This window comes from Silene latifolia, chromosome 2 (assembly GCF_048544455.1).
Source record: "Silene latifolia isolate original U9 population chromosome 2, ASM4854445v1, whole genome shotgun sequence".
Lineage (NCBI taxonomy): Eukaryota > Viridiplantae > Streptophyta > Magnoliopsida > Caryophyllales > Caryophyllaceae > Silene > Silene latifolia.
Window position 1 is genome coordinate 50,269,385 of NC_133527.1, and position 72,089 is coordinate 50,341,473.

Genomic DNA, 72,089 nt, shown 5'->3' on the forward strand with positions numbered 1-72,089 from the left:
TGCCTCACCTTGGGGTGCTCCCGTTCTCTTTGTGAAGAAGAAAGATGGATCCATGAGACTTTGCATTGATTACCGTGAGCTTAACCGTGTTACCATCAAGAACAAGTATCCTCTACCGAGAATTGAAGATTTGTTTGATCAACTCAAAGGTGCTTCGACTTTTTCCAAGATTGATTTGAGATCCGGTTATCATCAAATTCCCGTTCGTGAGTCCGATATCCCTAAGACCGCCTTTAGCACAAGGTATGGACACTTTGAGTTTAAGGTGATGCCCTTTGGTTTAACCAATGCCCCTTCTATCTTCATGGACCAAATGAACCGGACCTTTAGTGAGTTCTTAGACAAGTGTGTTGTGGTCTTCATTGACGATATCCTCATCTACTCCAAGTCCGAAGAAGAGCATGCCGATCACCTTCGTATCATTTTGGAAATCCTCCGTCGACAAAAGTGGTTTGATAAATTCTCCAAGTGTGAATTTTGGTTGTCTAAGGTATCTTTTCTAGGCCATGTTATATCTAAGGATGGTGTCATGGTAGACCCTTCGAAGATTGAAGCCGTGATTGAGTGGAAGAGTCCAACCGATGTTGGTGAGATCCGTAGTTTCTTGGGTTTGGCGGGTTATTACCGTCGCTTTGTGAAGGATTTTTCCAAGCTTGCTAGACCGATGACTCAACTGTTAAAGAAAGAGACCAAGTTTGCGTGGACCAAAGCTTGTGAAGGTGCATTCCAAGAGTTGAAGAAGAGGTTGACTACCGCTCCCGTGTTGACCTTGCCCGAGGATGGAATTGATTTTGATGTGTTTTGTGACACCTCTAAGATGGGTTTGGGTTGTGTTCTTATGCAAAATAGGAAGGTTGTTGCCTATGCTTCGCGACAATTGAGAGTTCATGAGGTGAACTATCCCACTCATGATTTGGAATTAGCCGCCATTGTTCATGCCTTGAAGATGTGGAGACACTATCTCATCGGAGTTCATTGCCGTATCTACACCGATCATAAGAGTTTGAGGTATATCTTCACCCAAAAAGATTTAAATATGAGACAACGACGATGGTTGGAGTTGGTGAATGATTATGACGTAGAGTTGTTGTATCACGAAGGAAAGGCAAATGTGTTTGCCGATGCCCTTAGTAGGAAGTCCACTCATTCCTTGAGTGCCATTCGTGTACTCCCCGATGACCTTTGTGCCGAGTTTCGTAAGTTAAGTTTGCAACTTGTGGAGAGTGGTTTTGATTATCTTGGTACTATGATTGCCGAGCCCGTTCTTCACCGTGAGATCCTTGATAGCCTTGTGGACGATGCTACCTTTAAAAGTTTTCAAGCCAAGCTTCTTGAAGGGAAAGCAAAGGATTGTGAGATTGATGCTAGAGGTTACCTTCGTTACCGAGGACGCATGTACGTGCCCAATGCCGTTGATTTGAGAAGGAGAGTCTTAGATGAAGCTCATCTATCGCCTTATTCGATTCACCCCGGAGGAGACAAGATGTATAAAGATTTGAAACTTCAGTTTTGGTGGCCTAACATGAAGAATGACATTGTGTCATATGTTGGAAGGTGTCTTACTTGTCAACAAGTGAAGATTGAGCATAAGAGACCCGGTGGTTTGCTACAACCATTGGATGTTCCTTTATGGAAGTGGGAGTCCATTTCCATGGATTTTGTGATGGCCTTGCCTAAGACCATCGGTGGAAAGGATGCCGTATGGGTTGTTGTGGATAGGTTGACCAAGTGTGCTAGGTTCATTCCTATCAAAGAGACTTGGAGTTTAGACCGTCTTGCTAGTGCTTATGTTGAAGAGATCGTTCGTTACCATGGTGTTCCTAAGGAGATCGTGTCGGATCGTGACCCGCGTTTTTGTTCGAGATTTTGGAAAGCTTTGCAAGACGCTATGGGTAGCAAGTTGTTGATGAGTACCGCTTTTCATGCCGCTACCGATGGACAATCCGAGAGGACGATTCAAACTCTAGAAGACTTGTTGCGTGCTTGTGCCCTTGACTTCCATTCTAGTTGGGAGAAGAGCTTACCTTTGGTGGAATTTTCTTACAACAATAGTTATCATGCTTCTATCAAGATGGCCCCTTATGAAGCCCTTTATGGAAGGAAATGCCGTAGTCCGATTTGTTGGGACCAAGAAAGTGATGTTCGTGATCTAGGACCCGACAAGTTAGCCGAGACGATTGATCAAGTGAAGCTCATCCGTGAGAGAATGAAAGCCGCCCAAGATCGACAGAAATCTTATGCCGATGTTCCCCGTCGACCCTTGGAGTTTGAAGTTGGAGATAAGGTGTTCTTGAAAGTGTCCCCGATGAAAGGAGTAAAGAGGTTCGGAGTTAAAGGTAAGTTGAGTCCGAAGTACATTGGACCTTATGAAGTGATAAAAAGGATTGGTGCCGTGGCTTATAGATTGGATTTGCCCCCGAGTTTGGGTAAAGTTCATAATGTTTTCCACGTGTCTCAACTTAGGAAATACATTAGCGACCCTAGTCATGTGTTGCAAAATGAAATTCCCGAGCTTGAGCCTAGTCTTTCTTTCGAGGAGAGACCGATTCGTATCTTGGATAAGAAGGAGAAGAAGCTAAGGAGCAAAGTGGTGCCCTTGGTGAAAGTGTTGTGGAAGTGTGGTGATGTAGAAGAAGAGACTTGGGAGCCGGAGGCTTCCATGCGTGTCAAGTACCCTAATTTGTTTTCTTAAGGTAATACCTTTTCGTTTCAAGTTTCGAGGGCGAAACTTTTTAAAAGGAGGGATGATTGTAACACCCCGCGCCTTTCTTATATTTTAAATGAACTTTTAAGTAATTTTTATTAAATAATTATTATTTAAAGCTTATTTTCATAAAATATCGTCGTAGCCGTGTAACGGTAATAATAGTGTAGATTTTAATAATATTATTCTCCGACTCGAGTTATAGTAGACTTGGGACGAAAATTCTAGTAGATACCGACTCATTTTGAGTTATTGGGCTTAACTTGACTCATGGGCCTTTTTCCCCCTCTTTTCTCTACACAAAACCTCAACTAAACCCTCACAACTTCATCTCCCACACTTCTAATTTCTGAAATTTCCCAACAACCACATCACCATTGTTGAACCTTTCCTTACTAACCCTAAAATCACCATATCTCACTCAATTCTTCACCAATCTCGTTCCTTTTCGCGCCATTCTCTTCCTTTTCTCATTTCCCTTCTTTCTGAGTAAGAAAGTTGCCATCTTTTCCTCTATTTCGAAATTCTCATCTTACAAGGATGTGGATTCTTGACTTAATACCTTTGTTTTTGTGTTTAGGGGAGAACTTGGACAACCCGGAGGAGGATAGCTACATCATTGACGAGTCTTTAGAAGATTGAAGTGCAAAAAGGTAACGGTGATGGGTTACTCGACTTTTATGTTAAAATTGTGTGAATTATGTAGTATTAGACTCATATGAATGTTAAATTTGGCGTCTTTCATGCTTTGTGGTGATTTGGTGTTGAGTAGATTACTTGTATGATGATTCTCATATGTTTAAGGAGTAAATTCATGTCTTGTTGTAACATGGTAAAACATGAGATTGTCTTAAAGGAATTCTCTCATAATTACATGATTAAACCTCATTTTTAATGATTATTAAACAACCTCATATGTTAATTACATCTTGAAAGTGGTAATTTTCTGAGTATTCATCATGTTAAAGAAGTATGAAATGATTAAATGAAAGATAGTTGAAATTGGAAGACTTTAGATGGATGTTTGATGAGTTTTCGTGTACAGTGATCCTCTGCCGGTGGGCCGGCAGCCGGCCTACCCAACCGGCAGCGCGTCATTGCATTTCTGAGTTATAAAAATGAGGAATTAAGCCTTTGTAATCCCCTGCCGGTGGGCCGGCAGCCGGCCTACCCAACCGGCAGCGCGTACATGAAATTTTGGTGTCTTTTATAATAGGGTGTATCCCCTGGGTGGGCGTTGCAAGCAAGTCAACAACAGAGAATACACAATGTGAAATGTTGAAGTTAATTGACTATAGTAGGTATTCCCTGCCGGTGGGCCGGCAGCCGGTCACCCGGCAGAGGATACACATTGAATGTTTTTGACCTTGTTTCCTTTAGCTTGTATCCCCTGCCGGTGGGCCGGCAGCCGGCCACCCGGCATAGAATACACCTTCACCTAATTTGACATTGTTCACCATAGCATGAATCCTCTGCCGGTGGGCCGGCAACCGGTGCCCACACCGGCAGAGAGTACCTGATGTATCTCATGCCTTTATACTTATGCATGCTTCACATGAATTGTTTACGTTATGTTTGTGCAATCTTTTCCACTCGTATTTGTGACCCGAGTGTGACGTTTTACATTGTGAGACTACTCGACATTCCTTATTTATTTGCCCTCGGACATTGGGTCACGGTTAGGTGCCATTGTTTCCGAGTTGGGCTATTTTTCCTTCCGCCTCTTCGGACCGGGGGTCACGGTTAGGTGACAAGGTTCCGCTTGAGGTTACTCGACTTTCGGGCACGGTTAGGTGTACCATATTTCGAGTCTTGGATACGATTTGGTATCGTTTGTCGAATCGGGTGTCGTCCATCCCGAGAGTCTGGCCAGGTTTAGACTAGGACCGTATTATGATCGTCGTCCTACCAAGAGGTTGGAGTCTAGAGGGTTGTCTTGAATTTGTCTTACATTTGAGTCGAGTCAATTGGTGACCGTTTGACCTAATTATTCTTCTCTCATTTATGCATAACTACTCTTATTGCATTTTGTATATTAATCATGATTCTCTTGTTACCGTAAGTATTTATTCTTATGCTTGTTTGTTTAATTACATTCCTAATTACTTGTATTTTGACATATTGTGGCTGGGAGAACCCTGAGTTACTCCCCACTGACTGTGGCTTTCATATTTATTATGAATGACAGGTTGGTGATGAAGCTTAAGTGGGGAAGACCGTGTGAGCTAGCGAGTTCTTACCTTGGACCTTATTTAACTATTACTTTAATAGACTCACCTACTTTTAGATTCATGTTCATTCGTGGGATATCTTTTCCCCAATAAATAGACTTGTATTGTAAACTTAAACTTAACTATCTAAACTTATCTATCGTGTTGGTGATACCTCGCGTTGGACTTCACTAGAAGCCTTAAAAGTTTTAAAATCTCGTGTCTCCGCCACGATTTACTAGTTACATTTAGTTGCCTCAACGAGGGGTGTCACATGTGAGAATTCACGGGACTATTTATGGTTTTCCGCTTATATTTACTGTTTGATGTCATGTGTACAATGTAGTCGATCTTGACATCTTGTGAAGAATTAAGATTTAGATGATAGCCTATAACCTTGTTTTAGTTTTCGTTATATTTTTGTATGTGTTAATCATACTACTTTATCCTTTTAACCAAAGAGAGTTGAGACAATGCTCTTATGATAGAGATCGGGAAGTTAATATATAGGCAATATTTGGATATTCAAAAATTAAAAAGAGGGCATTAATTTTTAGGATAAATTAGGATAAATTTTTGGAGGAAATGAACAGTAAAATTGAGATACAGCCATATAAGGAGTAACTAGTTTTGGAGCCCGTGAAAATCACGGGATCGTGAATAATTTATTATTTTAACCATCTTAAAGATTATGGACTATGAATGTTTATCTTCCAACAAATATTTAGGCGTTATTTTAAGTTCTCTTTATTGATTGAATGAATTAGAATGTTTAGACCGACAAAATAAAATCTCAAAGATGTTTAAGGTAGACAAGTAGAGATATTGTGATAACACAAGAGATGATAATCGTAGACAAAAATATGACAATGTGGATAGGTAGTATAAATGAGGAGGGAAGCCAAAAATTCATCATTTAAGAAAAAAGTGATATGCTAAATTAGTAGAATGTATTAATTATTAATAGGCATAAAGATGAGAGGAAACTAAAAAGTTTATTACATTTACATTCTTTTGCATTGTCACATTAAAATTTGTCATTTTAGGTACCATTTAATTAAATTGTATAGATTTATTTATAGATGAGTGAATGAAATCAATGTCATGTAACTATAAATTGGTAATCCACGTCACATTAAAATTTCCATGTTACATTTAATTAAATTTGTCATTTTAAGTACCCCTTTAATTAGATTGTATAGATTATAGATGAGGTTTTAGGGCCGCCGCATGAAATTTCATAGTGAAAAGAGTTGCATATTCAACTAATAAAAAGTTTTTTAAGGTAATATTTTTAAATTATGTGAGTATATATCATCCTCTTGCAATTTGAAAACACAAAAATAATAAAAAATAAGATTCTAATTAAATCAATTACAATAAAGAAAAAAAAAAGTAAAAAAAATATTCTAGTTATCTATGTAAACTTTACATACCAATTTTTGGAATAAAATGAAAATTTTGATTGTTATATAATGGCCAGGGGAAAGCAAAAAGATCATCATTAAATAAAAGTAATAAATTTAAATAAATAGGGTAAATTTATGACTAAAGTTATGAGAGGGAGATAAAAAGTTTGAAGCAATTTTTTTTAATTTATTTTATATGTTTGAGACTTTATATTTTTTTACTAATAAACATGTGACACATGATAATAAAAAATAATTTTTTTTATGACACATGGCTTAGTGACATGACTTAGTGAAATATTTAGTCTTACCTTTTTTATAATATTGTACTTTATATACCAATTTTTTGAATAACATGGAAATTATGATTATTGCTATATAATGGTGAGGGGAAAGCAAAAAGATCATCATTAAGAAGATAATAAAGTTAAATAAATAGGGTAAATTGATAACCAAAATTATGGGAGGGAGATAAAAGGTTTGCATCAAATTTTTTTTTTTTTTTTTTTTTTTGTGTTTGCAACTTATATTTTTTTTATTTTTTTAAAAATTTATGAATGAGGTGAAATATAAGGTTTTGTTTGTCATGTTGAACTCAAAGCTGGTAAAAATAGAAACTATACATATATGAAAATTAAAGGGTTAAACAAATAAAAAATGGAAAAATAAAACAATAGGTGAAAGTTTTAACTTACAACATAACAATAAAGCGTTCACATCAAAGACGATCATGACATTGAATCCTATAAAATACAATAAAATAAAGAGGTTAGACTTAATTTACGAATAGAAATGCTAAAAAACCCATAAAAAAATCAATACCAAGATATACACAAAAGATATGTAATTTCACTTAAAGAGATGAAGTATATGTATATAAAAAAATGCTATAACATTCATTAAGATTAAGAATTCAAGAGTAAGATAAAAGGTTGAAATTAGGTTACGAACTTATAATGAATAGGAGAAGAGGAAAAATAAAAGTGGAGTAAATGCATAATAAAACATCTTGAATGTGTTATTATTATTATTTATTATTATTATTATTATTATTATTATTATTATTATTATTATTATTATTTTTATTTTTATTGTTATTATTATTATTATTATTATTATTATTATTATTATTATTATTATTATTATTATTATTATTATTATTATTATTATTATTATTATTATTATTATTATTATTATTATTATAGCATATTAGGAGGTGTTTCAAGTAGCCTTTTAATAAAATTTTATAGATTAGAGTGACAAGCGGATTAAGATGTGGCATTAGAAATGCATACGTGATTTTTCCTTATCCTACGTGGCATTGTCTGCGTGGCCTTTTGAGACTAGCCTTTTAATAAGATTTTATAGATACTTTGGAAAATTGAGTTTTAAATCATTTACATGTATTGTGATATTATTTACTTCAATGATAAATAATCATCATTAAGGCCCTTATTAAACTACCCTATTTAACATTTATTTCTTTTATTTAATAAGATGACTTATTGTTTCCCTTTAATATTATTATACTTTATATTTATGTTACCATAATTTATTTTTTATCTTCACCTTCATTAACAAATTTTTTTTTCTTCTCTGTAATAAATTGTTGAAATTAATGTGAATATTAATTACAAAAAATTTCTTATATAAATATTATATAATCCTAATTTAAAATTCCTTACCAAAATATCATTATATCTATATTAAATTAATTATGTACATTAAAAATTTCACGAGTTAAAAAATTTCAAGACTCTACAGATCACATCTAAATTTTATATTTTATAATTAAAATTGACATTTTAATTAAAGTTTTCATAATTGAACGTGCTAGTGAATCGTTTAAGATCATTCATACTAATTTTTTTAACTGCTTTATTATGATAAAATATTGATTGAAAATTATATATATTTTTTCTTTGATAATTGTTAAACTTAATTATTCAAAAATCGTACTACTTAAAAATTACATATTTATTTATTTATTTAAAACTTTAACAAATATAAGTTGCTAACACACAAAAAAAAAAAAAATTCCTCTCCTTTGTTATTAAACTACCCTATTTATTTAACCTTTATTTCTTTTATTTAATGGGATGACCTTTTTGTTTTCCTTCAACATTATTATACTTTGTATTTATGTTACCATAATTTTTTTTTCTACCCCTTCATTCCCAAAATCTTTTTTCTTCCCTATACTAAATTGTTGAAATTAATGCTAAAATTTATTACAAAAATTTTCTTATATTAATATTATAATAATTGAGACAGTCCTATTGTGAAAACAAAAACATCTTATTTATCACCAACAAATGATTTTTGTTAACGCAAATGAAAAGTCTCATATCTATAATTTGTGTTACGGAGTAAATAGTCTTTGAGCTAGTAGTTTGTTTATATAGCAATGATTCCTCTTTAATTTGTTGGATCTCACATTATTAACATCACTGGAAAAATTTATCACTAAATTAAAGTCACAATTTTAACAACGTACCTAAATAAAAGGATCTTATAGCATTTAAACATACCAAAAAAGCTATTGAGAGTAAATACGAAGAACGACGGAATTCCAATAAGACAAATTATTATTAAAAAATAAGGATACAATTTTGTCATTCATTCTAGAACTCAATTTAGTAGCTAGTAGTCTAAAATTTTTCGTCTATCAATTTTGTATTCAACCAAAAGGATTAGTCGCTAAAAAATCACACAAATTACGTAGTCGAGGGTTTGGGGATTTAGGAAGTGACCATTTTCATCCGAACATCTCAAAATATATACACCTGAAAAAATAAGAAAACCATATAAGGACATGGCATGAAATAACTAAAGGCACAATAATCTAGAGTACTATATCAAATCTTACTTGTTAAAAAACGCAAACAAAAATCATGGCAAGATAAAACATGCATACTACTTACATCTCAAATCTCTACCATTAGAAGATAATATATCAGTGTATTTGAATTTCGAATAAAAAAATCCTACAAAATAAATAATAAAGTAAAAGTTAAGATAATTTTACGATTGTGGTAAGCAAATTTCGCTAAACACTTGCTAACAAATTACTTAAAGAGTCGAGGTTTTGGTGATTTAGGAAGCGACCATTGAACACCTCAAAACATATAAACCTGGCAAAATAAGAAACCATATAATGACATGGAATGACATAAAAATCCTACAAAATAAATATGATTTAAAACAATTGAATAAACATCAATTTGCTGATATAGAGAACCTGACTCATATTGCAGAGATCTCTTTAAAGCAGTTCCAAGAATGGTTAATTCAGGATCCTATGAATACTGATCTTTGTGCCTCTGAAAGAGAATGTGCTAAGGAGCTGGAGGATTTGATCAAAGCTTGGAATATTTACCTGAATCAGAAAGCTAAATGTGGGTGGATGAAGCTTGGGGATGATAATACTGCTTTCTTCCATGCTAGTATCAAAAGGAGAAGAGCAAAGAATAGGGTTTTCCAGATTAGGGACTCTAATAATAAGTTGTGTACTAAACCTGATGAGATCCAGCAGGCTTTTGAATCCTATTACATTTCCTTACTTGGCACATCTACTGGAGTAAGCAAGCTCAATACTAGGGTTGTCAAGACTGGTAAATGTTTGACCAAGGAGCAGTGTGATAGTTTGAATGCTCCTGTCACTGCTGAGGAAATCTGTGACACTCCCATACTCCAAGTGCCTTACCAGGACCACTCAGGTATAAAGATGTCACCATCTCAGTTTCCCGAGGCAATGATAATCAAAAGACAATAAAGAAACAACATTTAAATAGTATAAAGTTTAGTGAATACATTCCAAAACCAACTGATAAAAATACGGTTACATGTTCTTAAACCAACTGTCTAACCAACTAAATAAAATGTCTGACAAACTACTCAAGCTACAGCGGAAGACTCTATCATCTCGTGGTGACACATCCCAGCTAGCCCATATGTCTCGACTCATACCTGCTCAACAACTGCTCACCATCCCCGAATGGATCACCACAGTTTTTCAAAACAAAGACGGGGTCAGTACTAATCACACAATCATAAATATAATTACTACAAGACAGAAACCAACACATCTCAACCATCACATAACCCAAACTCCATAACCACTCCTCATCAATGACTACACATTAAAGTGTGTAGTCCTGCCAGAGTACCCGTCGCAACAGGTAACTCCACTCCGCCAGTGGGGGACCGCAGCCGTTCCCACCTAAGCCCCGCTCATACCATAGAGCGAATTACCCAAATCCAATAATGTGCACATCCCTTCTGTGGCGGGTTCCACAGAAGGCGAATAATGGGCGTGAAGCCACTCCCGCAAGTGACCCCACTCAGCCAGGGACGCACCCCGAATACCACGACAAATACAATCAATTACCAACTATCAACAGTAACCAATTCCAACAACCGTCACAATACGAATACGATATTATACAACAATCACAACCAACAACCAACACATTATGTGACTAATACTGAGTAGGGAAACCCTACCTGGAATGCAACACACGCAGACGATCTCAATAGCTGTATAAAAAAGCCTCCTCTACGAATCCTTCTCCTAACACATCATCACATAATCACTAACCATACAAAAACTAACTCAAATCCCCAACCCCCAAATTAGGGTTTAAACAAACTTGATTAAATACTATAAAATCGGTACGTAGATCTTACCCTCGACGCAAGGATCACAAGAATGTAAAGAATGATGAAATCCGACCTCTCAAGCTCCGGGATTTGTCAATAACACGGATGAATGCGAAGAACGTAACTTAAATCTCTTTTCAATGTAATTAGGTTTGTAAAAGTGTATTATGAAGATGACGGAACGAATTAAATACTAATCCGTGTTATTAACAAAACCCGACAAAACATCACCCGTAAACCGAGCTACTCGATCGAGTAGCTGACGTACTCGATCGAGTGCCACTTACTCGATCGAGTACCCAGGATGCTCGATCGAGTATCCTACAGGCATAATACTTTTCTAAAAACCAAAACACCCTTACTCGACAGAGTAAGGCCCACTCGATAGAGTACCCAGAGACTCATAAAACCATAGTATTACAAAATCAGAGCTGCCATGTTTGCTATACCACGTACCAAAGCCCCAGGACCTGATGGCTATAGCAGTCAATTTTTCAAAGATAATTGGAGTATTGTAGGCCCTGACATCATTGTAGCAATCAAGGATGTGTTTCAGTCTGGACAACTTTTGAAGCAATGCAATGCTACTACTATTACTTTAATTCCTAAGGTTGAGTTGCGAAATCGTACGTGATTCGGCCTATAGCCTTTCTTTGTAACACCATTTATAAATGTATTTCCAAGGTCATCTGTGCTAGACTTGGGAGTATTTTACCTGAGATTGTTAGCCCTTCACAAAGTACTTTTATAAAAGGGAGAGACATAGTTGGCAACATTCTGATATGCCAGGATCTGATCAAGTTGTATAAGAGGAAAGCCTGCTCCCCCAGAATCCTTATGAAGCTTGACTTGCAAAAAGCTTATGATTTTGTTGAGTGGAGTTTTTTGGAAGAGATGCTACATGCTCTGGGTTTCCCTCCTCATTTCACAATGCTGCTGATTCAATGTGTGACTACCCCCACTTACACAATATCTCTGAATGGAGATAATTTTGGTTTCTTTAAGGGAAAGAGGGGCCTCAGACAAGGAGACCCACTCTCCCCTCTGCTGTTTACTCTCTGCTTGGAGTATCTCATCAGGGTTATTATGGTAGTCCAAAAACATGAGAAGTTCCATTATCATCCTCTATGCAATAGGATTAAGCTATCACATTTATGTTTCGCTGATGATTTAATTCTCTTTTGCAAAGGGGACAGGATGTCTATTAAATTGATGCTGCAAGCCTTTGATTCTTTCTCTAAAACAACTGGGTTGGTGATGAATAGGAGTAAGTCCAACTTTTACTGTAATAGGATGGAAGAGCATCTTATTCAGGAGGTTGAATGTGCTTCTGGTATGAAGAAGGGGACAGTACCTTTCAAGTACCTGGGGGTATGTGTATCCCCTAAAAGATTGTTTGTACTTGACTGTCACTGTTTGGTGGACAGGGTAGTGGAGAGACTAAGAGGATTGGGTGCTAGAAAATTGTCATATGCAGGCAGGACAATTCTAATCAAAGCAGTACTCTCTACTCTTCATTGTTATTGGGCTCGAATTTTCATCTTTCCAAAGACTGTTATCAGACAAATTGAAGCCATCTGCAGGGCTTACTTATGGCATGGTAATGATCAGAAGGAAAGTCCTTCTCTGGCTTCATAGGATCACATTTGCAAACCAGTGAAATAGGGAGGACTGGGGTTTAAGGATTTACACTAGTGGAATGTTGCTATCATTGATAAGTATGCTTGGTGGGTGGCTACTAAGGAGGACCATCTATGGGTTAGATGGGTTCATGCAGTCTATATCAAACAGTCTCAGTGGAAGGACTATCAACCTGGGATGGGAAGTAGTTAGGCTTGGAGGAAGGTATGTCAAGTAAAAGAGATGCTTAAGCACCTGATCTTCTCCCAGGCTCTGAGTACAGTATTCAACGTGGTTATTTATGGCTTAAACCAGATAGTGACAATGTCCCTTGGTACCTGGATGCTTAATAAGTGGATTGTCCCTAAGCATAGCTTCCTGTGTTGGTTAGTGGCCCGTGAGAGACTACTTACACAGGATAGGCTTGTTAAAATGACTGTGATACAAGAGAATGTCTGCTATCTGTGTGGATTACAGGAGGTGAACCACCAGCATCTGTTCTTTGAATGTATTTATAGCAAGAAATGCATTCAGCTGGTTGCTGAGTGGTGTAAGGTTGACTTGCCTCGTACTGGATGCATTCACTGGTGGGTAGATTGGAGACATTCATCTGCCTGCAGGAAGAAGATTATTGCCCTGATTTTAGCTTGTAGTATGTACCAGATTTGGCATGCTCGAAATATGTGCAGGATTGAGGGCTATGTTCTAAGACTAGAGAGAATGGGGATGAGTATTAAGCAGGAAAGCATTCGCAGATTGAAACAACTAGAGATCAAGTGCAAGAAGAGTAGAGTTTTACAGTGGATTGATTGCATTATGAATTGTTGAGTCAGATACATTTTGTGTATGTGTCTGCTAAAAATGTGATGTAATATGGGACTTTTTATATGGTTATCAATGAAATGCTTACATTTTCCCAAAAAAAAAATATATCAATAAGTTAATCTTACTTGCTAAAAAAACTAAACAATAATCATATCAAAATAGAACATACTACTTACCTCTTAAATCTCCTCAGTTAGAAGATAATATATTGGTGTATTTGAATTCTCATCAAAGAAATCCTACAAAGTAAATAATGAAGTAAAAATAAAGATAATTTTACGATTGGAGTAACAAATTCCAATAAACACTTAACTCGATAACAATTTGCGCCACATAATGCATTTGGCGTGTAATGTGGAAGATATCATTTAAAATCTACAAAACTTCCACATGCAAAATAAATTGTTTGATTTGAATAAAACCAAGAAGCAACTACTATGTAATTGGTAGAGCAAAGGGTGGATATCGACATGTAATGGTGTTCATCTATTGATGTCAATAATTTAAATGATAAAATGAATAAGACTTATAGTTAAATGGAATAAACGGGTAATTTCAAATGGTATAATTAATTTCCTAAAAAAAAGACGTAGAATTAACAAACTCACAGATGAGCGGAGTAAATGGTAGATTGTTGATAGTTTTTTTTAATTAAATTGCTCAATTATTTGTTTTGACATTTAAGAAGCAACTATAGATATGAAAATCTCTAATTAAATTTGGTAAGGTATTATAAGTGGAATTTACTTAAGAGATGTCACATATGTTTTAGATGGCTTAAGAAGATGTCATGTCACATTGTTCAAGCTAGCCTTATTATATTGTTTATAGATTATAGATAGATATAACATGTCACCACATATCAGAGATTCATATTTTTATTTTATATTACACACCATAATAGAAAAAGGAAAAACCCGACAAAAATGAAAGAGTATTCAAGACAAAAGAAAAGTGTAAACATTACCATTATTTTCTAATTTCATGTACTGTTATTGAGATGTCAGTAATTGAGTATGTAACCCTCTTGCAATTCGAAAACAAACACAAAATAATAACTAAATTAGATTCTAACTATTAATTCAAAACATAATAAGGATAAAAATCAAAACAATACATTTAGTTCTCTATGTATTTTTTTACCTACTGTTAGGCCCATTCAAGCCTGTACAGCAAAAGAGAAGAAAATTTGCTGCAGAGAGACATGAAATCATCAACCAAGAAGTTGACAAGCTACTGGACATGGGAATGATCAGGGAAGTAATGTACCCTGACTGGCTTGCAAATGTAGTAGTCGTCCAAAAGAAAAACGGCAAATGGAGAGTCTGTGTAGACTACACCGACCTAAACAAGGCCTGTCCCAAAGATCCATTTCCCCTGCCACACATCGATGCAATGGTGGATGCCACTGCAGGCCACGAGATGTTAACATTCATGGATGCCTCCAGCGGATTCAATCAAATAAAGATGCACCCTGCAGATCAGGAAAGTACAGCTTTCATCACTGAAAGAGAAATATATTGTTATACTGCTATGCCTTTTGGATTAAAAAATGCAGGTGCAACCTATCAAAGGTTAGTCAACATGATGTTCAAAGATCAAATAGGAGACATCATGGAAGTCTACATAGACGACATGGTAGTCAAGTCAAAAAAAGCGGAGGATCACATTAAAGACCTGGAGGTAGCCTTCAAGATACTGGAGAAATTCAATATGAAGCTCAATCCACAAAAATGCCATTTTGGAGTCTCAGCAGGCAAGTTCTTGGGCTATATGGTGACAAAAAGAGGAATAGAAGTCAGCCCTGAACAGATCAAAGCCATTCTGGAGCTAGAACCACCAAAGATAGTCAAAGATATACAAAAGCTGACTGGAAGAATAGCGGCCCTGAACAGGTTCATTTCAAGATCGTCAGAGAGGTGCAAATCATTCTATAATCTACTAAGGAAAAACAAAGACTTTCAATGGACCCCTGATCATCAGGCTGCCTTTGAGGACCTGAAAACATATCTATCCTCTCCTCCCTTGCTGGCAAAACCAGTCAAAGATGAACCCCGACAAGATATACACATCGATCCACGAAAACTCTTTGTCGGTGCGGTCTTGGTCAAAGAAGCAGACGGACAACAACACCCTGTCTATTACATAAGTAAAAGTCTACTGGATGCAGAGATCAGGTATGGCCTACTTGAAAAATATGTTTTAGCTTTAATTATGAGTTGCACAAAATTAAGACCATACTTTGAAAGCCACCCTATAATAGTCAGAACCAATCTTCCTATCAAGTCTGTACTTAGGAAGCCAGAATTGTCCGGACGAATGTGCAAATGGTCAGTCCAGTTAAGCACATACAACATAACATTTGAACCAAGGACAGCAATTAAATCACAAGCACTAGCAGACTTTGTGGCTCATTTTAGTCCAACCCTAGAACCCGATCTAATAAAAGAAGTAAATAAACTGACCAGCGACCAAACAAACCTAGAATGGACCCTATTTGTCGATGGTGCAGCCAACATGAGGGGCACAGGCCTGGGGGTAGTACTAAAATCGCCACAAGGGGATAAGATAGTACAAGCCATAAGTTGTGCATTTGAAGCCACCAACAATGAGGCAGAATATGAAGCCCTAATTGCTGGATTAAAGGTATGTATTGACCTTGGTGTGCAAAACCTAAAGGTACGTACTGATTCCCTTATTATTTCAAATCAAGTAAATGGAATATATACTGCAAAAGACTCAAAAATGATGCTTTATTTGGAAGTTGTCCAAAATTTAAAATCAAAATTCCGCAATTTTAATATTGACCAAGTTCCCGGGGGACACGAATACCTGTGCCGATGCCTTAGCCGGCCTAGGATCCAACTTCAGTCCCCTTGACTTTGACAAAATACCCATCGTACATTTATTAGAACCTGCAATAAATAAACAAGATGAAAGTTTCCCAATATATGTTGCCAATTCCTGGACAAAACCTTACTACGATTGGCTACAACAGGGAATTCTTCCCCTGAATAAGCAAGATGCCAGGGCACTAAAAATAAAAGCTGCCTCATATACTATTATTAACAACGTGCTTTTTAAGAAATCGCAGTGGGGCCATACCTCGGATGCCTGGAACCACAAGAAGTCGAATGGATATTATCGAAAATCCATGAAGGATACTTGGAAATCATAAAGGCGAAGGAGCCTGGCAAGCAAGGTACTCGAAACAGTTATTATTGGCCCACCTTGAGGGCCGATTGCCTGGAATTTAGCTCTAAATGTGAAGCTTGCCGATTCACGGACCATATATCCATCACCACCGAGGAACTACATTCCATATCCGCACCCTGGCCATTTATGAAGTGGGGCATGGATATAGTAGGGAAACTACCTCAAGCACCCGGACAAAAAGTTTTCATGCTAGCAATGACCGACTAGTTCTCCAAGTGGATAGAAGGCGATTCATACAGTAAGTCAAAGAAAAGGATGTCATAGCATTCATCAAACACAACATCATATGTAGATATGGCATCCCTTCGAAATAGTATGCGACAATGGCACGCAATTGTGGGAAAAAGAACAAGCACCTTACGTGCTCAATGGAACATCAACCTGGTAGGCTCCACGCCAGGATATCCAAAAGCTAACGGCCAGGCAGAATCCAGTAACAAAGTAATAATCAGCTGCATAAAGAAGAAGCTAGAAAGAAGGAAAGGCAGATGGGCTGAAGAGCTCCCCTTGGTCCTCTGGGCTGACAGAACCACGCCTAAAACATCCACAGGCCAAACCCCATACTCCTTGGTCTATGGATGTGAAGCAGTAATCCCAGCTGAGGTCGACATTCCATCAGCCAGATGCAGCCTGAACACAATAACAAGCAATATACCTCTAATGGAGGACAACTTGGACTTAACGGAAGGAGATGCAGCCAGCATTAGACTGGCAGCATACCAGCAAAGAGTTGCAAAAAGCTACAACAAGAATGTCAAAGCTAGGGTATTCAGGGTAGGAGACCTTGTCCTCAGGAAAGTCTTTCAAAACACAAAAGAGAAAAATGCTGGCAAATTGGCCCCAACCTGGGAAGGTCCCTACCTGATTGACTCAATAGTCGGCCAGAGAGCTTATAGATTACAAACCCTGGACGACGAAATGATCCCAAGAGCTTGGAATATTGCACACTTAAAACTATTTCACATATAAAATATATCTCTCGGTCCAGGTATAATTTTCATTTTCACATTTCTTGCCTGACCTGATGTGAAACTAAATGTATGATACTTGCCATTATATGAATAAATGCCTTATATAATTTCTTCTATTATGTGCCCAAGTACTTGTCAATATTCTCATATTTATTTTTACCAAGTAGAATCTTCAATATTTGTTTTACATACTGCATTTTACTTAAAACAAACCTTAAAGATTGGGGGCCACCCCACCAATATCCAACTGATACTCAACTTCCAGTTGCAAAAAACAGGCCTTAAAATATTGAGCTCCATTTAATATACAAATCTGGAAAATCTTTTCCTGGATTGTATAACATAGATGGGTCATAAGCCCTCCAGACAGGCAGGGGACGTAAGCCCTCCAGACAGGCAATAACCCCACCCATAACTCAATGAACTGGCCAGATCCAGCACAAAAAACTGGCCCGATCCAGTCGAATAACTGGCCAGATCCAGTAAGACATCCAATACTATAAAAGTACCTTATCAAAATGAAAAAAAGGAACCAACAAAGACCAAATATCTATTTATCCAAAATAACCGGCCTTGCCACGTACCTAATAATTATCCATTCCAGGGACATCCCCCCTGGATGGGCCAAAAAATACCTAAATATTCATTCCAGGAACATCCCCCCTGGATGGGCCAAAACAAAGAGGAAAAACATAAATCTAAGTAGGTTTTGAGCCAGTAACCGACTCACAACCATCCACCATTTCCTGATCACCAGATTTTCCCTTGGAAGGAGGAGAATCCACTTCTTCTTCTTGACCCATGTTGGCCAAATCGGATACTTGAGTGTCTAGTCTTTGTCTCATCCCGGTCCGGATCCCAATTAGCCCATCGATTCCGGATCCCTCATAGCATCAACCCGGCCTTTCCCAAAGAAGTCTTGAGCGGCATCGAAGCCGCGCCTCCACTAATTCCTTTTTCAAAGACCAAGCTCTTCATTCTTCCTCACCGATCTGCATTGCCTCGCCTCTCGGCAACGCTCTCCCCTTGACATGACCTCCAACTCTTGCCGACAACCTTCTCGGCATTTTTTGCAGCCACCTCACAAACTATAGCACCCTGGATGCCTCTCTAGCTGTCCCCGGTGAGATTGAAGTACTACTTCATTACCCCGGATGTGTGCGACTCACGGTTAACCTTATCCAATTTTTCTTCCAAGCTAGAAACCCTGGCCTGGCATCCCCGAGCCGACAAGCGTAGCCAACCCGACATCCAATCCCTACAAGAAACAAAATTAATCAGCCAAATATAAAGCAACACAAAGAGCACATAAACAATTAAAACATCCCTTTACAACTAACCTCCTTACCTTGAGAAGCAAGTTCAGAAGCCTTTGTCACAAGAGAAGTCAGGATAGAAACCACTTTAGTAGAAGACTCAAGGGTATTAGCAGACAAAAGCTGGCCGCCCATTTTTGCAGAAAATTCATTTATCCGTGCCCGGGCAGCATCCATATCGTCAGTCCTAGCAGACACTTGCCTGGTACTCCTGATTGGTTGAGCCTGAATAGGCTCTTTCTCTCCCCTTTCCTCTTCAGGAATAACATCTTCCCTTATCCTTTTAGAAGCCTGAACGACCTCTGGTGATACTAGCCTGGGCGGTTCTTGGGGAGGCTGGACATCAGAAACCAAAATATCAAGCGTCTTGTCACTCCCACTAGCCTCCTGGCTCTTGGACTGTTTCAAAGAATTCTAGCCACCCCACCTTTAAATCTTTTGCGATAAAAGTGGCCAACCTAGCGAGAAGACCTGAATACTAAATATATAAAGAATATACATAAATATCAGATGAGAAGCGATAAGAAGACAACAATTGACATAAAGACATATAGAAGACGTACAGGAAAGAGCAGTGGAGCTAGGCTTGCCTTTGGGTACTTTGACCACACTCAGCTTGGTCTTCATATACCGGGGCAATAGATCCCTGCCCAGACTAGCAGGCCAGGCCCTCTCTTCCTCAGGAATAGCAAGGAAAGCCTCTATCCTGGAAATAGCTTCCTCGTCAAGAGGATCAGAGTTCCAATCAGGAGCTGCAAAAATCATCAAAAATACACAGGTGAAACTCAAAACATCCTAATTTCGTATAATATATATTGCAAATTAACAGTACAGGAAACCTACCACTTTCCAGAGGGGGATATCTCAGGTAATCAAAGCCTGACCCCAGACTCTCAGTCCGGATAAACAGGAAAGTCTTTGCCCAGCTTTTATCATCTCCAGAGTCCAGGTTAGTGATTAATGGAGACATTTTTGACTTGATTCTCAAATTAAAACGACCATTAACAGGATTTTTCATATGATATATTGCCCTGATATCATTAATAGTAATTACAAGATTATGTTTAGCACATAAATTTTCAATAGAATGAACAAGTTTCCAAACCATTGGCATAATCTGAAAAGGTGATACTTCCATAGCACGAATGGTATCAATCATTAAAGGAGTAAAAGGTAACTTACAACCTGCTTTGAACGCCCATTCAAAAATACAGAACCAACCAGGTGACACCCGTTAGCTCGATCGACAAGACTCAGGAATCCATACCTCAGTCGAATCAGGAATTAATTTCTTCTCCCTTAAAACCCTATCATAGTTTGTTTTCAATAAGTTTTCTTCAGGAAAGTAAGGATCCAGAGATTGAAGGGCAGAAAAAATAGAATCCCGATATTTAAAAGCTATAGCACGAGCAGGAGGATCAACTTCAATCACCTCCTCCTCCTGGACGTCTTTGGGTTCAGGTTCAGCAGCAGCTTTCTGGGGTGCAGGACGCTTTTTGGCTCCCATATCCTTTATTATTTAGTTTATTGTGATGAATTTTATTTTATAAGTTAGCAGAATGGAACTCCTGGGAAATAGGGGAGAATTTTAGAGAAAATTTAGCAAAGAAAGTGGAAGAAATTTGGTGAAAAACAATCTCATCACAAATACCGTATTTATAGAAGGGGAATAACGGTGCAAAAACCCTAGAAAATGCAAAACTGTCAGCATGACATCATACAAATTAGCCGTTATAGTGTTTAACGGTAACTAGAAGTCTAAGAGTCATTGAGCAAATATAATTCTTTTTATTGTTCAACCCGGTAAAATTGACATCTCACCCCCGCCCGATCCAAAGACGGGCAAAATGTCAAGGGGCAATTGTTAGGCCCAGTTTAGCCTGGTCTGACTCTAACCTGGCCTGACCATACTAGGCTGATTAAGACAACCAGGGACCGGACAAATCTAACTACTATTTGGCTATTGAAGATTATTACAGGATAAGCAGGCTACTAAATTCTGGAAGAGAAGCCTGATGGTAGGTGCAGAATAGCCTGGCAGGACATTCAAACAGGCAGGATTAAGAAGATAAACAAGAGAGGCAGTTGTATGAGCTAATAATCACGTCCTATTCTGAAGGAAGACCAAGTCTAACTATAAGAGTATATCATCAATGAATCAAGACGTATAAAAGAAGGAGAGCTAAAGATTAGTTAAGAATAGAACGAGTCAAACCGGATTAATAGGGAGTGTGCCCTATTAATCTGGTAACAACTCCGACAAAAGAGAGGGACGTTGAAGATCAATACAACGTTAATATTTGTAGGACTATAAATATTGTAATCTGGCATTTGTAATTTCATTCATTATTCATTGGTTTTTATTTAGCTACTTCACAATTTACCTTTCATTATTTCCCGAGTATTCAATTACTTATACAAATTTGTACTCAGCTTATCAAAATAATATAAGTGATATTCTTTATACTTAGTCTTCCCTTATTATTCATTCACAATATTCCAAACTTATAGAACTAGATACCCAAATTACTCTTTAAATCAAGCCGGACCCATTCAGGGGAAATCCTGCTAAAACACCTACCGACTTTTGTAATAAAAATGAAAATTGGGATTGGTGTGATATTTATATAAGATCATTTTTGTAATTAATTCTCCTATTAATTTCAACAATTTATTTGGAGGAAGAAGAAAAATTTTGTGAATGAAGGGAAGATTAAAAATTATCATAACATAATTACTAATAATGGTGCTTAATAACATACTACCATTAAATAAAAGAAGTATATGTTGCATAAATATGATAGATTCATAACCAAAGTTGTAAGTGGAAAATAAAAAGTTTATATTAATTTATTTCTTGTGTTTGTTGTATTAATTTATTTAAGAATAATGTTGATAATAATGACATTTTTGTTAGACATTTTAGTACATTTTATGCATATATAAAAGGGTTAATTTAGTAAATTTACATTGTATAGATTAGTGCCATGTCATAATTAAATTTTTGCCATGTCATAATAAATTTTTACCATGTGGCATTGTCTACGTGGCTTTAATAGGTCATTTTAGAGTAGCCTTTTAATAATATTTATAGATAAATTATCAATAGAAGTTGAAGTGTACTGTGAGGGAAATAACTTTAAAATTAGTAGGAGAAATACATATGACATTTGAAAAATAAACTTCGTATTATGTATAATTAAATATGACATTAACAATAACAAAAGACGTAGGGGCATATTTCAGAGTTCATTTTACTCTTTACATGAGTAAATTCCATGTAATACGTATTATGCATGCACATTTATCACAACCCAGTTCGGCCGAGGGCCTTTTAGCCTCATAATATCTCATTTTTTTAATCGAAAGTTGTTATAAAATTGGATATTATAAATATATCAAAGGGTTTTTTTTTTTCCAGTCTAATTTAATAAAAAGTGAACAAATACTAATGAATAATTTATTTATATTAATAAATTGTATGTAGATAATTAATTTATTTCCCGTTTCTAATAATAAAATTGTAAAATAATTAATTAATTCTCATTTCTAATAGGAAAATCATATTGCTAATTATAATAGAAAAATTTTAAATAATTATTATCTCCTAATTCTAATAGTATAATTAGGGAAAAGAAAGCCTTAATAAATTGTTAATTTATTTCCTATTTCTAATAGGAAAATTGTAAAATAATTAATTAATTCTCATTTCAAATAGGAAAATTATATTCCTAATTATAATAGAAAAATTGTAAATAATTAATTATCTCCTAATTTTAATGGTAATAGTATAATTAGAAAAAAAAGCCTCCTTTAGTTATATATATCAGTTGGAAAGCCCGTGCGATGCACGGGGCTCCCAATAGGATTATATGTTAAAATATATACTAAAGTTGATAAAAAAAAAGTTCAACTATGTTGAATCATTAATGAAAAAAAAAATTGTGGTTGGTTTAGTTGTTCACCGATGAATTATTAGTGTTTTTAACATAAAAGCTTTGTCATTCAATAGTATAATATCAAGTGACATAGTTATAGTATGTTGTTAGTTTTTTCATTGTTACCGGCACAACTGGTTTTTAATTAAAAAAATGATATGAATGTTATGTAAAACAACAGGTGTCAAGATTATATATATTTAGTATGTTCAGAGAACATGTTAAATCTCTTACAACATAATTTTTAATTTTACCTTGACTATTTTTACAATTAAGAGAATTTGCTCCCTATATACCTTTCGCAAAATCAAATCCAAAATGAATTTCAACAGAATTAGTAGTCTCTAAACAACAATCAAAAATATTTGTGATTCTATTAAATAGAATGCAGGGGCCAGGGGCGCTTAGTAGTATCATCTTTGGCAACATCATTTAGTAGTTTATGGCATCACTAAAATCATTGGGTTACCAAGTTAGTATTTTATGGCAACGCTGAAAGCGTTGGTTTAAGTTACCATGGTCTAGTAACAGAAAATTTTAAAATTTAACAAAAAGTCAAATCGTGCTGAAAATGGGAGCAAACAAAATTTCGGGGTTGATTTAGATGAGGATTGATTAATCATCAGTTCCAATAAAAAAACGCAACGAAAACGTTGTAGCATTTGGTATTAACTATATCACTTGTATAACATTCATAGATATAGTTGGATTTTAGAGTTATCGTTCTTATTGTTTCACGCACCATCAATTTTTTTACCAAAATAGTCTTTGACTATGTATACTTAAGACTACTTATCCTTTGGAGTTTCATGCAAAATATCTAATACGACACCTAATTTTGTAAATTTGTGAAAATTTCTTTGTAAACAATGTTCTTCGTGTGGCCTTAATACCTTTGGTCTCTATCATCAATGAGAACCTAAATCCCTCGGATGACAATGTTTTTGATGCTTTTACGTAAAGCTAGCCATTACTAAATACTGGTTTCGACACATAAACAAGGGTCCATGACTCTTGTTTATTGTCATGGTGTAGAACAGGTTCAATGTATATTGTCTCCGCTTAAGAACGAAAGGTATCTTTGCATCCGAAGAAGTCATTACTATCCTCGGGTTAAGTACATTTTGCCGACTTTGAAACCTGTAATTATCTTCCCTTCTACTACGAATTTTCCAAGGCGATTTATAATAAGACAGATCCCCTTACATAATCCTCTTACAGAGTTAATGTTCCTAAATTCTCAACAACATAATCGGCATACCGCACTTGGTCTAAGACTCACCTTGCTTCTTAAACAAATCATTATGAGTTATATTAAAAGAAAATCATCATGGATACTCCCTTCCTTTCTTAAACATCTTCCAACTTGTTTTTTAGGGGTCAAACTTTAATAACTTTGACCATTAATATGTCTAAAATCATGGTCAAACTACCCCATTGATGACTGTATAAAAGCAATACAAACGATCATTGCGAAGAGGATGAAGTACATTTAGTAAATTCCTAAAAGTAATGAATTTTGCTCCCAAAATATAACCCGACTAAAATACTCTGTCAAGTCTCGCATAACCAAAAAAACGACTCCTAAAAGCAAGGATGTCATACGGGGGAGGGGACATGACGGATGTATACCTTCTCATACCCGTATTTAATAGAAAAATTACATACCCCTAGTTGTCGCGGATAAAGTTTTCAAAACCATACCCGCTTCAACTTGTGGTAATCTTAAAATAGTTTCGTTCCATTTAAATGTTATATACTCGTTTATTCTATAGTTTTCTTAAATAATTCTGATATTATTTGTACCCATGTCTAAATCCCATGGTTGACATGATTTAAACAGTTTGAACCTAAAACTTTATTTATATCCGCTTCATCCAAGATAAATGCGATATAATTGGACACTTGTTATAGATTTCCTTTTTGATCAAATTTTCTTTTTCTTATTGTAGAGCTAACCATTTTTATTCTTAGCTAACATTTATTTTGAACCAATTACTTATTATTCTGTTCCTCGTGATGATGGACTATATACATACTTTGCGTTACAAATTTACAATGTCTAATTGCTAATATTTATTCTGAACCAATAACTATTTATTCTATTAATCAACTTATAAAATTTTTAAAAAAAAAAACTTTAGATCAATTCCTAACAATAGGCTCAAAAGCAAGTAAACATGCCCAGAATAAAACATCAAAAACAAATCAATTTGATATGAGAATGGTTCGAAGATCATGAAAAATCTCATATGGCCTTGTTCCCAAGAAATAAGCTTAAGCTTATTTGACCAAAATTTCATTTATCTTAATTTTTTGTAAGTATTTGGTAGATAAATTATTTACCAAAATAAGAGTAACATATGAGAAAGCTACCAATTTTTTAATCCTTCTATTTATAATATTAAATATGAAGTACTTATAGAGACGAGGCGGACAGTCAAGCTGGAACACACTTATAGGGAAGCTAATAGAGCCGCTGATTTCTTAGCAAACTTTGGGGTCAATTCGGGTTCCTTCATTACGCATTTAGACGCTCCTCTTCCTGAGCTATGTTCGATTCTTCGGGAGGATGTTTTTGGTGTCGCTTTTCCTCGTGTTATAGTTAGTAGTTAGTTTTCGGGGCTTTACCCCTCATTTGTACCAAAAAAATATGAAGTACTTATTATGTCATTTTACCAAAAAATTAACTACATTTCGGTTAATTAGTAAAATATATACATACATCAAAAAATCAAAAAATCAATATACTTTAAAAGCTTTCGAATACATCAAAAATTCAAAAAAGTCAATATACTTGGCTGCATAATCTTTGATCATCTATCTCAAATTTTACCCCTATATACATAGAAATCTAAGTAAATATAAATTTAATTAAAAATATGAGTAAATAGAATTCTACCTAGTATGTAAAACCAATACTAAAACACAAAGATACATGGTTGAGTAAATACTACGTAGTGCACAAGCAAGATTTGGTTAAACTAAAACATAATGTGCGTTCTTTTGATTTAATTAATTAATGACCATAACATATGCACAGTCTTGAGTAGGGTGACACCGGTTCAAAAAAACCTGGACCGACCGGAACCGGAATCGGAATCGGAAAAATTCATGGTACGGGACCGGACCGGATTACAAAAATTCCGGTCCGGGACCGGACCGGAAAAATTCCGATCCAAGACGGGACCGGTTGGACCGAAATTATCCACTTTTTCAAATTCCGGTCCATTGGACCGGATCGGACCGGATTGAACCGGAATTAAAAATACAATTTTAAAAAAAAAAATGAAAATAACAATAATTCCGGGCATTTCGGTCCAAACCGGTCTGGACCGGAAAATACCGGTCCTGGACCGGACCGGACCAGAATTTTTAACTCTGGTTCCGGTCCACTCGATTCCGGTCGGGACTGGTCCATTTTTCCGGTCGGGACCGGATTATGCCCACCCTTACTCTTGAGGCCTTTAATAATTTGTAGTATAAATTATTAAAACTCTTTCAAACTTAATCTTATTCGAAATCTAGGCTAATGCGTGCGTTTAGAAATGACCAGTAATTCATCATATGAATAATACTATGAGTTGCTCCATTGTTACAAAAAGCCTTGAGTTGTCCAAGCTGCCAAATTCTAATTTAATTCTTTTATTTCTCCACCTAATTATCTCTACATTCTTATAGAGAGTAAATTAATGAAACAAAAATAGTAACATATATAGATCAGTGTATTGTTTTGTATGCATTGATCACTTGAATGTATATGGAGACATTTACGATGTATATACACACTTCAATGATTATTTAGTGACTATATTTTGACGGAATCGTAGTTTATACTCCGTGTAACTATGTAAGATTACATTACATCATATTAACATAACACTTTAATCAAATAAATTCATTATTTATCCACCAGCTCCTTAAATTTATTTTAATGCTAGAATACTAACTACAAATGTATGATACCATAAGTGGGGCAAAAATAAAAATGATAACTTGAACTATTACAAATGTCCATTATTTATTTGATCATTTTAATCTACTTATATTAGGATAATTTTATTAAGATATATTTTATCTACTTATATTAGAATAGTTTTAATAAAATTTATTTTCAATATTAAGAACTCTACTTTTCTTAGGATAATTTTATTTATTAATTTTTTTTCGAAATCTACTATTGTTAGGATTTCAATTTATTGAATTTTTTATTTTATTTATAATTTTTTTTTCGAAATCTACTCTTGTTAGGATTTCTAAAAAAGTTGGACTCTCTAATATCGCTCGAAAAGTTCCTATTTTATATATATATATTGATTGATTGATTGATTTAGGAAAGTATTATAAATAATTTTTGGATGCAAAAAATAAAGTGTAGAATCTTTTAATTATTATATTATATTATATTATATTATATTATATTCGAGTGGTGTTTCTAATTTTTATATAAAAAACTTATACATTTCATTTTGTAAAAAAATATCGTTAAAAAAAATTATGAAAATAATATAATTTGATTTGTGGTAACAAATTCTATCATTAGAGTATAGATTTCATATAATTTGTTAATATAAAAGATTGTATTTCTTAGTAGGTTATACTCCATGTCCCACATTGAAACATAATCTAGTGTGATGAATATATACTACATATAAATAATAAAATTGTCCCACATCGAAAGATTAACATAAGATGGGGTGATCCTGTGATTATAAATAGGAGCCATCCTGGAACTTAGATTATATATAATGTATAAATATGTGCAAATGATAAGAAATCTATATGGTAGCGTTTTTTTTAGCACGAATCTAATTATATAATTTTCATAGTTTTTTTAAAGATACTTTTTGGTCAAATGAAATGTAAAATCTTTGTTAGGTGGCTTTTAGTCGATGTCTACGTGACATTTAATAGGTGTTTCAAGTAGCCGCGGATTAAGATGTGACATTGCAAATGCATACGTGGCTTTTCCTTATCCTACGTGGCATTGCCTGCGTGACCTTTTAATAAGATTTTATAGATATATAAGATAAAATAAATGTTGATACCCTGACTCGACGCTGACCCGCTAACGACCCGCCCCGAAGATGACCCGACATGAACCGAACTGACCCGAATTCGTCGTTGACCCGACACAACCCGAGCCCGCTTTAACCCAACCCGTAACCGACCCGAGTGACCCGATTACCACCTCAATATTGGATAAAGAAATGGGTTTTTTGTCAAACACAACCTTTAAAAAACTTTTTTTTTTCCAAACACCACCTTTAAAAAAAAAGTTTGTGAAACACAACCTTTAATAAATTTTTTTTTGTTAAACACGACATTTTGGCTAGAGTTTGAACACTTGCAATGTGGTGACTTTCAGTCGATGTTTGAGATAGCAAACGAAGTCGGTTTGAGGTGTTCTTAGACTCTTTGGAAAGGTGGGAGTACAAGCTTTCCGGGGATTACTAATACGGTAGTGATAGGTGGCCTTATGTCGGGTATATTGGTGTGTAAAGTAAGGCTGCTCAAAGAGTAAATTGGAGGTAAAAACAAATCAGAAAAACACAAATTCACTCTTTGACCAGTCTTACTTTACACACCAATAGACCCTAGATAAGGCTACTTATCACCGCCGTATTGATAACGCGTAGAAAGCTTGTACTCCCACCTTTCCAACGAGTCTAAAAACACCTCAAACCGACCTCGTTTGCTATCTCAAACATCGACTGAAAGTCACCCCATTGCAAGTGTTCAAACTCTAGCCAAAATGTCGGTGTTTAACAAAAAAATTTTTATTAAAGGTTGTGTTTCACAAACTTTTTTTTTAAAGGTGGTGTTTGGAAAAAAAAGTTTTTTAAGGGTTGTGTTTGACAAAAAACCCTAAAGAAATCTGATATTAGGACACATCAATTACGTTGACACCAAGGGTAAATAATCATCCTGTCAAAAATTAGCCGAGAAAAACAACCGGGTAAATGGTTCTGCGTGTTACAATATTCATCCCCAATAAAATTCATTCCTTTGATTGATTATAATTTGTTGATCCGAGGAGATCTCCAACAACCCAATCCCTCTCTACTTTTGGCGGTAATCTCTCCATATATTTCTTCATTTCATTTTCTATCCCTGAATTTCAGTTGATGGTTTTTCATGCTGTGTTTTTGACGTTACCCAGAAAGAAAAAGTTTAAATTTTTGACATGTTAATCATATGAATTGTTCAGATTTTGTATCGAATCGAATTGGTTATTGAATAAGATGGGTGTTAGGCAAGCAATTAAGAGACTTGATGCCTTTCCTCGTGCTGAAGAACACTTGTTGCAGAAAACTCAATCCGGTGCTATTGGTATTTTTTTTTTTTAGCTTATTTACATTTTTTGCTGCTCCATTTTTCATTTTTGTTATCAGTTTTCTTTCGGTTTTTTAGTTTATGATTTGGTTTTTCGAGTAATTTGCTGAATTTGGAGTAAGTTATTGCCGGAATTCTTTTTAATCTAATTTGGAACATCTAGAGCTTCAAATCTTTGTGTACTATTCAGCTTTGTCGAGGAATCTGTTGGAGCTGATTTGTTGTGGTGATATTGGTAATGAAGTCGTGTTTTGGGTTAGGCTCTTTTTTGGGGATATATTGGTTTAGTGGGATAATTTGCTGAATTTCCAGGCGACTTTGTGTTTGAAATCTGTTTTAAATGATCACTTGATGAGTGAGTATATCAACGTCATTACCCCAGTGGCCTTTAGGAAGGCTTCCGTCTAAGTGGGATAGATGGGAGTATGGGACTGATATAGGCAGCATTTTCCTGGTAGTCTGTTACGGTGAGATGTTGTTCTACAGGCATATGGAAGTTATCTGACACAATACAGATAACATTGAGATCAGCAGGTGTAATTTCCCACCATAACGTAAACTAGTTAGTTTAGATTAGTGATGCAGGTTAGTGAGTAGGACATAATTTTTCACTTCAAAAGTATGCGCGATTAGGCAGTGCTGCATGTTTTTGCTTCCGCTAAAAGAGAAATAGCCCAGCTTAAAAACATTTTCAATGCTGGATGTCAGATTCAGTGATTTACTAATCTGGTCACCACTTTTTAAGGGTCGTTACGGGGGTAATGAAGCTCAAAACAAAGGAGAAAAGAAGGAAACTGATGATGTTGAAGAGAAGACATAGGCGGTGAAGGGAAGGTGGTGGGGGAATTACTACTCCCATATGAGGCTACTACCTTACCCTAGAGTGGAGGTCGGTAACTATTACCTCATAATTATTTATTAGCCTATATTCCTCTCCTCCCTTTATTCACCATTACCACTACCTCCTACTTTCCTTCATATTTTTCCTCCATTACCCTCCTAACCATCCAACAATTACCCAAATCCAAGCAAGCCATTAGTGTACTATGGAATAAACTACTAGGTGATTTGAAAAGTTGAGCATTCCTGGTGAAACTGCTAGTCTGTTGCTCACTACGAGATAGTGCTAACATATATTGACTTGTTACATGCAACTAGTGAGCTCGTACCATTTTTCTGCTATTTTTGTACTGATGCTATCATTTATTAGAATGTTTGACACCTATATATTTTCCCAATGCAGTATCTATCATAGGGCTTTTCATTATGGCGACTTTATTCTTACACGAGCTCAGATATTATCTAAGTACCTACACAGTTCATCAGGTGACATTTGGTTATTGATTCTTTGTGATTTTGTGCTGTTGTCACATTCGTATCGCAGTTCATCATTTTCTTTTGGCATTTGACAATGGCATCTTTATTCACAGATGTCAGTAGACTTGAAGCGCGGAGAAACTCTCCCCATACATATCAATATGACGTTCCCCTCATTACCATGTGATGGTAAATGTTTTCAAGATATATTCCACTTCACTTAATGATAATTGCTAGGAGATTTGCATAATACTACCCATTATAATCAAGAATTTTCAATATACTACATATTATGCTTATTTATTCAAAGTACTACCTACATAGTTACAACTCATCCCAAATTGATACCTAATAACCTAAATTAGATCATAATTGAGGTGTAATTATCAAAAAAACAAAAATTAATATGGTATACCCATTTTACCCATTTTTACACACTCACCCTCCACCATCTTCTACCCCTCTATTAGAACCACCATCACCACCCACACCACCACCACAACCACACTACCTAAATCCCACCATTTTTTATGTTTACCATGTTCGACACCTCCACTACCTAACCAGGCTGTCACCATCACCCCTATTCCAGCCACCCACACAACCTAACACCACTGCACCTTTACCCTAATCTTGCCACACCTTACACCGTATCTACCACCTTAGTGCCACAAAAATCCCACCTTTAGTTTATCCCAAAACCACCACCGCCGCTACAACCGCACCCAAGTCACACATAGTAGAAATCCCTAGATCTGAGTTGTATAGTTCTGCAAGGTGCAACAAGTTAAGGAGGTGACGTAGGGAATGGCGACGACCATGGTAAAGTTATTGATGGAAGTTGAATGGATATTTGGGTAATGGCGGTAATGGTGGGAGCTAGGTAGCTGGGAATGGTGGTATGTGATATAAGAATGGTGACATGAAGTGGGATGGTGGTGGGTGTTAAAGGTGGTTGATGTTGGTGATGGCGGATGTTGTTGGTGATGGTGGGTGGGTAGATGAACATGATGAATTGATGGGAAAAAAAGGAATAAAGGATTAAAAGATGGGGTAGGATTATTAATAAGGGTATAATGGGTAGGATTATCTAGAATTAAATTAAAAAAGGAAAAATTAATGAAAGTTATCTTATAATGGTCAATTAAGACCTAATTTAGGTTATTAGGTACCAGTTTAGGAAGAGTTGTAACTATTTAGATAGTAGTTTGAATAAATAAGCATAATATGTAGTATTTTGAAAAATTTTAACTATAATAGGTAGTAATTTGCAATTTTTCCTAATTGCTAATACATTTTGTTGTGAAGCTGACATCTTCAAAATTTTCATAAATGGTGAATGGTATACGTTTTGTGCAGTTCTCAGTGTGGATGCTATTGACATGTCCGGAAAGCATGAAGTGGATTTGGACACGAACATATGGAAGGTATTTTTGACTCTTTTCATGGTTACTTTCTTAACCAATGGATTTGTATTACAATTTCTACTTTCTACCTGGACTGGTTGGTGACTGGATTTTTTTTTTTTTGGTTTTGACTTTTGTACTTTGTTTCACTTGTCATTCGCTTTTCACCTTTCTCTTTCTATCGACCCCTCAGCTATGTTACTCCGACTCTTCTAATTTCCTCGAGTACCCATGTCCGACACTCGACACTCGGACATGGGTATGACACTTGGACACCTCATTTTAGACCAAAAATGCATACTTTACAAAAAAATAGCCGAGTCCGGCACTTGGACACGCACCTGTGTCGGATACTTCTAAACGATTCTAAGTAACATAGCCCCTCAGTGACGGTTCAAAAGGATAATTCATGTCAGTCGACACCGAATCATTTTGGGATTAAGGCTCTTTGTGGTTGTGGTTGTGGTTGTGTGTTCGCTCTTGCCGTTCAATTTTTCCGTTTTTGCTTTATTTTCATTTTCTCTCACCCCCTCTCTTACCTGGTTGAGTTCCTAATATACTTCCTTGTGATAGTTCATGTCTGTAACCAGTGAAGTCTGGTTGAGCTCCTACTACACTTACTTATGATGGTTCATGTCAATAGCTAGTTGAGTCTGTATTATTAGGGAACTTACGCTTTGTTGCTCTTTTGTCATAGACTGTTGTATACGTAATATTACTGATTATACTAGTGTTTCTTTCTGTCATATCTATACTGTTTGATCTGTGCATCAGTGTTTGGATTTCTATATGAATGTTCACTAGTAGCATGGCAAGTGGTATGATTGCCTTTCACCCTTGCTACCTGGAGCTCTGGCTCGATTTTGAATAATTTTATCTGTGCTACATAAGCTTAGAAGATCTCACTGGTCATTATACAAACTTTGGTAAATCTGTAGTGATTTCTGTATATATAGCTTGATGAGATAGTTTTTGGTTCTTCTTGTTCTGTTATGTATGTTCTTTCTAGTGGAATTGTATCTGCCATTGGCTTAGCAGGCATTTACCCCTACAGCTGTACTTAAAAACTGATAATTATCATGTAAGTAAACAAGTTAATGTCGCCAGAGTTTTCATTTTTTTTGAACCCACCAGACCAGGTTCGTTTCAAATCGTAATTGGAAATTGTAGAAAAGGTTTAGCTTTGATAGCCACAGGAAAATATGATGTCAACTAATTTATCTCTTACTATATGCTCTTTTGAAAAAAAAAAAGATCTTTTATAAGCCAATGCATAGTGCACTGAGGAACTGATTGTTTTTCGCATTGTTGAATCGGCATGTTTTGTGGACTGTTGGTAAATGATAGATCAGACATAACCAGGGGTGAAATTGTCCTTTTAGAACTTCTTTGTGCCTAGGAGCTTTTGGCATGAATCTTAGTTTGTGAAGGCGCAAGACGCAATAATTTTGACTTAAAAAGCAGAACTAACACAAAAATAGCGTTCTGGTCTTTGGAGAGGCTTAGACACATGTGGTTCTTGCAGGGAATTATCAATTATATGATGGTCATGAATTTTCATTATTTCCAATGCAGCCAAAAACTTGATTTTTTATGTTTTGGATAATGATGGAATAAAGCAAAATCTCTTGCTAAAGTGGCTGCACTTTTTTATTTTGAAGTGGCAATCATTTGACGCAATTCTCGAGTCGACGCAATTTTATGATTATCCAAAAAGCAATCTCTTTGTGGTGTTAATAGAGATGTAAAACTACGTGAACCCAACCTCCTTTACCCTGGTATATGTGAGAGCCCTAGAGGCACTGAGTAATATTCTTATTATTTGTCTTCCTAAAGACAAAGAAGTAATTGAAGTTTGTAAAAAAGCAGTGTCCTACTGCTAATTATTCCTCCTAGGACAGGTAATTGGATACTGACTTTATACTTTTAACTTTTACCTTGTCTGGATGCCTCTGATTTAGCAAAGGGAGGCATGCTTATCACTAACATTGGTTTTATGCAGCTTCGCTTAAACAGTGATGGTTATATTATTGGAACTGAATTCTTGACGGACTTGGTGGAGAAAGGCTCCTCTCATGATCATGGTATCATTCTTGTTTTACTGTTCTTTCTCCTTATTAGTTGTGCCAAGTAGAATTGGCACTGATTAGTAAGGTTCTATATATGTGTAATGATAATTGTTCAGGCTATTATCATATCAGGGGCAAAAATAAAAGTTAGCTACCCATTTATTTCATTTATATAAACTGAGCCATGTACTTTCGAATGGTGTCTGTCCTCATGGAAACACTTGTCCTAGAAAGATTCACTGCTTCCTAATCGTAATTTTTTTATGTCAGTGATTTACTATGCCATTAGTCACTGGACTTTAGGTGTTGATGACCTTGAAGGATTTGGGAATTATAGTTAAGAGAGTTGAAAAAAAGATGGAAGAGTGTGGTTGGTCAACTCTAATATTTGATGAATTTGTTTCTGTGGGTAGATGTGGGCCTGTAGCCACATCAGCTATTGAGAGGATGATAATAACTGCAGTCTCTTAGACCACTTACATGTCTTATTTGGCCTTGGGATCTACTCCAGTGAACTAAATTTTAATGTCCCTTTTCTTAGTCAAGAAACGGGTATGGGGGGTTTTTTTTACTTACAAATTAATTTCCACACTAGCCAAAATGGCTTGTGGGAAGTCTGAAGTACATACAAACTCCTCCCCAAAAGACCTGTCATAATGAGCAACAGTTCCAGCCCTGCTTGACATGATTCCCATCTATATGTGTTGTTTCATGAGGTATCAGGGGGGTCCTTCCACATTTGGTTGTGGCCTGAGGACCAAATGGAAAGTTGCAGCTTTGGTTTTGTTTGATGTGTACATCTATTGTCTACCCCCACTTACTATGCTCAGTTTGTTAGTCTCTTTGGAAGCACTGACAGTGGCATCGACTATAATGATGAAGTTTTCAAGTTATTTTAGCTACATATAATTTCCCAAAAATTTATGCTGCGTGCTTGAGTAAATTTAACTGCTATGCTCCATGTGCTTGGCTGCTTGGCTGCTTATAAAGTTGAAGTTGAAAGGTGTTAGGAAAAGGGGCTAACCTCTAGGCCTCGGTATAATTCATCTTTTCTCTTTCTTTTCTAACTACTGAAAACAATGGGATGGTTTGTCTCTCCCCAAGATTGGTGATAATATTATATGGAAACCTTGTGGACTGAAAATATACTTCATAACTCTTAAAAAGAAAGTTTCCTCATATTATGAAATGAAACAGCATGGATGCCTCATTACTTGTTTTTCTGGGCTCCTACTTTGTTCCTTTTTGCTGCCATTATGAGGCTGATATGTTTTGTGGTTTGTGTGTGTTTCAACTAAATCAATTCTGGAACTTTCCCCTTTCTCTTTAAAAAGTTCTGTACTTTGATTTGAAATTGTTTGGTTGTGAGTTCCTAATGAAAAATTTGTTGGTTATTCAACTTAATGAGAATCTTAACAACTCTTTGGTAGGTCATCACAATCATCACCAGAGTGGTCATAAAGATGTGCATGTAGATCACAAAGATGAGCATGGTGATGATAAAGAGAAAGAAGAGGATCTAAAACAGAAAAGTCATCTGCAGGGCTTTGATGAAGAGACTGAAAAAATGGTCAAAAAAGTTAAGCAAGCAATGGCAAATGGAGAAGGATGTCGGGTATCTTTTGAACTTAATTTCTGAGTTCTGACTGGTTTAGAAATCTTTCTAATTGTAAATTGTTATTATATCTGTTAATGGGTTCATTACAATTCACAGGTTTATGGTGTTTTGGATGTGCAAAGGGTTGCTGGTAACTTTCATATTTCAGTTCATGGACTGAACATTTTTGTTGCACAGATGGTGAGGTCCTCTTTCAATCATAACTTACGAAATTTTTTCCTTTAGTTCTAGATTCTTGCCAGTGTAGGTACTTATTTTCTGGTATTCTTGCTTGTCTGTATCTTTTGTATTAATGGAATTGGTCATTATAGTCGCAATTTTAGTAATATCTTTTCTCTGGTTAAGGCTTTGAAGTGTAAAATCTCCATTGTTATAGCGGAGTCAGTTTTACTTCTCTTAAGGTTTCTTAGTTTTTGTATTGCTTTAAGGTATCCTGTAGTTCACTTCTTTTCATTCAGGCCATAAATGATTCTAGTTGACTCCTGTAGTTCTGATACCAGGCTAATACATCTGAAAGTAGTGTACGATCATCTGAAAGTATTTGTCTGATTTCTGTTTCCTTTCTTTCACAGATCTTTGAAGGATCCAATCATGTCAATGTCAGTCACATGATTCACGACTTATCATTTGGTCCAAAATATCCGGGAATCCATAACCCTCTCGATGATACAGTTCGAATTTTGCGTGGCGCAAGTGGCACTTTCAAGTACTACATAAAGGTAAGTTTGAGATATCATTATATGTTTGCTTACGTCCTAGTCATACTTGAGTTGTGCAACCGATGTATGTGTTGCATATGTGTCAAACTCATCTCAGTTTTTATCAGGTCTAACTAGATCGTCAAAAGGATCCTAACCCGTGTTTTCTCTATCTCTAACCTCCTCTCATGTTTAAGCATATTGCTTATTTAAATGTTTTCTGGTGATTGATGTGTTTCAGTTTGGTTTCACCTTTGATGTTTGTAAAACCTGATTCTCATGAAAAATACTTGCACTGTTATTTCTTTTTGGGTGGGTGGGGGTGGCTTGTATAGACTTCGAATACTTGACTGTCCTGACTAACTTTTTCAGGATAGACTAAAAGGTATAAAAAAGAGTTTATAGTCATAAGTTGATATTTGATCAGGACAAGACATCCTCAAAGCTGATATTGACAAATTACGCCAATTTTTTAGATTTTATTCGTATTCTCTGGAAATCGTAGCTGACTTGGCCCCATAAGGATCATATGTAAGTCACTTGACCCCAAAAATAGTCTCTAAAGAAGAGGAAATTATGGAATATCATAGATTCTTTTCTACCAAAGACATAACAAATTAGTTAGAAAAAAGTTACCGCATTCCCAAATTATATTCTTCTTTTGCTTCTCTGGGTCTAAATAAACTCTCTGCTTTATGTTTTGATACTCGGAGGAGTCAATTCCTCTCCTTTCACCCACCAGACCTTCTCTGCTTGTATGTTTTAATACTCGGAAGTCTCGGCCCCCCCTTTCACCTACAAGAGCTGCTTCTATAAGAATTAAGCCACGTGACGGTGAAATGATGTCATTGTGTTGTATTAGAACCGTGATGGCCCTTTGGGTATGTTGCTTGGTCTTTGCATCTATGTTTCTCAACTTGGCTGCGAGTGCGGGAGGCTGATCATGGCTATTTTGCGAAAAATTCTCATGTTTTTGGCCTAAAGTAAATTGTTGCAGTGTGTTTAAGACTTTAAGTAGCTGAACTGAAATGTCAAAGTAAAGTTCGCGTTGCGGCAGTTTGGATTGGTTTATAGTTTATAGCTCTCATGTCAAGTTGTGGTTATTGTTCGAGTATGGGTTAGACACTCGGACCGGGTTGGGTCAAGTTTCCCTGGTCTAAATCCAGCCACTAAGCCTAGACTGGCTTCAGATGCTGCAACAGTATTCTGATTATCACGTGCAAGCAATTTTGATGACTGACATAATGCTTATGAGTTGATAGCAAGGTTATACTTTCAAATGATTTAATAAAAACCTTGGTTATTACTTTTTACACTAATTGTTCTGTGATTTTTTTTTACTTGCGAAATTATGTCTGATTAGTGCTCAAAAGGGTTTGCATGTTGCTTTGTTTTAGATTGTTCCAACTGAATACAAGTATATCTCGAAAGAGGTCTTGCCTACCAATCAGTTTTCTGTCACTGAATACTTCTCACCTATGAAAGAATTTGATAGGTCATGGCCAGGTTGGTATTTTTTTTATTATAGCAGCAGTGTACATAATAGTATTCTACTGTATCACTTACAAGGATATTTTTGTTGTTCTCCCTGTGTTTCTAAACATTTTAGATTTTTGTGACAGCTGTTTACTTCCTGTATGATCTGTCACCAATCACTGTGACAATCAGAGAAGAACGCCGCAGCTTTCTGCACTTCCTTACTCGTCTTTCTGCAGTATTAGGGGGTACCTTTGCTTTAACAGGTTAGCCTAATTGCTCTACAATTTGTCTTCATATTTCGAAGTTGTCCCAAGTAATCTGATAAGCTTAGGAGTTCTTATTAAGAACGACGGAGTACTTATGTATTAATTCATGCCTTAAAATTGGGAAGATGAGCTATTTCCAATAATTTATCACTCCTAATGTTCAAGTTTAAGTTTTTAATAGACATTTACTTGCAGTTTACGCCAATAATATCTTAATAAAAACTAACGACCATTATTGGTAATTTGGAATACTTAGAGCATCTAGTTCCCCAGTTGGATTGTTGCTGCTGCAAGTTTACCGATTTTTGTTGCTAGTTCTGAATGTTGTATCCAGATTTGCCTAAAATTCTTGAACCTTCCATATTGTTTATCAGTTGTGAGGGTTGTTTATGCTCAAGACATACGGACATGTTTATTTAACACAAATACATGTATATAATCATACGAGTTTTATAATTAGATACCTTATATCTCGTGGGGTCCGGGGAGATTGAAGCACTAACTTTTTTTCATGTATTTTTCTTCAGTTGCGAGGGTTGTTTATGCCCAAGAAATTCCGACATGTTTATGAAAAACATGCATATAATCGTACCAGTAGCGTATCTACTATCTACCTTATAGTACGTGGTGTCTCGGGGAGACCGGAACACTGATTTTTTTCCATTTCAAGTATTTTGACCAAGTTTTAGGATGAACCATTTTAACATTTTATTTTTTGTATAATTAAATTGTTCAAAAAGTTTTCACAACATAAACCAGTCTTAAACCTCAGTTTCTGTCAGGACCATTGTATTGGTTGTCGACTTGTCGTTGCCTTAAAATGCCGTCATAGTGATCTTCAAAACCTCTTCAAAATGGCGGGGTCTCAGTGTTGGAGCCTTAATTTGATACCATGGCGGAAAGCCGGAAACAAAACATTCTAGATCAACCACTCTATATCCGGTGCTTAAATTCTTGCTCTACATGCAGGACTGTTGGATCGCTGGATGTATAGACTTGTCGAGGCAGTGACAAAGCCAAACAAAAGGGGAGCACACTAATCGAAATGGATCGTTGATTTTGCCAAATTTGACGCGTCTCAAAATGAAGAGGAGAGTTGCCCAGATGATTCAACCTACAGTTTGATCTTTCAAGTAAAAGATTAGGAGATGCCCACTTTGGTTATACTCCTCTTCTTTGAGTCTAGAACATGGACATTTATGATCTAAAAGGAAATACAAGTCTGGCTTTTGTAAACAACAATTTTGGGCATGAAGGATTGGTGGAGTGGGTTAGGGTTTTAGCTTGAACTATATTATGATTATGATTGTTCCTTTTTTCTCAATTAAAATTATAATTTTATACACAATTACAAAATCATTTCATAAATGAGTTGAGATACAAGACTGTCAAGACGAGAGCTCAAACATCACATTTTTCCATCAAGGATCTTTGATTCGACTTCATGTAACGATATGAAATTAACGTGCTCATGTTAGTACCTTGCATGGCTTGCAAGTTGCAACCCTTTAAAGTACGGTCCTGCTATATATCGTCGATAATTTACTAATTATCGTCGACAATTAATGTAAATTTTCAAGTTTGCCCTCCATAACATAACTGCATATCCGTCTCACAAAAATGCAATTTCCGTCTCACTAAAACACAAATGCAATTTCCGTCTCACTAAAACACAAATGCAATTTCCGTCTCACTAAAATACAAGTCACCGTCTCACTAAAATATTTCAAAAAAAAAAAAGACGGTTTTTCAAAAAAAAAAAAGCGGTATTTGTAATGAACAACATGAACGGGAACGATTTTAACAACGATTCCAACAATGAAGCTAGTAACGAGGTGTGTTTACGATTTTGTTTTGTCTAAAATTTATGTTTTATTATCGATTGAATCCCGAATTAGGATAGATGCCTTGATTGTAGACGGAATTATGATAGAATTCGTGACGGATTTAGTTGAAAATGCAATCGAAAAAAAAAAGACGAAATGGGCCGGACGAAGAGAATTTTCGTCTAGACCTGGTGTTTGGACGAAAGAATTTTTCGTCCAACACCAGGCCTGGACGAAAAATTCTTTCGTCCAAGGCCCATATTGGACGAAAGAATTTTTCGTCCAGGCCTGGTTTTGGACGAAAAATTCTTTCGTCCAGGCCCAATTCGTGTATTTTTTTTCATTTTTTTTTGTTTCCGTCTTATATATATATTTTTTTTAATTTTTTCCGACTCGTTTTGTATAAAACAATTAAAATAATTAATTCCCGTCTTTGTATTATATATTTTTTATTTTTTTTTTCCGACTCGTTTTGTATAAAACAATTAAAATAATTAATTACCGTCTTTATTTTATACTTTTTTCTTTATTTTTTCCGACTCGTTTTGTATAACACAATTAAAATAATTAATTACTGTCTTTGTATTATATTTTTTTTATTTTTTATTTTTTCCGACTCGTTTCGTACAAAATAATTAATTATTAACTAATTTATCGAAATGCGTGCGCAGGTGAATAACGATGGAGACGGTATTGATTACTCAGATCATTTTACGACTACCATGTTCTTTGCATCAAGTATGGAAGCGTTTAATTGGGCATATGAGATCGGACTCCGACTCGGGTTTGGTATAAAAAGAGCAAGCAACAAGAGAGTTGGTCATAACACGAATTTGATACAAGATTATTTTGTTTGTCGGATGGGTGGAAGAGGTCCTGTAAATAAGGATGCCGATTCTTTAATGAGGGGTAACACGGCTACCGCGTGGTGCAAATGCAAATTTTCAATGAAAGTTGTTGAATTACAAGAGAATAAGTGGAAGCTTGTCATGAGATCCGGGTTTCATAATCATGCTTTAACGTTGTATTGTGACGGCGACAGATACTTTGCAAAGTTTGATGAAGAGGAGTTGGCTTATATCGATGCCCAAGTTAGAGCTCACGTTAGACCGGCAATTATTAGTGCGGGTTTGCATCGAAATCCGAAAAGTCAAGACCTAATCGGCGACAAATCTACAATCGTTCTCAGAAAGTAAGGGCCGAGGAAAGAGATGGGAGAAACCCGACACAACAGATGCTAGCACTTGCGGTTCAGCATAAGTACGTTCATTATTGGGTCACTGATCAGGAGATCGATGAGCTAACCCACGTGTTCATGGCTCATCCAGAAGCCGTTAAGATGTTTCGATCATACTATTATGTGGTACTGATCGATTCCACGTACAAGACAAATTTATACCGTCTTCCGCTTGTTGAGATGGTTGGAGTCACACCCGTCGGGAAGAGCTTTGTCATCGCGTATGCTCTTGTGAAGCATGAGTCCGAGGATGGATATCTGTGGGTCTTACGGAAACTGAAGGCCCTTCTCAATGATGCTGTTCAATCTAATGCTATTGTTACTGATTGCGAGGCAGGTTTGTTGAACGCGATTCCCACTGTTTTTCCGGATTCGTCTCACTTGCTATGTCTTTGGCATATATATTCTAACGTGGAGACGAAAGCACTTGATATCACGGGTCGGGATAGTTGGGCTAAGCACATAACTTGTAACTTGTTTGAAGCGGTTGTCGAGGCGGAGGCCGAAGATAAGTTTCATGTGGCGTGGGGCAATTTGGCAAGGCAATGGGCGGGAGTGGCGGCTTATATTGAGAGGCAATGGTTCCCGCACTTGGAGAAATGGGCCAAGTATAGAACGAACAAGATAACTCATTTTGAGAACACTTCTACATCCCGGGTTGAGTCGGCTCATGCGAATTTGAAGAGATGGTTGAATAGCGCGAAACTGGCCATTGATAGCTTCTGGATTCAGTTTCATTCTTTGATGGAAACGCAACATGTTGAGATCCGACACTCGTTGGAGTTATATAGATCGAGGCGGTTGACGGGGATTAGTCGATTATTTTCCAGACTTTCTTATAAAATATCAAAGAATGGCATCATTGAATTGCGTGAAGAATTCGAAAGAGGTGCCAAGATGACGGAAGATGCCTTGATGATCGATTGCGGTTGTGTAAAGGCTACTACACTTGGTTTGATATGTGCTTGTTCACTTCATCGCATTGCTAGAAACGGATCACGGGTCCCTGTTGATGTGTTACATGCATTTTGGAGGAAGTTGGAGTACGATGGTTCCGAGGCAATGCCGGCTTGTGACGATGATCGATTGGAGGAGTTATTCGATGAAATTCGGAATGCAGATCCGAGTATGAGATCATCCATGTTCGATGCCCTTTACTCTCAGATACATCCGGATGAGGAGGATGTAAACGAGCCTTGGGTGAACGAGAACCCTAGAGGACGTCCGAGTAGGGGAACTCGTAGAGAGCCGTCCGCCGTTGAGCATGCACGAGTTCGGGTTCGAGTAGGCAGAGCTACGCCCCAAAGAAACTCGTCTTCCCAACGAACTCCGTCTAGTACCCCCCGTTCCACTCCGACGGTTCCTGTTACTCCGTCTACTATTCCCCGTTCCACTCCGACGGTTCGTTTTACTCCGCCGAGTACCCCCCGATCCACTCAAACGGGCCCCGGTACACCGTCTACCACTGCTACCATGAGTAAGGAGAGTTTCAGCACATCGCATTGCGCACCTCTTGAAGTAGACTACACTATTGGTCATTCGAGGTACTTTCCTTATCTTGACTTTTTGCCTTCCTGGTTTACCGAGTATCTAGAAGCGTGGTATAATCCTTCCGGAGACGGTCATTGTGGTTTCCGAGTTCTCTCACATGCTGTTCGGGGTGACCAATCTCATTTCACGATGGCTAGAATAGATTTACTTAGGGAAATCCGTAGTCCCCTTTACCGTGATCATATTTATGGCCCAGTGAGATTTGATGCGGAGGTAGCTAGAATTACATTTATGGATCAGATACCGTGTGGCTCGGGTCATTGGATGGACAGTTTCGATCTATATGGTTATGCTACGATGTACAATTGGGTGATATGTTGTATTTCTTCATGGGACGATCAAGAAGGTCACCGACATTGGAATGGTAGTCATACTTATTTGCCTTTACGAGCCCCCACCGGAGTACGTACCCCATATGGTGTCTTATGGGTATTACATGCGGGAAACCACTATCTGAGCCTCCAGGTACGCCCCTTGTCACCTATGCCTCCAATAGCCCCTTGTTGGGTACATGATGAAAGCGCAGCTCATTATAATGGCATGTATCGACATCAGCTATCTTTATGGCGCAGTTTCGAGACCGGATCTTAGTTTTTTTTTATTTATCCGAATATTGTACCTTATATTTTATTTATCCAATTATTGTAGTTTATAATTTATTTATCCGATTAAATGTCTTGGGTAATTTAATTTAATATGCAACGAAATTTAATTAAATGACTTAAAACGTAATTTAATTAAAACAATCCTTAAAACATAATTTCACATAATTTAATTAAAACATTCCTTAATTTGAAATACATCGACATTACATAAACCACTTAAAACATAATTAAAACATAACTAAACCCTAAACCCCAACCCTCAAACCCCAAACCCTAAACCCTAAACCCTAAACCCCAAACCTCAAACCCTAAACCCTAAGCCCCAAACCTCAAACCCTAAACCCAAACCTCAAACCCTAAACCCATACAACGATATTAAATAAAACATAACATAATTAAACCACTATCGAACTTAATTATCTTCCGATGATGAAGATGACGATTCCTTATCTTCTTCATGATCTTGAACCTCAATTTCTTCAGGTTGGGTAGCCATATATTGAGTCAACAAATAATTGATGTAGAGATAAACATTTCCTAGGTTCAGCACTCTACCGGCACATAAGTCTGATAGTCTTGGGTAATCGATCACGGTGAGGATGCGCTCAAAATATGTAAAGAGATCACTTCTTAACCTGCGAAACTCCCACATCTTCTCGTTTACTGCTTCATCAGAAACAACCTCATCTCTAACTGTTGGAGTTAGAACATGATCCGGATTTCCGGTTAAAATTATACAAAGGCTACCAATTGGAGGCTCTTCAAGCATGTGCCATACAGTGGCACTGGGAACCACTAATTCAAGACGAGAAATTAGAACTGGTAAATTTTGAACAATTAGATCGATTCTGCCTTGATAACCTCTGATTTTTTGAGTATTTGTCAGAACCATTTTAGTATTGTAGTGAGTGAATAGGATTGGATGTTGTGATTGAAATTGACATAGAATGGCCTATTTATAAGCTATTAATTATAACGGCTATTTTGAATTGTAACGGCTATTTTGAATTATAACGGTTATTTTTGAATTAAAAAATAACGGTTATTTTTGAATTATAACGGTTATATTTGAATTATAACGGTTATATTTGAATTATAACGGTTATATTTGAATTATAACGGTTATTTTTGAATTATAACGGTTATATTTGAATTACAACGGTTATTTTTGAATTATAACGGTTATATTTGAATTACAACGGTTATTTTGAATTATAACGGTTATATTTGAATTATAACGGTTATTTTTCCTATATAAACATCTACATATTCTTGTATTTTTTCACTCATCTTCATCTTCTTCTATTTTTCACTCATCTTCATCTTCTTCTATTTTCTTCTTCATTTCTCTACTTATGTCGACATCATCCTCAATGTGGGGAAACCACCCAATTGAAGGCCTTAATTTTAGGAATCAATGTTGCAATCGTTGTCACAAAAACGGTATCATCAAGATTTCCGGGTCAGTAACTAATCCAAAGAAAGCGTATTTTAAGTGTTTAGATTGCAATCATTTTGTGTCGTGGTTGACTGAAGATCATTTGACAATAACAAAATAGTTGAAGATAGCATGTGAAGATGAAGGTGATGATGCATAAAGTGGAAATGTCATGAAAGAGCAAGTGATAGGTATAAAAAAAGAGATTTCTGAAATGTCAAGGATGATGAAGTTTTATTTCAAGTGTATCTTGTATTTGTTTGTTTTCCTTATGTTAGCCATTGTCATGAAGTAGTGAGTATTTTCAGAAAATGTATGAATTTGCATCAGTTGCTATGTATTCCAGAAATTTCAGAAATTTCAGAATTTAAAACCGTCATGTTTTTTGAATTAAACAAGGTTCAAATAGTCAACTAACATAATTATCCAACATAAAGAATGTCTTCAAAAACGTACAAAATAATTGAAAACAAACACAAATTAGTCTCCCGACTACTGATCATCCTCTTCCTCGCTATCAGTATACACACCATCTGCTCTACGCTGAACACGATCACCGGGTGTTTGACGAAGTCCTCTAAGACTTTGTATCTCCCTAGCCCTCTCAACAAATGGATCGAAGTTCTTCATCATCTTGCGGAAAAAGGCAAGTTGTTTCTTGTCATCGACAATCTTTTTCTTTCGACAAATCAAACATTACAAAGACGTGCGATCTAAATTGACAAAAATAACTAAGACATTTTAAAATTATCGACAGTAAGAAAATTAAACAATTATTACAACAACGGTAAGTAAAATTATTACCTCAGCAGGAATATCAAAATCATCATGTGCAGCGGGGGCATCATGGTGGTCGGGATCAATGATCAACGGGTGAGAATTCCTATTATACCAATCCTCATAATCTGGCGCCGTCTCACCCGGGAAACTAACTGGTCTCGATCTACGAGAAAAGTGAACCAAGTGATCCTCCCAGCAATCCCAAAGATGATCGGTCACCGCAGCCCCGACACTAACCTCGTACCCTATCCCCGAAGTAGGACTATGCGCTACCAATCTCATAATGGGATTGGGTATTATCTGCACATACCCAAACTGCCGTAAACACCGATCAGGCTGGTACGACTCGACTATGTCCATGAAACGAACACAACCGGCAAACAGAGTACGAGGATGATACTCCTCCTGACGCGGCCCGTACGGATCCCACCTAATGGAAGCATAAGTAAGCCCATCTAACAACCTCCGATACTCCAACAATTTCTCCACATTTTGAGCGAAGGGACCAACGGATCTCCAAGAACACGACTGATGAGTCGTATTTTGGTTAAATTTTGCCCCGCATTTATACCTAATTCCGACTCGATTTTGTGTGCTTATATGATTAAATAGCTCATTTAATTAACTAATTTATAATAATTAGTCGTATTAGTTATATTTATTAATTAGTCGGATCTTCATACAATATTAATATTATTATTATTTTATTAATATAATGTGTAGGTGAGACAAAATAATGAGACGGAAGCACGAGCCAAGTTGAGTTGAAACGGGTCAAAGAGCTAGCATGTGAATCAAATGCAAAACCAAAGCAATGGTCAAAGCCGACCATTTGACTTTACCAAAGTCAAACCCAGTTCCCTGGGTCTCATTCATCAACAACAATCATCCTTCATCTTCATCGTTTTCACTCACCTGCCACCATCCTCCATTAATCAACCTTCATCATCAATCCAACAATTCGCCATCACCATTAATCAACCTCGCATCACCAGACCTACACCAATCCCAAACCATTCCACCTGCAACAACATCAACACTCCATCACCATTTTTGTCCATCATATCCAATTCCACCATCAATCAACAATTCAACCCACACAAACAACCACGGCAACACCAACAGCGACCACCTCCATTAAACCCGACATCACCATTAACCACCTTCACCATCTGCATAAAACACCAGCAGTTCCACTTGCGCACCACCGTAACCCACGACAACCATCAGCAGCCAACAACAACAGTCAATAGCCCGACAGTCAGCAACAATCCGAGCTCCGTCATCAGCCGTGCCCAATTCGTACAACCATTACATTCGACATCAAGTACAACCATGGCATCAGCAACAACGCACATCAACTCGTCTTGCACTCCCAGACGGGTCCCCGACTGCCTCCCAACCGGCTCGCAACTCATCTCGCATCAAATCGTACTCCCAGACGGTCAACCGTCTACCGCCCCCTCACCCCGGCTGGGAATACCATCGAATTTCCTAAAAGTGTCCAGAGAACTCCCAGCCGGTGCCATCACCGACCGCCGGGCACCCGGCTGGGACACCATGCTGCGTTTTGCCTTTTTGTTCGGTCTAATCCCCCTCCCCGTTTTTCTGTTTTTTCCAATTGTGTGAGGCGTGTCGTCTTTTGGTCAGATTCATTAGGATATTATTATTATTATTATTACTTTTAGTTTTATTAGTAGGATATTATTATTATTAGATCATTAGTATAAAAACACACCTCACATGATACACTACCCACACAACTTATTACACTACATTAGAATTAGACTAGAATTTAGATTAGTCTCTCTATTTTTCCTCTCTCAATATTTAGAACCCTAGAATTAATTTTCCTCTCTTCAATTAGTCTAGAAAATTTGTAATCTTTATTAGAAATCAATGTAATTGTTCTTTAATTTATCCAAGTTCTTCATTTCTCATTAGTATACATTTTGTCATCTTTGGGTTGTATTTTGGAAGACAAGAAGAAATTCCTCTCCTTTATCAATCCAAGTTCATTACTTTTCTCTTAGTTGGTATAATTCTCATCCTTTGTTTACATTTACTTTCATTAGTTGCTGTTTACTTGTTGTTTTCATTCAAAGTTTCTATCTTTATCATGTTTACAATGTTTACTTGTGTGTTGTTGCAAATTGTTGGTGATTTCTCATCCATGAACATGTGTGAGTAGTCTCATATAGAGTTTAGGGGGATCTTGGGTCATTAATGGGTGTAAAATTGGGTTAATAACATTTGGTGTTGGGTGATTATTTGGTATTTACTTTCATGCGTATGAAGTGCTCGATGAAATGTTCGAACAAAAGTTGAATCTTTCATTAGCATGTTTAACTTGTCTTGGTGCTTAAGCTATTGGATGGTCTTTATGCTATGATTAGTAGATCGATCGGTCTTGTTCTCATGCATATTAAGTGTTCGTAGAATAGTTTGAACGAAAGTTTGACTCTTTCTTTGACATGTTTGGCTTGTCTTGATGCTTATGCTATTGGAAGGTCTATATGCCATGTTAGTATTGAGTTCATATTAATTAAGTGACAACTTGTTAATAAACTCGAGGTGACTAGGAAATTAGTCTTAATTCCTTGACCATTATCATCACCCATGTCTTGTTTTGACCTTGTTTTATGCCCTCCTACCCAAGTGAACCCGAAGACTCTAGTTCTCCCATCAATTGAATACAACCCCATTTAGTTTAATCATATTTCTTATTTGCATATTAGTTTACAATTTATCAACATCTTATTTTTATTAGGCTAAATTGGGACTTAAACAAACCAAGTATCTAACTCCCGCCATCTTTGTGTTCGACACCCGACTAAATACTACTTTTAATTGGGTAATTTATAAATTGTTTTTGATTGGGAAACGACGGCAAATCCCTATATCAAAATGGCGCCGTTGCCGGGGATGGCGTTAGGTTATACTTAGTTAGTTAGAGTCTTAGGCTTAGTCTTAGTGTTGTTGTTTGCTTGTTTGAGTAGTTACTTGTTTTTTTGTAGAGTGAGTGTGTTATTGCTTACCCCTAGTGCCTCAAAGCACTAGGAGACTAACGATTTATTGAAGTACATGCCTAGAGGAGACGGTAATCTTTTTCTTAGTGACCCAGAATCGGAAAGGCTCTTTAGAGCTTTAAGAAGAAGGACCTTAGCAAGGATTGAGAATTCCGACTTGGCAACTTTAAACCAAGCTAGCACATCCACCCAATCGCACCAAGAATCCCTTACCAAAGAACAACCACACAACACAATTTACCCCTTCTTACAAAATCCTTTCCACAATTTTTAACTACCTACAAATACTCACCACAAAGCCAAACATGAATCAAGAAAGCTTCAACCAAGGTTACCAAGGTTACCAAGACTTCTACCATGGAAATCAAGGGAACCAAGCCAATCAAGGTTTCAATTAAGGGTACCAAGATCACAATTGCAATGAAAACTATCAAAGTTTTGACCAAGGGTACAACCAAGGGTACCAAGAGTAAGGGTACAACCAAGGTTATCAAGACCAAAATTTCAATCAAAACTATCAAGGATTTAACCAAGGCTTTCACTAAGGCCAAGGTTCAAATTTTCAAAACCGGTACAACCATGATTCTCATTTCTCACTTGCCAACCAATCTTCCGATCAAGAGCCACCACCTCAAGCAAGCAATTTCTTGGGAGATGCTCAATATGACAAATTGTTTAAGATGATAGAAGACTTGACAAGTTCAACCCTACAAAGCATGAATAGCTTCTCCGCCCATCAAAAATTTCTTCAGACCCAAGTCTTTGAAAACATAAAGGAACTCTATGCCTCCCAAAGTACCATTATCCGTCTAATGGGTTCCAAAGCTCTTATTGACCCTCAAACACCACCGGATGAATTTTTAGGGCAAGGGCAAAATGTTAAAGATCCTATAGAGGTAAATGAGGTCAACACAATCATCGTGGGAGGAGAAGTGGCAATGGAAGAAGCATGCATGTCCCCTAATCTTGGTGATGAGTCAATGCCAATATCATTTGAAGTGGGTGAAGAGAATGATGATTCGATTGTATCAAATACCTCCGAAATTGTTGATCAAAGAAGGTGTGAAATTGAGGATGAGTTTGTTCTTGAAGAAATTATGGGGATAGAAGTTGAGAGAAAAGAAGTTGAAGCCGATGATGAAGAAGAAGAAATGGTTATGTACTGTGGGAGGAAAACTCACCGGAAAATCAAGAAGTTAGTGAGTTGGTTATAGAGGAACCCAAGGTTACACCAAAACCTTCTTATGTGCCACCTTTGCCTTTTCCTCAAAGGGTGGAAGTGACCAATGAAGACTCATGTATCAATAAATTCTTTTAACTTGATGAAAATGATGGAAGTCACTCTTCCATCCACGGAGGAGACACCTCATTACACCAACTTTCTTGAGGAAGTTATCTCAAAGCAAACGAATATCTATGATGATGAGGAAGACCTCCCACCACCAATTCCTTCTAAAATTCATGAAGATGAAGTGTGTGGGGAAGAGGTTAGGACTTTGGAAATGGAGGTTGATGAATTTAAACTTGCCATACTTGGGGAGTTGAGGAGCCATGAGAAAAACTATGATATTTGTAGTTTTGACACTAGCTTGGAAGATATTGAAACTCTCCTCTTTGGAAATGGTTCGGTTCATTTGGAGGGTCAAGAAAATGAGGATAAAAATGACATCATGAACCTCAATGTTGAGAAGTTGACTCCTCCACCTCCCACCTCCTACCAATTTACTTGCCTTGAAGAGTTTAGCTCGGTCACTTCAAGCAAAGAAACCCCAAAGAAGATTGATGAGAAAGGGGTAGGTGAAGTGTTGATGATAGAAGATGAAAAAGGGAAAGAAGAGTTGAAGCTTAATGTTGGAGAGGATCACCTCAATGTCATCCCTCCCAAATTTGATTCTAGCACTAATGCCCCTCCAAAAATGAAGCCAAGGGTTGAGAAGAAGAAACCAAAAAGATGGAGAAAGAAGGCGAAAAGAAAAGGGAAATGTGAACCAAGCCTAGAAAATGAAGAAGTTCTTGTCCATGACAAGAAGAAGTTTGAAGAAGAAATTGCCCGGAAATGGTCGGAAGTACACCATGCCATAAACGGTGTACATGAAGTGTTGTCAAAGCTTGGGAGCTCTTGCTCCATGAGAAAGTTTGAAGTTGTTAAAGGGATAGCGGGATTCCAAGAGGGGGATCCCGGTTGATTGAAGTCTCCTTAATGAAGAGGTTTGGTGGAGTTACTTAAGAACCACCACATTGTATATATTCTCTTTCTCTTTAATTAAGTTTTTACCATATTTTGCATTTAGTGACATGATCCGAATAGGAGTTAATCTAAATTAGCTCTCTTTGCATTCATATAGTGTAATTTGCACTGTACTTTCAATTTAGCATATAGAATAGTTCATGCATTATATTCATCAACCAAAAACAACTAAAATTTTAAAAAATCAAAAATCTTCAAAAATATGCATTTACTTTTCGAATATCCTCCACACATTTATTTTCATCAAGAAATATGTAAATAAATAAGTGTGGGGAGGACATTCTCATATTTTAAAAATATAAAAACATGTTATTTATTTTCAAATATTCAAAAAAATCCAAAAACATGTCCTTTAATTGTGAAAAATTCAAAAACCAACAAAAACATGTTATTTCATTTCAAAAACAAATTTCAAAATCCAAAAATATGTTATTTATTTTTCCTATTCTCTCCCTATACTTTGTTCCATTGAGGACAATGTAAATTTCAAGTGTGGGGAGGGAAATATCCACTTTGTGAATATTTGTTTATATTTGTATATACTTGCTTGTTAATTTGAGAAAATTAAAAAAATCCCTAAAAATTGAAAATTTTCAAAAATTCCAAAAATATTGCATTGTTTATATTATATATATTGCATTTGTCCTAACCATTTTGATAGGCAACACATGAATCATCGGAGAAGACGCTTGGTAAATTCTTCCAATTCTTTCTCCTTTATCCTTCCTTTTCTTTTTGTATATAGTAGCATGGAGGAGGACGGGATATGTGATGTGGGTGTTCCTTTTGGGAACCGTTTTGGATATGCGTGTGTTGTTGATGTGTTGTTAGGATTAGAACTTGTATGCATTTAGATTAGACATGAATATATGTGTTCACTCTTGCATTCACGTAGTTTGTTCATATGTTTAGTTGCATTTCATACACGTTGCATCTCGTATGTAAATAGTTGCATAGATGGTCTAAATGTGGAGGGTATATGTCGTCAATGATGATAATTGTTTTGCCCGTGTCATTTCCCTCTTGATAGCTCGTGCCTTTTGATGACACATGTTAGGGTTTTTGCTTGCAAAAACCCGGAAGTCTAGCTTAACAACCAAGTAACGACCACCTTGTGAGACCGTATTAGGCCCGAGACTTGACCTAGGTCCGATATAGCTACTAAAATGTGAGGATAGAGCCTCCTTATGGCCGGTCCATCAAACCGGTCCCGTTTAGGTTATGAGAGTAGTTCTCCTTACGTGGTATGTCATGTCAAAACGCACAAGTATGGTGCTCATTCCTTACCGTAGAAGTGTAGATGTGCATATTGAGACAATTTTGTTCAATAAAGTAACCTCACAATAGCCAAATAAGCTTTTGTTATGCCCTTGAGTCAATCATTTCCTTTTGTTAACCCATTTTGAGCCTAAGCCTTATCGTTTCTATTGCCAACAAATTAACTACATCCCATAAACAACTCACTTTGGTTGAGTAGTTCGTCATTGTGGTTCTTTTGTGGAGTATATTTGGGTTGAAATTTTGACTCTTCTTGAGGTGTATGATCTTAATGCCACATGAGTGAAATACAACTTTGGTTACTTTTGTCTAATAAGAGGTGAACAAGTCGTGAAAAATGCAAAAAAGAAAATCAAAGAGAAAAGAAAAAAAATGAAGAAGAAAAACAAATAGAAAAAGAGAAAAATGAAATGAAAAAGAAAAAGAAAAAGAAAAGAATGTATATTTTGTGCCAAATAAAGGGTTGATGGATTTGCAATTGATCTTGTTTTGAAAAGAATGAAATGAATGGATAGAAATGGCAATTTTTGCCAAATTTTGTGGAGGAATTGTTTTGCGTTTGCTATGGTTTAGTGGATTGGTTAGACGTGACGACCACTTAGCCGATAGCCTCACATATCTTAAAATGGTGCTTGCACCAACCCCTTTTCACCTAACCCAAGCCCCATTACAACCCGGTTGTCTCTCTTGTATGTGCATCAATTTGACATTTCTCTTGCGGATATTGGATATAGTACCATATTAGATTGCGGGCATGCTTCGCAAGTCGAGTTAGGAGAGTGATTTTGGCTACTTTTTGTCACAAAAATCACCCCGTTCTTTCATTTGAGTGACTAGTGAAACCCGTGAGAGTCGGTCTTTGGTCTCCTTTTGGTCAAAGGTTTGATATGGAGTCGAATCTTGTGTGTGTCGTGTCATTCTTGGGAGTATAGCAAAATACTTCCCCTTTCCCGCCTAAAATTTGTTTCTTAGGCACCCTGTGTTGTCAATTTTGGTTACTTGAGCTAGAATTAGGGAGTCGACACCTTGGTAAGACCCGGAGATGACATCCTCTACTAATGACTCTCTTTGCTCGATTTTTGAAAGAAAAATGACCGCTTAGATGAGGAAAGCGGTTTGACTTTTGTGATGCATCTTATATGTTGAATCGTGCTTAAATGTCGGATGTGTCAAAATTTTCCGCAAGCCCCCACTTGCCTTGCATCGGAATGCATACCTCATTGTGTTTCGTTGTGAGTTGAAGGGACGGAGAAGGCCCGTTAATTGCCTTTCATCGGATATTATTAGATTAGCTAGTCTTTTATATTAAGGGTCTCGGTTTAGTTTAAATGAGCTTACTCGAGGACGAGTAAGGTTTAAGTGTGGGGAGATTTGATGAGTCGTATTTTGGTTACATTTTGCCCCGCATTTATACCTAATTCCGACTCGATTTTGTGTGCTTATATGATTAAATAGCTCATTTAATTAACTAATTTATAATAATTAGTCGTATTAGTTATATTTATTAATTAGTCGGATCTTCATACAATATTAATATTATTATTATTTTATTAATATAATGTGTAGGTGAGACAAAATAATGAGACGGAAGCACGAGCCAAGTTGAGTTGAAACGGGTCAAAGAGCTAGCATGTGAATCAAATGCAAAACCAAAGCAATGGTCAAAGCCGACCATTTGACTTTACCAAAGTCAAACCCAGTTCCCTGGGTCTCATTCATCAACAACAATCATCCTTCATCTTCATCGTTTTCACTCACCTGCCACCATCCTCCATTAATCAACCTTCATCATCAATCCAACAATTCGCCATCACCATTAATCAACCTCGCATCACCAGACCTACACCAATCCCAAACCATTCCACCTGCAACAACATCAACACTCCATCACCATTTTTGTCCATCATATCCAATTCCACCATCAATCAACAATTCAACCCACACAAACAACCACGGCAACACCAACAGCGACCACCTCCATTAAACCCGACATCACCATTAACCACCTTCACCATCTGCATAAAACACCAGCAGTTCCACTTGCGCACCACCGTGACCCACGACAACCATCAGCAGCCAACAACAACAGTCAATAGCCCGACAGTCAGCAACAATCCGAGCTCCGTCATCAGCCGTGCCCAATTCGTACAACCATCACATTCGACATCAAGTACAACCATGGCATCAGCAACAACGCACATCAACTCGTCTTGCACTTCCAGACGGGTCCCCGGCTGCCTCCCAACCGGCTCGCAACTCATCTCGCATCAAATCGTACTCCCAGACGGTCAACCGTCTGCCGCCCCCTCCCCCGGATGGGAATACCATCGAGTTTCCTAAAAGTTTCCAGAGAACTCCCATCCGGTGCCATCACCGACCGCTGGGCACCCGGCTGGGACACCATGCTGCGTTTTGCCTTTTTGTTCGGTCTAATCCCCTTCCCCGTTTTTCTGTTTTTTCCAATTGTGTGAGGCGTGTCGTCTTTTGGTGAGATTCATTAGGATATTATTATTATTATTATTACTTTTATTTTTATTAGTAGGATATTATTATTATTAGATCATTAGTATAAAAACACACCTCACTGGATACACTACCCACACAACTTATTACACTACATTAGAATTAGACTAGAATTTAGATTAGTCTCTCTATTTTTCCTCTCTCAATATTTAGAACCCTAGAATTAATTTTCCTCTCTTCAATTAGTCTAGAAAATTTGTAATCTTTATTAGAAATCAATGTAATTGTTCTTTAATTTATCCAAGTTCTTCATTTCTCATTAGTATACATTTTGTCATCTTTGGGTTGTATTTTGGAAGACAAGAAGAAATTCCTCTCCTTTATCAATCCAAGTTCATTACTTTTCTCTTAGTTGGTATAATTCTCATCCTTTGTTTACATTTACTTTCATTAGTTGCTGTTTACTTGTTGTTTTCATTCAAAGTTTCTATCTTTATCATGTTTACAATGTTTACTTGTGTGTTGTTGCAAATTGTTGGTGATTTCTCATCCATGAACATGTGTGAGTAGTCTCATATAGAGTTTAGGGGGATCTTGGGTCATTAATGGGTGTAAAATTGGGTTAATAACATTTGGTGTTGGGTGATTATTTGTTATTTACTTTCATGCATATGAAGTGCTCGATGAAATGTTCGAACGAAAGTTGAATCTTTCATTAGCATGTTTAACTAGTCTTGGTGCTTAAGCTATTGGATGGTCTTTATGCTATGATTAGTAGATCGATCGGTCTTGTTCTCATGCATATTAAGTGTTCGTAGAATAGTTTGAACGAAAGTTTGGCTCTTTCTTTGACATGTTTGGCTTGTCTTGATGCTTATGCTATTGGAAGGTCTATATGCCATGTTAGTATTGAGTTCATATTAATTAAGTGACAACTTGTTAATAAACTCGAGGTGACTAGGAAATTAGTCTTAATTCCTTGACCATTATCATCACCCATGTCTTGTTTTGACCTTGTTTTATGCCCTCCTACCCAAGTGAACCCGAAGACTCTAGTTCTCCCATCAATTGAATACAACCCCATTTAGTTTAATCATATTTCTTATTTGCATATTAGTTTACAATTTATCAACATCTTATTTTTATTAGGCTAAATTGGGACTTAAACAAACCTTGTATCTAACCCCCGCCATCTTTGTGTTCGACACCCGACTAAATACTACTTTTAATTGGGTAATTTATAAATTGTTTTTGATTGGGAAACGACGGCAAATCCCTATATCAACGACCGAGGCTGAGTAGGGTCAATTACCGAAGGTGGACCAGGTCTGAACATAGGAAAATACTCATAGATCCACGATTGCAACAAAGTCAAGCAACCACCAATAGTCTTCACACCAGCACGTGAAGCCACACCCAACTGTCGGTACATGAAGGCTAGTACACTAGCTCCCCAAGCGTAGTGGTGTACACAATCAGTATCATTCACTAAAGGAAACAACTGAGGACGTAACCTATCACCTGATTTGTCGACAAAAAGTGTCAACCCCAACACCACAACCAAAAACCCCTTAGCAAAAACAACATCACAACTAGCTGCCGCCATGTCACAAACTGCATCTACCAATATACCCCCACTCTTGTAAATAGGGGCCTTCTTACTAGGGTTTAACGGCAACCTCAACTCGTTTACTGAAATCCCAAAGAAGCCACAAACAAACATAAGGGGATCTGCCAACGTCCCGTCCTTACTCTCCACCTTACAACAGTTACCATCAACCCGAACACCTAAGATCTGCGTAACATCGTGAAGGACTATGGACATCTCTCCAAAAGGCATGCGAAAACTGTTGGTGTCGGGTTGCCATCTCTCAACGAAAGCAGAAATAAGGGGCATGTTAAAATGCTCGGCCATGGAATCTAATAGGTGAGAAAGACCACTACCGTCATAAATAGTCTGAACGGCCGAAGGTAGTTGCCAACAACTCAACAACCTCGTCCTACCAAACCGGTAGTAACCCGTCAAAACTGGTCGACCAACCTCATTAGGAGTCGGCCATAAGGTGTTGGCAATGTGGCCCCCAAAGCTAGGAATCACGTGGGGAAACATCGGACCACCCGGAACACGATCGGAAATCAACCAAGAGACATCCTTACCCGACTTCTTCTTCTTCGGAGCCACGACACTACTAGAACTACCATCCGACATCCGCTGAAAACGCCCCTCCTCATCCCGTCTACGGGGCGCCCTACGCACTCGTTCATCACCCGCCTCCTCCTCACCTATCACATCACCAGACCGAGCCACCTCCTCCAACTGCTCCGCAGTCCACGACTGGGTACTACCATCTCCAACCTCAAACTCAAACTGGAGCCCCTTTCGAGCTCGAACGTGACGGTCTTTTCCTCCACCGGCCATCTATTCAAAAAATAATAAAAACGCATTGATTACTTAAATTAATAAAACGAAGAATTTATAATTTATAAATATAAGTTTAAGTAAATTAAAAAATTAAAATAAAACAAAATATCCCCGAACGGTGTTTATTAGTAATAATTAATTAATATTTTACGAAAACAAAACGAGACGGAAAAATAATTTTAAAAAATTTAAAAAATAAAATAAATAAATTTACAACGAGTTCGCCACGGACGAGAATTATTATTAATAATTTATTAGTTTTTAACGCTAACAAAACAAGACGGAAAAATAAGTTTTTAAAAATTTAAAAAATAAAATAAATAATTTTACAACGAGTTCGCCACGGACGAGGTTTATTATTAATAATTTATTAGTTTTTAACGATAACAAAACAAGACGGAAAAATAAGTTTTTTTTAAAAAAAAAAACAAACGAGAAATTCAAAAAAAAAAAAGAAAAAAGAAAAAAGAAAACGAGAAAATGGGCTTAGACGAAGAACATTTTCGTCCAGGTCCAGGCCCAGGCCCAGGCCCAGACGAAAATGTTTTTCGTCCAAGACCCATAATGGACGAAGAACATTTTCGTCTGGGCCTGGACCTAGACGAAAATGTTCTTCTTCCCAGCCCAGTTTGTCGTTTTTTTTTTCGTTTTTTTTTTTTGAATTTTGCGATTGTTTTTTTGCAAAACACGACTTAATCCGATTCAAATCAAGGCATCTATCCTAATTCCGTCTACAATAAAGGCATCTATCCTAATTCCGTCACAAATTTACAAACTAAGAAAATACTAAAAAAAATATTAATAACAATCACATACCTTGTTGAATGTTTGAATTTGATGACGGAAATGATGCGGTCGAAACGGTTTTTTGTTGTTATGTGAGTCGGATTTTTTTTTTTCAAAATTTGGAAGTGTGAAAGGTAGTTTTTGAATAATATGGAAAATATAAGGGGGAGTGTGAGGGAGGGGCAATTTTGAAAGTTCATTAAAATTGTCGACGATATTTAGTAAATTGTCGACGATCTTTAGTAGGCAGGTTAAAGTAAATTGGTAACACAAACATCACATGGCCCAATTTATTTCGGTTGGGTTAGGGTTTGAAGCATTTTGACACGAACTTGAGAGATATAAGCCATTTTATTCACCTCTCCCTCATTTAATTCCTTCTCGTAAGTCTCTCCCTTCTCCTCGCTCCCCTTATTTCAATTTCTTTTTATCTTTACAATGCCATCTTTAAATCAATCTTGATGCTCCCTTTTTCGTCCGTTTTCAACGCTTTTCATTCCATCGCACTCTTTTCGTCGTTCCCTTCGGTCTCTTGTAAGTAAAATTTATTTTCGTTACAAATTTTTACAATCTTAATTTGTATTTTAAACTTTATTATTTGTGAGACGGTTGTAGGTGCGGAGATAAACGGTCCGGAAGAAAAATTATAAGTTGTAAAGGATTAGTTTGCTCGGAAAAAGGTAACAATGATGAGTTATTCGATGTTACTTGAATTATTTGTATTTTGAATGCTAGTTAGTGTGTTATATAGTGTAAGACGGTGTATATTTGACATTAGAGCTGTTCAAAACTAGGTTCGGGCCGGACATGAGTCGGGCTGTAATAAGACATTTTGCCATTTTAAACGATAGCGGGCGAGCCGGGCGATAACAGGTTACTTATTAGGGCCCTTACCCGCCCTAATGTTGTAATTCGGGCAACCCGTGGGTTAACGGGCTCTAAAACTATCGAGTTTCACTTCTCATCAACACTATCACAAATTGTTATATAGGGCGGTCTCTTAGCATAAGACCAACCCATTAACTAGAAGCCCAATTATATAAGTAAGAATATCACATCAAAAACTCGCTCCCCACGACTTAGGCCCTGTTTGGATAAAAAAAAAAACGACTTAGGCCCTGTTCTTTTGGACTGAAATTGTCTGAACTGAATCGAATCAACTTACTAGAGCCGAGCCAATCAATCGAATCGATCTCAATCGAATCAATCAAATAAAAATAAAAAGATTATAATAATAATAATAATAATAATAATAATAATAATAACAATAATAATAATAATAATAAATATTATAATAACAATAATAATAATAATAATAATAATAATAATAATAATAAATATTATAATAATATTATTCATTATTATTAATAATAATATATTAATATAATATAATAATAATCTAATAAGTTATATATAAAAAAATAGTAATATAATAATAAATATAGTAGTAATAATAATAATAATACTATGAGAACCCTATGTTCAGAACTTTATTACTAAATGTTCAGAACCCAAAAACTCTCTTATTACCACCGTAGCCGTACCACACTACACCATTATCACCACCATCCACGCCTACACCAGTCACCACCATTCCCGATTACTACCATCACCCCCCTTCGCCGCAATAGCCTGCCACCCCACACAAACGCTGCTGCTGTGACTCAACAACCCTGCACTTCAACCACAATTTGCCCATTGGCCATTACAATGATTCCACCAACCCTCAATTTAATTAATTAATTACCTCAACTAATTAAAAAAATACAAATGAAGGAGATCACATTCAGTAAATTCTCAGTTTTCTGATTTTGTCATCGTAGGTCCCTACCTTTCACTTGTTCCTCATAATCAACCTTAAACGCCATCGCCTCTTGTCTATTTACTGCAAACTCTAACACGAATCCCCAATTTTTCAATTTGTGTGATTTTCATTGATTTTGGCAAATCTTGTGATGTCCGCGAATTCAGTAGTTTCTCCTTTCCTAACTTCCCCCACCGCCATCACGACCATCGCAACAACCGCCGTATCTCGAAAAATGGTTGCTTCCGAGGCAAAAAATGAACAGCCGATGAGTTGTACTTATGTTGATGGTGCCAACGTGGTGTTGACCTTCGGGTAGTGCTAGTGGTAGTCCGAGTAGCCGAGGGTGGTGGGTGTCGGGAGGGTGGTGACTGGTGTGTGATGTGCGTAGAGTGGCATCAACCATCAGGTCTATTAATGGAGTATAAGAGAAGTTAGAGTTTGTTGAAATAGGTGGGTTACAAAAATGGAAGTGGTGGAGTTATAACAAAATCGTGAATTCCAAAGTGAGATATAGGACAATTGAATGACTGGATTGATTTATATACCATAAATGATAAGGCTGTCATTACTTATTACCATAGTCTCTGAAATGGGCGAACTTTTGGTACAAAAGTTCTAAACTTGAGGTATAAAGGTTCTGAACCTTTGGTACAACAGTTCTGAACCCGAGGTTCTCACAGTTCTCATGTAAAAGGGGTTCTCATGGGATCTTAACCCTAGTAATATATACGATAATATTATTAATAATAATATAATTTATTAAATAATAAAATATATTGATAATAATAACTAAAAAATAAATATGATAAGTATAATATAAATATTATAAATAATAATAATAATTAATAATAATTAATAATAATAATAATAATAGATGTAATATTATAATTTATTAATATAATAATAATAAACATGTTATTAATAATATTAATAAAAATGAATATATTAATAAAATAATAAATATAATATAGCAATATAATAATAATAGTAATAATAATAATAATATTAATATTAATATTACTAATATTTCCATTAATCATAATAATATAATAATAAATAAATATATTAAATATAATAATAATAATAATAATAATAAATATAATAAATATTAAAAATAAATATTAATATAATAATAAAAATAGTAAATAAATTAATATAATGACAATGATAACAATAAGAATATAAAATAGGAATAATAATATTAATGTTGAACTGAAATGAACTGATCTGAACTGAACTGATCTAAACCGAACTGAACTGAATGGAGCTGAACTGAACTGAACTGAACTGAACTTATTAGAACTGAAATTAAGTCCAAAAGAATATGGCCTTATACAGTTGTACTGCGCTGCTCTAGTGCTCTCCACAGTACTAAACCCCTCTCCTACTACATTATTATCCAACCCATTAATATTGCCTGGACATCTAGCTTCATTATCCCAATTTCCTACCATTCATATCACCTTAAAATCTAGTTTCAGACGACGCCGATGACGCTCTTCGCATATTTCTCCATACAAATATTCATCTAATAAAGGCTATGATTTCTTATTTAAAACATTCGGTTTTTAAATTAAAATCGGTACTTATTATATAAAATCATTAGATGGTAAAGATTAACCAATATTCTACATTGGTAACAAAAAGAAACAAAAATAACAACTTGACTTTTCTTTATAGCTATGCCAGGTTTTCAAGTTAAAATTGGGGGTTTTAAAATTAATAATATTAGAAGCTTTGTAAACTCGTTAAAATCACATACCAAAGTATGTAGTAAAGATTTAAAGTGTACTAAAATCCATTATTTTCAACTTAAAATTCAAAGTTGTTAATATAAAAATACGAGTATTCAAGTTAAAATCGTTAGTTAAAATTTAGAAGTATTGAATTTCAATTTTCAAATCAGAAATCTACAAGTAATCAAATTAAAACCAATAGATTTCAAACCTAGAGGTTGGTAATCATCATCACCGTGTGTCGGAAGAGGGCATCTCCATTGCTGTGACCTTCCCGACCTACTATTAGGGAAAGGTCAAATCATTATCTTTGTTGTTACAAACTATTGGGGAAAGGATGAAGGAATGGCCACAAAGGTGGTAGGATCGGCGATTGTCGGGGGTGATATCGTGATAGGGTTGGACTGGGGAGGTGGTGGGGTTAAGGTTCATGGCAATGGGATCGATGACATGTGATGAAGATGTAGGGTGAGGCCAATGCAAACAAAATGGCCTGCACTACAACGAAAACGCGGGAAACTGACGGAAAAATTAAGGCCATACTGACGGCTTTTCAGTCGGTATTTCATTTTCCTGACGGAAATTCCGTCAGGAAACGGGGTCAGCTTATTTCGTCACTAAAAAACGTGTCCTGACGGAATTTCCGTCAGTATTGCTATCACTGACGGATTACTGACGGGTAAACCGTCCTTATTTCTAGGACAAAAGTGACGGTTATTCCGTCAGCCTTTTCATTTTACTGACGGAATTTCCGTCAGTTTTTGTATTTTACTGACGGTTATTCCGTCAGCAGGTTGACACATGGCAGATCATTCCAGTTGCTAAAATCACATTAAAAAGAGGGACGTGACGGAATTTCCGTCAGTTTTTCCATTTTACTGACGGAAATTCCGTCAGTTGCTAGACACGTGGCACTTTTCTGTTAATTCTGGAAAAATGATGGGGAAAAACAGTGACGGAAATTCCGTCAGTTTTTGCAAATTAATGACGGAATTTTCGTCATATTTATTAAAAAACAGGAATGGAAACAGCAGCCTGCTGCCCAGCCACGATGCGTTTTTTGCATCGTTTCAAATACAACCACGATGCCTATTTGCATCGTTTCCAATATAACCAAAAGCTGCAAAACACATCCAATCGTCGACCGCCAAGTGGGAATCCATTTTCACGTCGACCGCTAATGCGGGAATCAATAGACAACAAAAGAGAAGGGGACGCAAAATGTTTTACATAAAAAGATAGTCAAATTTGTACATTGCCTTACAAATTAAACACAAAAGAGAATTGTCTTACCATGTTTTTCATACTCCCTACTAGACGACAATACTAACCAAACAAAAGGTTCTAATCTAAAGGCTCTAACCTAAAGGCTCTAACTTATTATAGGATCAATAAAACTACCACTACCTCCAAACCCGTCATCACCACCCCCAAAGTCATCCCGTCTATGTGGAGGAAATTGTGAACACGTGTTTGGGGGTTGAGATGCTTGCATATCAGCCCAAGCCTTTTTCATTGCCGCCATTTGTTCAGCCTGTTCACGAACCTGTCTTTCAAGAGCAATTCGAGCGGCTCGCTCATCATTCATTTGGGTGGAAAGTCAGAAATCATGCTAGGAGCATAAGAGAAAGACCGTCGGCCAGCTTTGTTAGGAGGAAGATCATACCATATTTGGGCCCCTGTATCTCCGGTCCCAAACATCCGGTTCTTCTCGTCAAAGCCTCCTACAGCCTTGTAGTAGGCCCGAATCTCGTCGGGAGACTGTCCAGGTGGCAATGGTGACTCATCTCCGCTTGGAAATCACGCTGAAAAAAAGAGAAAATCGTCAGAAATGATATATATATATATATATATATATATATATATATATATATATATATATATTTATATTTATATATACCTATCTTTATAAGAAAGATATTATCGTTCTTTGTAATAAAAATAAATATTAAATTAAATACAAGAATTTACCTCAATATCAGCCGTTCGAGGGTTAACCCACTCGCCCTTCTTATTTTTCTTCGTCTTCAAGAACATCTTGTGGGGGGTGGCCTCTTGACCCCGAAATTAGTATGGAAACAAGTAAAATCAAGTATATATTTGTCAATTATATATATTAACCACTTTTTAAAAGCAATATAAACAATACTTACCAATTCCTTGAAAGCATCGGAGCCACTCTTCCGACCAAGAGTGTGGGTGCCCAATGCTTTCCCATCTTTCCCACCCGACTTCCTATTTGCCGTGTTGATTTTCGAATGTTTGGCAAAAGTAGGATCATTTGGCCTATTCCTAAGGTTCTCCAACCAAGTAACAGGCACCCACTTTGGCGGTTTCTTGTTATATTTTAGTCCATTAATAAGAGTGGTAATCCGCCTCGTTACCCTCGATTGCCACTCAGGCACAGGATCATACTCAGGATCGATGGATCTTACATGACTCTGTTTCAAAAACAAGTGTGAAATTAGTTATATAAAACTTATGAAAATTCTTATAAACTTAAGAAAATTATTATAAACTTAAGAAAATTATTATTGAAAAACATAATTACCGCAAAGTAATTCCACATCTTCGACGACTGTTGCGTTACTCGCTTCACCCCACCTAGTGAAGTACTCATCTCCTGTGTTACGGGTGAACGACCAAGTAACATATTTCTTGATTGGTTCGTCATCCCACCTGAAAAACACATAACAACAACAACAACATCAGAGCCTTAATCCCAAAATGATTTGGGGTCGGCTGACATGAATCGTCCATGGGCGAACCGTCCATGGAAAACACATAAATATTTGAAATTAAAACTGTAAATGTTAAGTTTTAAAAATAAAAAAATTAACATAAACTTACCAATAATGATCATGCCGAGCACGGGCCGATGAGAGAGTCACCTGCATCTCCTCTTGTCTCTGTGATGGAGGCTCAGGATCCACCTCATCCTCAACCTCCTCGTCCTCCCTATTATGTTGAGATGCATTATTATTGCTCCCAAAAACACGGTGAAAAATGTTCGGCATAATCACTGCATGAAAACAATTCAAATTGTTAGTTCAAAGAAAAAATCGTTAGTTCAAAACAACCATTTCTGCAGGGTATATATAAACAATTGAAACAAACACTAACTACGGAAAACTGTGAACTAATTACCACTTCCTCTTCTTTAATGCATTTTATTGGCTGAATTGAGAGGTTTCTTATAACCAAACCTTGGAAATTGAAACACATTATTGATGTTAAGCTAAAACGACATGTATAAAACAAAAACCAAATAGGCTAGAACGACAAGTAATAAAAAACGGAGGGCAAATTTTATTGAATGTTTAAACTTTAAACTTTTTTACAAATGTATTAATAATTGTACAATTACAACTAGTCCTCCTCACTATCACTATCACTACAAATCAAAACAGGTTCATCTTCTGAAAAAAGCACTCCTACTTCTTCCTCTGATTCCTCATTTTCGTATCTAATAAGTTCTTCATCTTCATCCCCTTCTTCTCCGACGTCTCTATCATATTCCCCTTGTCCTCTTTCCACTGTCACTTCGTATACATCTTCATCCTCTATATCTTCCAACAAAATCGGTGAAATTGAGTGATCATTCACAACCACATCTTCTTGAAAGACACTTTCTTCAATAGGAGCATCAACTTGTGATCTTGCCTTGGTTTTAAAAACCGCGGACCACTGAATACCGTGACTACCTTTCTTAATGGTTGGATAAGGAGCATAACAAATTTGATCAACTTGAAAAGCTGCCACAAATGGGTTATGTCCACGAAGTTTCTTTTTCTCGTTTACATCTACAAGTCCATAAACCTTATGGATACTAAGTCCTTGTGGGGAATTATCAAGCCAATCACATTTAAACAATATCACCTTATAAACCCTTTGCTCGGCATAATAAGAAAGCTTAATTACTTCATTTAGGGTTCCATAGTAGTCCAACCCTTCAGTTGAATTCACAGAAACCCCATTGCTTAACGTAGACTTCGAAACATCAACTCCCTCCTTAAAAGCTCGAAACTTATAGCCGTTGATGGAATACCGTCTCCAAGACTTCACCATGTTACTAGGACCCAATGCTAAAGCTATTATTAGACGATCCTTCAATCTATGAACCTATGAATAAAAAAATGTTAATTAAGTTGTTATATTTTTTTCAATATCTAATAAGAAATCTAAATGTGTAGTTCAATTTCAAAGAAAATGTATCATCACTTACTTGATTTCGGAACCATTTCGGAAAACTTTTGTCATGTGATGTCCAAACATCATCAGAGGATGTGACATCAGGAAAATTGATTTTGATATGTGCCTCAAATTCCCTATAAGTAGGGAAAGCATGTTTTAGTTATGTATTAATTACCTATAAATTCGATCTAATTTGATAATTAAAAAATAATTGAGTAATGATGAAGTATTAACTTACTTTTCATAAGTCTCTAAAAAATCTCCACAGTTCCTTAGCACATAAAAATGAGTTTCTTCATACTCTTTCTCAGTTAAGTACCTCTGTATACATTTTCCGGTTGTAGTTCCCATGTCATCATTGAATAACTCAGGTAACTTAGATTTCAACTGGTCATCGGAATTTACACCAACATCTAAGTCTTTTGCTTTTGTGTCATTGTGATCTTCGAAATAAAAAGAACAGAAATTTGAAATTTCCTCTAACAAAAAAGCGTTGCATATTGAACCCTCCACCCGAGCTTTGTTGCCAATCTTTTTTTTTAAATGATTAAGAAATCTCTCAAATGGATACATCCATCGATATTGAACAGGTCCTCCAACTTTCACTTCATAAGGTAGGTGAAGAGGCAAATGCTCCATGGAATTTAAAAAAGACGGGGGAAATATCTTCTCTAACTTGCATATTATCTCCGCAATGTTTGACTCCAGACGTTCCATAGAATCAACTCTAATCGTAGAAGTACACAGGTCTCTAAAAAATTGGCTTATCTCAGTTATTGCATTCCAAGGACCTGTCGGGAGCAACTCTTTCAAGGCAACGCGGAGTAGTCGTTCCATAAAGACATGACAATCATGACTTTTCATGGAATGTAACACCATCTTTTTATGGTCAACACACCGACTCAAATCTGAAGCATAACCATCCTAGAATTTTAAATTAGCAACCCAGTCACATAGAGCCTTTTTCTCCGCGGTTGATAAAACAAACCTAGATGATGTGGGCCGTTTATAGCAAAGTTCATTAAAGTCTTCTTTACCCTTAGGGTCAAATTTAGTTTTACCTGGTATATCCATGATGGTGTTGATAAGTTGTTCAAATTTTTTTTTCTCAATGTGCATAACGTCCAAGTTGTGTCGAATCAGCAACGTTTTCCAGTAGGGAAGTTCCCAGAAATATGCTTTGTTTCCAACAACCTTCATTCGATCTTTCAATCTTTTCAATTCTTGATCAGAAGCATCAACTATTTTAGGCAAGTCTTTTACGGATTCCCACACTTCATCACCCGTTAGTTTCGATGCGGCTATGCGATTCTCAGTTTTTCTGTTTTTAAGAAAATGCTTACAATTGTCGCGGAAAGGATGATCAGGTTTTAAGTACTCACGGTGACAATCAAACCAACAAACCTTTTTGCTATTTTTAAGCCAAAAAGATCTATGATCATTTTCTGGACAATAAGGACAGGCACGATATCCACTTGTGGACCAACCACAAAGCATGCCATATGCCGGGAAATCGTTGATCGTCCACATTAATGCAGCTTTTAATTGAATATTTTGTTTCTTATAAGAGACATCGTAGGTGTCCACGCCGGTTTCCCAAAGTTGTTTCAACTCTTTGATCAACGGTTGGAGGAAAACATCTAAATTTGACTTAGGGTTCTTAGGACCGGGAACTAGTACAGATAAGAACATAAATTGTCTCTTCATGCATAACCAAGGAGGTAAGTTGTACGGAGTCACAATCACGGGCCAAAAGAGTATTTCATCCCAAACTGCCCAAAAGGTTGAAATCCATCCGTACACAAACCTAGCCTAACATTCCGGGGTTCACTTGCAAAATCTGGATGCTCTCTATCGAAATGCTTCCACGCTTCTCCATCACTTGGATGTGCCATTGTTCCCCTTTCTCTTAATCGAGAGTTTTTGTAGTGCCAACTCATCTCACCTGCTATGTGCTTGGTTGCATATAGTTGTTGTAACCTTGGCGCAAGCGGGAAATAAGTTACTGGTTTACAAGGAATTCGCCTCCCACTTGAATTCTTTTTACTTTTATACCGAGATGCACGGCACTTTGTACATTCTTCAAGATTAGAATTTTCCTCCCAGAAAAGCATGCATCCATTGAGACATGCATCAATCTTTTCATGGGGAAGTTGGAGTCCCTTCAGAACTTTTTTAATCTCATTAAAGTTGCGCGCCATTTGATTTTCCTTTGGAATTATGTCACCAACGAACGATACAAAACCATTAACGCATCTAAGAGATATGTTGTTCTCACATTTGAGTGATAACAACCTAGCAGCTGCTTGTAACAAACTCATATCACTTCCCTCAAACACCGGCTGTTCGGCTTGCTCTAACATTTTAAAGAACGAAGAAACTTGGGGGTTCGGGGTTTCATAACGCACTTCTTCATCGTTAAGGTCATCAGGATTAAGTCGATCCTCTAAAATTTGGTCAACAGTATCACGCAATGCATTTTCCACGAACTCACGGTAAGGATTCTCACTAGCATTTGTACTAGGTAGTTTCTCACCGTGATATGTCCATACATAATAATTATCGGCGAAACCATACGACCAAAGATGAATTTGAACATCTGCTTTCCTTTTAAAACCTAGGTTTTTGCATTTCTTACACGGACACCTCATTTCACCTAAATTCTTGTACTCACTACTTCCTTCCGCGAATTTAATAAACTCTTTCACCCCCTCTGCATATGCTTTCTTGGGTTTCTTTTTTTCGTCTTATCTTTCATACATCCACTGCCGTTCTAATCTTTTCATGTTATTATATATCTACACATTTATATATGTCATTAAAAAAGATAATAACCTAACAACAATCAAAATCAAGCATAATACACAATAATTTAACATTTTAACCAATATAAATATTGTATTTCTTTGAATTGGGTCCTTATCACTCCAACCTAAACCCATCAATGTACGTTTTAAGTCACTAGAAAACATGTACTTGTGATTTATTAATGAGAAAAAAAATTCGGCAGCAATTCACATCCGTTCTCCAAATACACAATATAGAATAAATAATTACTCTACATATGTATTTAGAGAACATTAAAGGAATTGTCACCAAACTCTTTTCTCATTAACAAATCACAAGCACATGTTTACTACCTAAGTGACTTAAAACGTACAAAGACAGTCCCAAAACGGGGACTATTCAAAAATTACTCCTAGTGAGTAATTTTTGAACGGGTACTAGGCCAATATGAACAATAATTTTAACAATATTAAAAACAAAACATACAACAATGACAACTTTTTCAATTAACATAAACTAACATGATTCACTTTTCATTTTACATATCTAGTCTAATTCATATCTATTCTAATTAACATTTAACAATAATCTAATTTTTAACAATAAAATTAAATATCTATCTTAAGTCAACATGCATACATTAAAAAAAAATATAACTAATAATCTAAATTAACAACATACATCCGTCACAACATTGGCTTCTATCCTAAGTCAACATGCATCAACACCAACCCTTTTTCAACAACAATTAAAACAATAACTAATAATCTAAATTAATTAAACTAATTAAAAAAATTAAAAGGAGTAATACCTAATTAACTTGACAAAAAAAAATGAAAAAGAAGGGGCAGTGGCGGCAGGCGGCGGACGTGGGGTCGGCGGACGTGGGTTGGCGACGGCGGCGGGCTGCTATGGACAAAAAAAGGTAAATAAGAAAAGGATAAGGAAAAGGATGAAGGAGAAGGAAAAAGATAAAGGAGAGAGGAAAAAAAGATAAAGTTGATTACCTTATAATGATGGCGACGGCGTGGTGGTGTTGGTGGTGGTGGTGGTGGCGCCGGAAGTGGAGGAGGGTGGTGGTGGTGTCGGGTTTTAAGGAGGTTAGGGTTGACGATATTTAATTGATTTGGGGGAAATTTGGTAAAGTGAGGGGAAAGTGTTCCCGTGGTTCAGTTTATAGGGACATTTGACGGAAATTCCGTCGGTTAAATAAAAAAACTGACGGAAATTCCGTCAGTTTTTTTATTTAACTGACGGAAATTCCGTCATACGTTCACTTTATCAGAAAATAATGCAAGTGACTGTACACGTCAGTCAAAGCAGAAATCCTGACGGAATATCCGTCAGTATTTTGAAAATTCTGACGGAATATCCGTCAGTAGGACAATTATTGTGACACCCTGTCACACACTGAAATCAACTAATAATTGACCAACTGGCGGATATTCCGTCAGTTTTTTCAAAATACTGACGGATATTCCGTCAGGTATACTAAACTCTTTCCAGCTGTCCTCCACTGTTGCATGTGAATAGCAATGACGGAAATTCCGTCAGTTTTATGGAATTACTGACGGAATTTCCGTCACAGCTTTTTTGGCGCCTTTGACTTAGTCAACGCGCCAATAGTTACTGACGGATTGTCCGTCAGGAAACGTTACTGACGGAATTTCCGTCACAAATCCGTCGGTAACCCGTGTTTTCTGACGGCCTCTTTTTTCCGTCGGTAGGGCCGTCACTAACCCGCGTTTATTTTGTAGTGCTGGGACCTGGGTGTTACTTGTTTTTTATTCTCGATTCCTTTAAGTGGGCTCTAAAACTCCTATTGGACCCGTCCTATAGCATAGGATGATCCTATAGGAGAGTTGCTGCAACACTATAATCCCAACAATTGGCAGACTACTTAGATTGAGGTAGTAATTTTAATTTTTTTCATTCGTGATTTGAAGTGAGTAAACATAAAGAAAGTAGAAATACCTCCTGGATTAGTAATGTTTTTTGTAGAGAATTGAAATGCTTGACGCCTTGATTTTTAATCTTGGACTTAGGTGTCATTTATTATGAAACGTGGGAACTTGCAGAGGACATCTTATATATATATATATATATATATATATATATATATATATATATATATATATATATATATATATATATATATATATATATATATTAGGATCACATGAGTCCACCCTATCTTTTTGAGTCCCGTGAGTCCACTTATGTATCACACGCTCTACACAAAAATATCACAATTTTTTTTAAAGAATTTAAAAAAAAAATTATGGATAATTTTTTTTAAAAAAAATTTAAGCTATGATATTGTTTTGTATAACCTGTGATATTGTATCTGGGTCTGTATCACAAGTTATACAAAACAATATCACACCTTAAATTGAAGGAAAAAAGTGAATTACTCATCCGCTAGTCTTGCTTGTGACGGGCTAATTCTGTCACAAGTTTGTGACCTCTCACAAAAAGGGAGAGCGGACAAGGTGGAGCACCCTCCATGTGCTTCTCACTCACCTCTCAATGGGCATTTTGTGAGAGGAAACAGTATCCGTCACAAGCTTGTGACAGATATCGCCCGTCTTCAATGAGATTCTGTGATTACTCATTTTAACAATTTGCAGCATTGTAATTTTGCACTAACTTTTAGGTAATTTAACGTGGGTGATATATTACCTTTGCAAGTAGAGATAAAAAAGTAAGTGTACTACGGTACCTTTCCTACAATTAATGACATGTTCATTGAATCATTCTCATTTCTTTGTCGAGATGAGGTCGCCTAGTGATACCGAGTTTTGGGATTAATCTCTTACCTACAACATGTAGGGTCTATTAAAATGATGGACTCATAAGGGTCTATTAAAATGATGCTAAGGGTAATAATGAGACTCGACACTACAAATGTGTCTGAAGAAATGGCGGAGGAAGTAGATATATAACCACGAAAGCCGAAAGCGAGGTGTACTCCGATCTCCAAATCTGAGTTTTTGATTCATCGGATTATGTTTTCAGACTGCGCGCTATCTTTATCCAAGACAGGTTCTCCAATATCTGCAATTAGAAGTAGTAATCAATAACAAAAATGTTAGTATAAATTTTAAAGAGATGATAAAAGCGAATCACGAATATCTTCTTCTTCTCCAACAAATCAGAAGTGCAGCAGCATTGCTGGTTTCATCGATACCGACAACTTAACAAACCACGCTCAAACAGCATACAAGCTTAAGTCAACAATTTACTAACAAATTTGAAGTTAAATTATCAACAGTACTGATTACATACAGCATTTTCAAAACTTCTACCTATCACAAAATTATCGTCGTAAAGTACTCGGCGATCTATTCAGTCTAAAAATAAGCTAAATTACTAATCGTGCTCAAAATTCGCTATTTCGATACTTAGAATTTCATCAATTTTATCGTCACTCACAGAAAATCTGCAATTAGCATAAAAATTCGAAAAAAATATTGAAAAAACAGTACGTAAACACTGAAACATAATCCGATGAATCAAAAACTCAAAATGTAATATCATTCCGTATACTACCCCCAAATTACCGTATCTAATCAAGCTGAACAGAATGCCCATTCATGAGTATATTCAAGCTGAACAGAATTCCCCTCACTCAAATTCCTATCAGTAAACTCCAATAACTCAGAAACCGACACGACCTTAAACCTCACAACACTCACAGAATCGGCCGCAACCGCTTTGAATATGAGCACGAGAATTGAAGCTTGATGGTGCGAGTGGTTGCAAATTGAGTCGAGCTGCTGCTGCTTAGTGCGGTGGTCAAGGTAAGTGATGGAGTCCGAGGATTGTGATGCTGCTGCTAC

At 36.5% G+C, this 72,089-nt stretch overlaps 2 protein-coding genes across 2 annotated transcripts; both read left to right on the forward strand.

Moving 5' to 3' along the window:
- The first annotated feature begins 28,782 nt into the window (after positions 1 to 28,782).
- On the forward strand, positions 28,783 to 39,450 carry LOC141642734 (uncharacterized). The gene is made up of 12 exons (XM_074451651.1): positions 28,783 to 28,946; positions 29,083 to 29,204; positions 30,451 to 30,533; positions 30,638 to 30,713; positions 31,884 to 31,951; positions 33,933 to 34,014; positions 35,430 to 35,614; positions 35,714 to 35,797; positions 36,190 to 36,336; positions 37,713 to 37,821; positions 37,938 to 38,057; positions 39,030 to 39,450. The coding sequence occupies exons 2-12, from the start codon at positions 29,117 to 29,119 to the stop codon at positions 39,098 to 39,100; spliced, it is 1,113 nt and encodes a 370-aa protein (XP_074307752.1). The 5' UTR covers positions 28,783 to 28,946; positions 29,083 to 29,116; the 3' UTR covers positions 39,101 to 39,450.
- A 1,095-nt stretch (positions 39,451 to 40,545) lies between these two features.
- LOC141640767 (uncharacterized) lies at positions 40,546 to 43,265 on the forward strand. Its single transcript, XM_074449449.1, has 3 exons — positions 40,546 to 40,989; positions 41,076 to 41,665; positions 42,113 to 43,265. Exons 1-3 carry the CDS (start codon positions 40,546 to 40,548, stop codon positions 43,263 to 43,265), a joined length of 2,187 nt encoding a protein of 728 aa, XP_074305550.1.
- The last annotated feature ends 28,824 nt before the right edge of the window (positions 43,266 to 72,089 follow it).

Bases quoted from the DNA above. Each gene is read 5' to 3' on its own strand.
- LOC141642734 (XM_074451651.1), top strand. From the start codon at position 29,117: ATGGGTGTTAGGCAAGCAATTAAGAGACTTGATGCCTTTCCTCGTGCT. The intron at 31,952-33,932 runs GTATTTTTGACT...GGTTTTATGCAG, and splicing joins TGGACACGAACATATGGAAG to CTTCGCTTAAACAGTGATGG. The intron at 34,015-35,429 runs GTATCATTCTTG...ACTCTTTGGTAG, and splicing joins AGGCTCCTCTCATGATCATG to GTCATCACAATCATCACCAG.
- LOC141640767 (XM_074449449.1), top strand. From the start codon at position 40,546: ATGCGTGCGCAGGTGAATAACGATGGAGACGGTATTGATTACTCAGAT. The intron at 40,990-41,075 runs GTTAGACCGGCA...AATCGTTCTCAG, and splicing joins ATGCCCAAGTTAGAGCTCAC to AAAGTAAGGGCCGAGGAAAG. The intron at 41,666-42,112 runs GCAATGGGCGGG...TCGCATTGCTAG, and splicing joins GCGTGGGGCAATTTGGCAAG to AAACGGATCACGGGTCCCTG.